Here is a 71,934-nt window from a genome sequence, read left to right on the forward strand (position 1 = left end):
CCTAGAACTAGTACTTTATGAAATCCGATTTTAATATAAAGCATGAATGTTATGTGGTTCCAGGTTCCAATAAAAAGTACGCTTCATTCGAAAGAAATGAAGTTGCTTGCGTGCGGTCCCATGATTCAGGTAAGACGTTTTTGGGGGTACAACGTTAACGGGTACAAGTTTAGAACTATCACAAAGGAAGATGGGCTAAAAATTCAAAATAGTAGAGTATATCTATCATCTGATACAAGAAGTTATGCAAGCATGCGTGATAATAGAGTGGCTATTGGTAGTGTTCCGTATTACGGAAAAATTTTGGACATAATTGAATTGAATTATAGCTGTAATTTCAGAGTGGTATTGTTCAAATGTGTTTGGGCTGATACCCCTACCAATAGAAGCATCAAACAAGACCATTTGGGACTTACCAGTGTTAATTTCTCTCATCCGATACACACTAGTGATCAAGAAGAAGATGAACCGTACATATTGGCATAAGAAGCTTAGCTTGTATACTATGTGAATGATGAAGTAGCTAAGGAATAGAGTGTTGTGGTTCATGTGAAACCACGAGATTTGTATGACATGGGAGAAGAGAATGAAGAAGTTGAAGTTGTTTTTCTCCACAACCAGGGTTGAACATGTCAGCGGAATATGACATTGGAGATTTACAGTTGACAAGGAAAGATGATATAGAAGACCCCACAAAAAAAGCTTCAGAAAATTTCGATGATGTCGCGTAATTCCTTATATGAAGAAATTTAACGTAATTTAAAAAGGATCTTTGTATCATGAACTAAGTTAAATAAACTCAACGTTGTACGTTGTTTTCCTCGGTTACAAAAAACTTGTGCATTTTTTATTTGCAATTAAGTATTTATTGTATTAAGATTTTTCATGAGTAAAAACAGATTTTCCATTTCTTTCAACGATTTTTTCGTCAAAAGTTAGTTTACGTTAAATCTTTAACATTGTTTCAATTGTTGTTTTTCTTAATGTTGCAGTTTTGATAATCTTGATATCTAATATTCAATATCAATTCTAATAGTGTTACGTTTTTTAAACATTAGTGAATATAACTTAACAGTGGAACAGGACAAATAAAAACTGAGGACTTTTCATCATCCTTTGCAAGCACAACATTCGCTACAGAGCTTCTGTCTAAGAAATTTACCCAAACTACCAACAAGGGAAATGGTAATTGTAAAAAATTTGTGTTTAGTTTTAAAATTGTCTTAGCATATTGTCGTTCGATTTTTTTTCTAAGTCAGTATATAAGGACATGGGAGTTCTCAGTTTCTTCTAGGTATACTTATTTTGTTGTATGCATGTTGATATTTTCAGTATTACCTGAATATTCTGAAGAAATAGTTCTTAACAGTCTAGATGGGGAAGAATCTGATTCAGAAGACAATTTAGATGATATCTCATTTGTTGGAATTGACAAATCCATGCAGTTTGATCTCAATAAGGTTTCAGAAGAAGATAATGAAACTTTAGAAGACCAACAAAGAGAAGATGATATACATGTTAAGAAAAGGTGCTTTAATCTGAACAAAAAGTCATGGTATGGAGATAAAATATCAGATCCTATAAAACGTGAAGCCCATAGATTCTTGACAGAGCATTTTTTGCCAGGACAATACGATGTTGAAGAGATATTTTGATCTTTTATTATAAGAGTTACGTTGATTCCCTTAATTTAATGATTTGGGTCACAATTTTACATATTTATCTACTTTTAGAGTTTCTTAATTTAGGTTTAGTAAGGCATAACTTCAAAGAGGAGTAACTTTAATTTATGCTTGGTAGAACTTTATTTTAAGTTTATAAATTTAGACTATGACTTTATTTTCTTCTTTTACATTTATGTGTTGAATGCAAATTTAAATGACAATAAAGTAAATGAGGAAATCTTATTGGTAAATTTGTTCACATGAATTAACATATATAGCTTATGTAACTTGTGAACTTTTTTACGTAAAACAAATCTAGAAAAAGTGTTAGGAGTTTAAGTAACAATTATTTAAACATATGTAGTTTAAAATAGTAGTGTTAACTTAACTAGATTATACCCAGATGGTTATTACTAAAGAAAACATTGAAATATGTGATTATACGCATTTTGCGGCGGTTGGAAGAAAATCGTCGCAAAATTTCCGCCGCTATCTGTCGGAATTGTTGTAGTATAAGACTTAAAATTATACAAATATCCTAAATACAATTCAGATACATACTCTGTTTTAAATATATTTATATAAATCGAATAAAATTAAATCGATCTACACTAAATACATGTAAATCGAATAAACTTAATTCAATTTATTATTGGTATAATATATATTATAAATCAAATTAACCTGATTCGATTTATTAAGAAATTAAAAAAGAAATATAAAATGATAAATCGAATGAACCTATTTCGATTTCCTAATCAATTTGGAACTTTAAGTACGATTCTATTCCAAGTCAGCTAGCATCTATTTTTAAACCTGATTCATCCTTGAAATAATAGCTAAAATGACCAAAATGATATTGACCAAGAAGTAGCTATCTATGTTAGTATACCAATATGATAAAAATAGTTTGAAGTCACAGAAAAGATAAAATAAATAAAATAAATTTTTTTATACATAACAAATTTGTATTAAATAAAAAAATTCTAATAATAATTTTAAAACATTTTTTGGTAAGAAAAAAAATTAATTTTTCAACACCAAAAAATTATAAATTATTAAAAAAATCTTTGGCATATAATTATCAAATAAAATAACTAAATTTGCATAAAATGTATGAAATTGGCATAAAAAATTTTAATAGATTTATTTTATTTCCTAACTTTTTTGTGTGCACATTATATTATTGAGCCCACTTATTTAAAAACCAATAAAAAAGAATAAATAACAAAGAATAAATCAGCCTTAATTTATTGATTGTAGGTGCTTATGTGCATAAAAAAAACAATTAACAAACAAATTATAAAGTACAATATATATGATGAATTATATCCAATTCTTTTTAAATTAACATGTAACTTATATTTTATAATGTGTCATCTTTTAATTAAATGATATTTTAATTTAATAATTAACTATAATAGTAATTTAGGTTACTTTAATTTAATTAGAATTAATATTTTAACTATAATAGAATTATTTTGTAATTAAGTTATTATTTAAAATGGATGATTGTATAATTTTAAAAATATTAAAAAAAACTTTTCTTCCTAATCATTCTTCCCCTAACTAAAAAAAAAAGAAAGAAATCTTTTACCAAATCTTGAAGAAGCCCTTGCCAACTCAATTCATTATGTTGGTCGCAGATGGTACTATCGAGAGAAATATGATTACTCGCATTGTGATTCAATAATGCCAGATTGTTCCAGATCAATGTTTAACCCTACAAGTACCAAATGAAGACTTATTTGGGTCTCTTCAACAAAATATCCTTCTTTTCTTCCAAGATCTTGTTATCATACCAGAATAATCAACCTAATTAAAACTACAAGAAAATTGTTGAGTATCGTTAGAAATACCATAAAAAAAGGAGCAAAAGCTTATGGTAATTAAGTAATCTGACAGTAATACCGTTAAATTTCTTGTGTTCGACGATAATTTTCGTCGGATTTAGTGACGAAATATAGATACTATGAGAACAAAATCCATTGAACATCTGGTTTGTGCATTAATCCGAAGGTAATTCCGATAGAAAAGTTTTTAACATTTTATTAAAAATTAAATTGGTTGGCCTGTTACCATCAGAATATTCATACGGTAGTTTCGACAATAGTCTTTTTTATTTTTTTAAACAATCTTTTTCCATTCATCAATAACGTACACCTAATAATTAATAATTCAAATAGTACTTTAAACTTGATGTGAAATATAAAAAACATAAATTAAAAATACAGAATGACTTGGAATTAAAATATCTAAAATAATGCTAATTATATTACATTTTTCGCAAAGTTTCTTAATGAAAAACATATCACAAAACCATGTTTACATTAATTCTATTCAGATTCATCATCTTCTTCCTCTGGTTCACCATCCTCCCCTCTCTAGGTAGTTTTGTAATTATTATCGAACTCGTCTTCCTCTTCTTCGTCTCCATTGACCCCATCTTCTTCTTGAAGATCGTCGTTCTCTTTTGGAAGTGCGTCAGTATTTATACCAAGGCCAATGATGTCATCACCCAAAACAGCAGACCTAAGGGTAATTGGTTCATCGGTATCAACCACCATTTTCGTAGGAGTTGGATCGTCAATCTGGTAAGGTTCCTGACCCTCTATCCTATCATCAAACTCGATGCGGCCTCTTGGCTTAGCCTTAACCATAACCATCCAACTAGACTTGCATGAACCCAGATAAGATAAATAGTATACCTGTTGTGTATTTTGAGGTAGAATAAAAGGATCACAGTGCCTATATTTACTGGTTAAATTAACTTCAGTGATATCGTAGTCCTTGTGCTTTCGTGTTCCTTGTTGCGAACTTTGATCATACCATTCACATTTAAACAGGCACACCTTGTACGTAGTGCGACAAAAATACTCTAATCCAATTACGTTGTGCAACACACCTAACCAATTAGAGTGACCCATATCTGAATCCTACGAACTCAAACTCTGGTGTTATCTGTTTTCTTTACAATTGACCACTGTAAGGTATGGAACCTATATCCATTAACATTGTATATCGAGTATCTAGTGCCGTTATTCATTGAGCCCCAACTAAGTGCAACTAGTTCTGAATCTATTGCGTCAGTTAGCTGCATGCTGACATATTCTCTGAACCAACGTGAAAAAATATTCAATAAAGTATCAGGATTTGCCTCTTGGAATAACCTATATGATTCATCATAGGATAAAAAAGTTTTAATTAGATTAAAAAGTTAGTATCTTACTGATTACAGTATTTATGAAGACTTAAAAAACTCGCATGAAATAAGGTGAAATTCGGTCATAGTTAAGCAGCACATGCAGATGTGCGGTATCGATTTTCTTCTCCTCTAACCAGTAGCCATTGCTCGCACCCATTGTAGCTCCTTCCAGCAAAACGATTGGGTATGTTATTCTGCTTGATGATAATTCTCTCCTCTCATTGTTCCTTGCAACCCTTGTTCTACATGACTCAATATGAGACTGAAAATAGAATGAGCAAAATATGGATGTTTCCTTAGCTAGAAATGCTTCGCAAATGCTACCCTCAATCCAAGCTCTGTTCGTCATGGTGTGCTTGAATGAAACAATCATCCTTTCAAATGGGTACATCCATCGAAATTGAACCGACCCACATAGTATTGCTTCGTATGGTAGGTGGATTGTTAAGTGTTCAGTACCATCAAAAAAGGATGGAGAGAATATCCTCTCTAGTTTACAAAGTATGATGGAAATGTTTTTGTCCATGACTGCGAGATCATGGATGATAAGTTTTGTAGCGCATAGCTCCCTAAAAACTCACTTATTTTTGTGATAGGTTTCCATATGTTGGTCGAAAGTTCTCTGAACGCGATAGGAAGCAAAGACTCCATGAAGACGTGACAATCATGACTCTTTAACCCAGCAAGCTTACTCTGTGATACGTTTGTACACTTGTCCAAGTTAGAGGCGTAACCATCAGGAAACCTTAATCCTCTAATCCATTTATAAACATTTTGTCTCTACTTCTTCGTTAGAGCGAACACCGCCTTTAGTTTAGTCCACCGTTCGTTATCAAGTCTCTTTATGTTCATATTCGACCACCTGCAAATGTCCACTAAGTATAACCTAGCCTTATCATTATTCTTTGTTCGTTCATCATCCATTATTGTGTGCATGATATTATCAAACACATTTTTTTAATGTGTATCACATCAAGACAATGTCAAACCAAGTTATCTTTTCAATAAGCAATTTTCAAAATATACTTTGTTTAGTCCAATATTGCTCCTGACCATATTCTGAAAGTTTTAAACCTGTCTCGTTATCAACGATCATCGGGATTCTATGGACACGTTGCCAAATTTGTCTACTATAACAATCCGAGCTTTTTGAAAATTAAATATTAAATTATTTAGGATTTATTAAATTTGATCATTTTATTTAAAGAAAATTATTTTTTAAAAGTAATTAAATTAGATTTTATGATACTTCGAGTTTAAAATCTATTAGAATTTATAAAATTCATTAAATAATTGAATATTTTCATATTAGAAATTTAAAATTTTAATAATTGAAAATAATAAAAGTTCTATAAAATTTAAGTTGAATAATTAAAAGTTTTGATTAATATTATGAGCCAAAAGAAAAATTTATTTATTTATAATTTTAAATTAGAAATATTTAATTAAAAATAATTTGTATTTAAAAAAATAGTAGTATTCTTAAAATTAATTATATTGATTAAATTTAGTTTTAAATTAATACTCTACTCAAACCCTAAATTCCCAATTTTAAACCCTAATTTCCCTAATCCTAACCCTTTTTACCCAATTCACCCACATGTAACCCCCTTTCCCCCAACACTCGTTCATTCCTCAGTGAGTCACACTCATCCTTTCCTTGCCCCCCCCCCCCCCCACACACACACACTAACTTTTGACTTATTTGGCATTTTGAGTTGATTCCAAAGGGATTTTGAAGATCTGTGAGTCTAATTTAATTGAGTACAAACTTCATATCCATACTATTTTATAGAGTTAGTTATGTCTCTTGGAAGCAGGACTATTTGCAGAAAATTCAGAACCAATTACTAAAAACAGGGCAGCACTTCTAATTGACATTTAATTAACCAAACGAGGTGCTATGAATTTGAAATTTGTTTGTTCTAAAAACCAGGGTGTTACATCTACCACCCAACCTCATAGGTGCCTCTTCTTGTTCAGTTTTATTCTTTTTTAATGAGTCTCTGTTGCACCGAAAAGAATGATCAATGTCGAGAAATCTTCAATGACAATTAAACCATGAATTCTTACTGTCATTTGACAACCAAAATGCCTTCATATTCTCCATACATACGGAACATGCCATTTTTTCCTAAGTAGACCAACCTGACAACATGGCGTATGCAGGAAAGTCATTCATGGTCCACATCAACACATCCTGCAGTTGGAAGTTTGTCTTCGTCGAAATATCATACGTTTCTACACCATCAATCCATAACTCCTTTAACTTATCCACCAAGGGTCGTAAGAAGTGGCCTTTGGATTGCTGGTACCAAGTATGATGCAAGTTAGGAACATGTATGGGTTCTTCATGCATATTTTGGGACTCAGGTTATAAGGTGTCACTACTATAAGCTAACAAGAGTATGCGTTACCATATCAGAGTTCAATGTAAACCCATCAGAGCATAAAGCTAGTCTAACGTTTTTTGCCTCACTCGCAAATGTAGGATGGATCAGATCAAAATGCTTCTAAGCTTCTCCATGTGATGGATGCGTCATGATTCCATAATCTCTCTTGTTGTTATTATTCCAGGTCATGTGAAGGGCCCAATTCATCGATGCATACAATCATTTTAGCCTAGGGATTAAGGAAAAGTAGTGCATCCGTTTTATTGGAATTCTCTTTAACCGGCGTTTAACAATCTATTCTCTCTCGACTTAGAACCTCGGTGATCTACAAAATCTGAATTCAGTTAGGTTTACATCCGTCTTGTAGTACAGCATACAACCATTCAAACAATAATCATTTTTTATCGCATTTAGACTCAATTCGAAACTAACTTCTTTGCTTTGTAATGATTTTGGGGGATGCAGTGGACCCAACAGTTACCGGTTTGTTGCAAAGGGTGACCCACTTATTAAAGGACTTTTGGGTATGATTAGACTCTGAATAAATACTCATCATTCTAACATATGCAAACAACTCTAAATGAACGTGTCCCTCGTATAAAGGTTTTGTAGCAGATTCTAACAAATGATAAAATGTCTTTGTCTCTGGATTAGGCTCTTCTTCAGCCTCTTCGAATTCTGTAACACCTATTGCATCACACACTATCTTATTGTATCTCTCTTGGTTAGCCTCCCAAGTTATTTCATCTATGTTTAGGTCTTTCACCACCCAAACCCTCGTTGGTTGACAACAGGACCTATTCAAATTAGAGGCAGACCAGTTAGTTTCTTGTTCATCCACTTCTCCGTGTTCTACCCAAATTTAATACCCATCTTTGAATCCGTTACGGTAGAGGTGAAGCGTTATGTATGCAGGTCTTAACCACTTAGTCAGCCAACACTTTTGACCCGGACACCTAGATACCCCTTCAGACCCAAATGGTTCCATGCTGAAGACATGCACGACAAATGCGTTAACCCCCTCAAAGAATTCAGGTTTTAAACCCCCAATCACCGTTATCCCTCTAATACATCCATAAACGATGACTTAGAATTGTATTGAAACACACACCCTAGAATTTAACGAACAACACAAATTATTCAATTTTTTAAAAAATTTGGCAAAGTGTACCCTGTAATTAGAACCTTACGCCAAATACAATTATCATTTTCTCACAAACCAAATATGTTTTGAATAATTTAAACGATATTCCGGTGGAACTTCTCCATAATTCAAAGACATCCATCAAATAAATATAACAGTTTTCACAGAGAAAATAGCTACGGGCATAAATTATAATATACAATCATTCAATAAAACATCAAATCCTAGCCATTCTAGTGCGCAACCCTTTATAACTCCATAATTTTCAAACAAATAAGGGTTTCGAGAAGGCGCCACTACGCAACCTTCTACCACTTCCATCCTAAAACTCTATCCTAAGAAAAGTAAGTTCAACATAAAATTTAAATAATTCATTATATTTAGAGATTGAAAACTAACCTGAAATTTTATTACACAGACAACGAAAGAAGGAAACTCCAATTGAGCTCAGAGAAAATAGCATTATCCTAATAAAAAAGATAACTTATTAAATTCACAAGTTGAAACTAGTTTAAAAATCCTTTCTGAAAGAATAGGTACAACTCATTGTTCCAATTAATTAAAACCTAATTCGTTTAATTCAACCAAACTAACAAGAGGCATGACAAAAATGTGCAATATAAATTTAATGCAATTGAATGAATCTCATTCACTAAATACAAATAAAATCTTCTGACAACTCAAGCACTCTTAATCTTACCTTACTTAATCTACCCTAATATTATTTAATTTTTTCTTACATTAAATTCAAGGTTCTGAAAATCAGACCGATTATTAAATTGTTCTAATCACTGGTTCACTGATTTATTAGTTCAACCGGTCTAACCATGGTTCAACTGGAAAATCATTCTATAATAAAATAAAACAATAATAAGAATAAAATAAATAAATAACAATAAGAAACTGTTTAAAATTCTTTCTTTTGAGAAAAAATAAAATAAAATAAAAAACTAATATTCTGAAATTGAAATTCAGACTCTTGTACTTACAGGTTAACAAGATACATTCTAGCTCCTGTCTAACAAGTGCTTCACCAGCAGGTTTTATGCACCATGCACTAAGCCACTTCTCTTTATTTGACATAATTTCAATTAATAAATCAAGAGTTACAATGCAGAAAAATAGTGCTAATGCCAAATATGATGTACATTTAAAAGAATAACTCAATATAGCTCCTCTATCATCTAAAACCAGAGTTAGTTGGTGGTATACAGTTACCAAAGTTCTTAAACACACCAATGCAAGATGTACTTTAAAATTAAGCAATTTCAAGTGGAAACACAATTTTTACGAAGAGATAATTCAAGCTTACATTAATTATTATAGATATCTAACTATGAAGTTTTTTGTCTATCGTTCATTTACAGTTTATATATGAAATAAAAAAGGTGGTCAGCAACCAATTCATTAGCCTAGAAGATGTAAAAACCATATAAATTAATCATCAAAGCTTTTAAAGAATAGCCTAAAAGATGCATGAACTATATAAATTAATTAGTGAATAATATGTATTATGAATCAATTATTTTATTTATTTCAATAAAATAAAATAGAATAACACAAAAGCTCCATTTGTGTTATTTGAATCAATTCATTAACAAAAGTTGGAAGAAGGCCACTTATCCTTGTTTGATGCACAAAAGCTCCATCCGTTTTCCCTGGCAAGGAATATAGTCAATATACACTAACATATCAACACATTTATGTTTAAATTTCATTGCAATTCATACATGATAAAAACACAGATCAAAATCATAGTTGATGATGATATGGAGAATATTGTAATTATATTAAAACAGAATAGAAAACCATTTATGGTTTCTATTGTTTAATGGAAATTTTGCTATTAATCGTTTATGATTTCAACAAAAACACAAAGCAACAGCAGCAGCACAGCAGATCCACAAAACACACAACAGCACACCAGAACCCAGAAGCTACAACAGCAAGCCAAAGCCAGAGCAAAACAATGATTTCAACAAAAACACAAAGCCCTATAATTATTCAATGATTTGTTGATTTCAGAACACAGAGTCAAAGAATAAAACGAAGAACAAGTACACATCAAAGCCACTGACCTTTGAAAGGGCGACGAGACGATGATGACAAGCCAACCATGAGCAGGACGAATCCAATGGAGGATGGGCGCCGAGCGAGGAAGAAGACAACGAACAGGGGGTTTGACTTGGATAACACCAATAGTATGAAGAGAGACTCCTCGGACAGCCATAAATGGCGGTAGTAGAACACTCCGTTCGGCGGCAATGAAGGCTAGCTAGGGTTTTTACTTTTTATTTTCTTTGAGTGAAGGAATGAATGAAAGTAACGAAAGGAACGAAAGAGAAGAGAGAGATCATCAACGCGCTCTTCTTCATTCCCCCTACGAAACGACGTCGCATTAGACAAACCGGCCGGTTCAATGGTTTTCTTCAGTTTTGACATGAGCTATTTTAGTAAGGAACCGAACCGTTTATAGTGTCGGTTCCTAGTCAGACCGGTCCGATCTGGTTTTCAGAACCATGATTAAATTAATACAACTCCTAATAACAAATTTCATTAAACAAATTTAACCATTGCTTTAACAAAAATCCTAACAAAATGTTAAACTCACAATCTGAAAATATATAATAACCATACCAATAAATCAATCTGATGATAGTGGCTACAGTCTCTTTTTAATGTGGTGGTGACAGAGGCAGCGGTGATGGCAACGTGAACACCAATCACAACAGAAGATGCAACGAGGACAGCAGCAGCAGCAGAATCAACAACCACGTGCAACTGCGGTGACAGTGGGTACTCCAGGTGCGATGGCAATGACAACGGCTTATTCAGGTAGTAGCGACGGTGAGAGTTATACGGCGAGGGAGAGAACGAACGAGAGAGAGAGAGAGAGAGAGAGAGAGAGAGAGAGAGAGAGAGAGATACAATAGAGAGAGAAAGACGTCGCACAAGTGAGGAGGAAGGGCTTTGAATTTGAATTTGGCCCCAACTTTACTGTTGGATTAATTCAATGGTAAATCACTAAAATGAGGTATTTCATTAAACCGTGATACCGTCCGAATTTTTCGTCATTAAATCCAACGGTAACATTGGCGCACATGTCTTCCGTTTTCGCGCTAATAATTACCATCAGATTTAGCGACGGAAAATCTATTCGACGATAACGTTATCCTCTTCTAAATCCCATAAAGTTGAGTAATTTTCTGCAGAATTCTGTTTTAAAAGTTAATGAACATATCCTCTTCCAAATCTCATAACTTACTCATTAAAACATTAACAGCCCTGAAATTTAAATCACATATGCTAAACATACTTAAATTTCACCTCCAATTGGTTCCATCTCAATAACTATCCAGAATCCAAAGTTATAAACTCTCAAAGTTACTGATTTAAGAAAACAGAATCTGGCTTTTATTGCATAATGCATCATCTTTCAAAAAGTCATATCTTTAAAACTACAAGTCCAACCGTTCTGAAATTTTACGACATTAAAATAATAGGACTAAAGTTTCATTTAAAATTAGTTCCATTTCAAAATTCAATTTGAAACACACATAGCAGAGCCAACAAGTTACTGCTGTTCTAAAAATTCTGCAGTAAAAATCAGATTCCACAACCATAACTCAAAAATTCATCATAAATCATATACTTAACAAAAAGGTCTTAAATTCCCCAGTCCAGCTCCTTATATTCCCAAGCTTAATCCAGACTTGGTCTCATGCAATTCCGATCATCATAGAATTAGTTATAGCTTTTCAAAGTTACCGATTTCATTTAAAGATAATGCAGGAAATCAGATTTTTTAGTTTAACTTTGAAAATCACAACTAATTCTCCAGCTAATTCAAACTTCTCAAAATTAAATTCCAACAATGAATTTCATCCTAGTTTACTTAGCTTTTACTCTCTTATCATTTTGATTACTGTTGAATATCTGATTTACTTCCAAAGTTTTCATTTAATTTCAAAACTCAGATTCTCAGCAATCAATTCAACATTTCAAGATTCATTCCTCCAAATATTCTCTAAACCCAACTCCAATCAATCACCAACTAAGTCCATTACAATAATCATATAACCAGTTTAATAACAATTAACAAAAATTTCAATTTAATCCATCAAAATACAGAATTCACAACAATCTCTCATCAAACAATTCATAAACCACACATGATCAATTTCACAAAATCAACGAATTCAATCAAAGTTCCAACCAAAATCTCAATCATTCCAATCACAATCTCAGCCACAATTCAACATTCATATAATCAATCAATCACTCACAACTATTATACCTATTTACAGTTATCCAATAAACTTTGTCGGCATTCTTAAATTAAAACTGTTTAAATTAAACCCCCTACCACGATTAGCCAAAATTTGATAATTAAGAGCAGCAAACCCCTCTTTTGTTTTAGTTTGTAGCAGCAACAGACTCGAACCAAACTAGCAGCAGCAGCAACAACTCTAACAGTTCTTTATTATCATCAACACTATCTCCTATGATAGTTCCATCAGCAAACAGAGAAGGCAGAGCAAGAGTGTTAAATAGAGACATGGGTTTTCCTTACCAGAACAGAAAAAGACTAAGGAACAAAATGGAAGTAGCACAAATTCAAGAATGGAAACAACAGAGTTACCGGTAAATTTGTCCTGGTTTCGGCAACGACGACGACAGCAAAAGAACAGCACTCCTCTCCCTTCTCACATTCTGTTCGATCGACGGAGGCAGAAGCGGCAAGAAAGAATAACAATAATCAAAATAGGTCGTGAATGGTACAGAATTCAGAGACAAGGATGAAGGAGGCGGTGGTGACCGAGCAATACCAGGGCAGTAGCTGAAATAGTTCACAGCAGCAACGCTGACGATGCTTCTCTGACGGCAGACTCTCAACAATGGCTCTATCAAAGAAAACAGGGCGCAACAGCAATGGTGTGACCCCAATCGACGGCAGCGGCAGCGGCGGAGCAGGACAGTGCGAGAACAGACCTCGTTCTTCTCCTTCCAGGTTCGTTCTTCTGACAGCAGTGACGGTTAGGATTCGGAGGCAGTGACTCCCTCAATGGCGACGGCGGCGGTCTAGGCGGAATCGGCGGTGATGACGGGAGCAGCCTTCCTCCCCTTCCTTGCTCTCGAGCTCTCCGTCTCCCTCTCTCAATCTCTCTTCTCCTTCCTCACGTCCTACTCTCTCTCAGTCACTCCTCCACCTTCACCTGACGGCGACGGCGACGACGGTCTTTCCGGCGCCTTCCCTTCCATCCCGTCCCTCTCTTCTCCTTCATCTTCTTCCCATTTCCCCCTCTCTGTTTCCCCCTCTCTGTTTTCCCCGTTTCTTTTCTTCCCCTTCTGTGTGTATGTTTTGCTTGTTTTGATTTAGAGATTAATGGAATTAGGGTTTTATTTGGAACTTTAAGGTTAGGATAAAATATGTATTAGTAATATGATAATTTTATAAGGTATTTAAGATAAAACAACAATTCAAAAATTAAATATAATACTATAAAGATTATTTTTAAAATACGTAAGATTTTATTTATCAATATATCAATGAACTCAAATTATCTTTAATTTAAATCATAAAGTAAACATACTAATCATATTTTATAAAATACAGTTTAAACGCGAAAATATTAATTATTCAGATTATATGCCATAATCTTTCATAATCTCTCTATTACCAAGATTTTAATTTCAATTTGTATATAACAACTAATTATAATAAAAATTGTACATACACCTTAGTTAACTTAAACTCAAAGTATTTATAAAAATTAATTTAATCAATCCCAATAAATTAATCTCTAAGAGCTCAATTTAATAAAATTAATCGTAATTTAATCATAATACAAATTTCTTAAGTTAAATTATATAATACTTTTATTGCTGAGTTTTAATTTCAAATAACCAATTACAAAAATTTACACAAGAATATTAATTATCTTAACCCCAAAAATTAATAAAAACTAATTTGATTACTCTTAATAGATTAGTTTACAAAATAAGGAGTTCAAATTAATAATAAGTCATAACTTATTCATAATAGAAATCACTTAAATTAAACTATACAATTTTTACTTATTTTTCAATCACTAAAATTATGCAAAATGTTCCATTACGATAAAATTACTTAAGAATCTTATTTGATTTAAAAATGAAGTTATCTCCGAATTTATTTAATTATTTCTAATAAAATAATTTCTAAAATTATAAAGTTTAAATTTAATAAAATAAAATCACAATCTATTCATATTTAGATTTTCAAAAAATGCAGGATGTTACGATGGGTACTGCCGGCGGAGAGAGAGAGAGAGAGAGAGAGAGAGAGAGAGAGAGAGAGAGAGAGAGAGAGAGTTCAAATGAGAGGAGAGGAGAGCTTTCGACGACAGCAACAACAGGAGGAACGAATCGAATAGGGCTGAACCGCCGAACAAAGCTTCCACGCGCGATGTGGCACCCACGGTCTATCCCTGGAGGAGAAGAGTTCGACGATGACCGAAGAGGGATGGTGGGCTGTTGCGACTGCGTTCAAAGGAGGTTTGGCACTAGGGTTCTCCAATTTGAATTTTTTTAGAGGAAAAGAGAGGGGTGGAGTGCCCTCATACAGGTAATATTATTTGCCTTTTATTTTCTACTACTAATGATACATTTGATTTGGGTTTTTATTTTTTATTTTTATTCTTAGTATTTTTATTTTTTAGATTTTGCGAAGAAAAAAATAAAAATAGCAGGTAAAAATAGAAAATAAAATTTTATTTTTTTTACAAAATTCAAAATACAAAAAATATTAAAAATAAAAACATAAATCAAACAAATCCTAAATTTTTTAGAGATTTAAGACAAATTCAGCAATAATATTGAAAACTAAAAGCTAGTGATAGAATTTTAGTGAAATTTACATTTATATTAATAATGGTATATAATTAAAATATAATTAATTTAAAAAATAGAAAAAACAAAAATTAAATTAAATTAGATATTTTTGTATACTATATAATTAGTATTTATTAAATATAGTAATTAGAAGCAAGTGGTCGAGTGGCAAGTAGTGGTTGGTTTTGCTCCAAGGTTCTTGGTTCGAGACTTGGCGGAGACATTTTAAAAGTTTTTAAACGCAGACCAGTTTGCACCGGTTCTTGCCGGTTTGATCCGATTCTTACCGATTCATACCGGTTTTCTTCCTTAAATGGTCCAAAGAGTAAATCGAACCGAATTAGAGTCCGGTTCACTGATTTTCTAGTCGAACCGGCCGGTCCGGTTCGATTTTTACAACTTGATAGCAAGTGTGGCGGAGATATTTTAAAAGTTTTTTCACGCAGACCGGTTTGCACCGGTTCTTGCCGGTTTGATCCGATTCTTATCGGTTCATACCGGTTTTCTTTCTTAAATGGTACAAAGAGTAAATCGAACCGAATTAGAGTCCAGTTCACCGATTTTCTAGTCGAACCGGCTGGTCCGGTTCGATTTTTACAACTATGATAGCAAGTGTACATTTGTATATGTGTGTTATGATTATAAATTTGAATATATTATTTGTAAAGTTTGATTATATGTGTAAATCAAGTTTGTTAGTATTATTTATTAAATTTAATTATATATATATATATATATATATATTCATATGCATAGCTATCTAAATCTTATTATAGGTACGATTTAAATTTTTGAAATTAAATGCTTTTTTATTTTTTGAGTTACTTTTTTTTCTTTTGTTTTCAAATTTTTATTTTGATTTTTTTTAAAAAGAATTTAAATTTCAAAAAATCTTTTTTGAGGTAGATAAGATTTAAAAAAAATACGAAAATATGTATGTAAATATCAATGATCTTATATTTAAATAATTTGTATTACTTTTTTAATGTTTTTTTCATGAATTTTCCATGGATTTATATAGTGGTTAGTGATTAGTAGCAACATAGGACTAATATTTTTTCTGACAAATTAGTAACGACATGAAATAAGCGAGAAAAGTATATCAGTTGTTAAACGGTCGCTAATTCCTCACTAAATAAGCTTTTGATTAGTGACTCAATTGCGACCAGTTACTTATAAAATTTTCTCGATCAGTTTTGGATTTGTTATAACTCTGCGACGGATTTCCAACGAGATTAGCAAGTAATTTGCTACAAAATAGGTAGGATATAGCTTTTACTTTGCGACAAGATTGCAGTTGCCATGTCGCTCGCTAAATTAAACTTGCGACAACTTAGCGACAAATGTATTTCGCCCGCTAATTAGCGACTTGAAATCAGCGAACGAACTGTGTCGGTTGTTAAACGGTCGCAAATTTCTCACTACTTATGTCCTAGGCGCTCAATATCCGTATTTCCACTTTAACGACTAATTAGCGAGGAACAGTTCCCTAGCTAAATGATTTATCTGTTGCGACGAGTTAGCGACGACTGTTTTCTGTCGCTACTCTTATTTTGAATTTTACAATATTATGCGACAAATTAGCGAGAAACTAGTTGCTCGCTAAAAAATAAAAGCTTTGGTGACAAATTAGCTAAGAAATTATCCATCGCAAAATTCATTTCAATTTTTCGTGACGGATTAGCTAGGAACGTTGTTCCTCACTAATTAGCCATTTCGCACAAAGTTTATTTAGCGACGAACTAGTGTGTGAATTGTTTCTCGCTAATTGTATATCAAACACTTGCGACGGAATAGTGACAATAATATCACTCATTACTTTACTTTTATTCGATTGAACCCCTAAGTGACTGATTTGCTAGAACATTGTCACTCGCTAATTAATTTGTGACAAATTAGCGAGGACATTTTTTCCGCTCTTTTTTTAGCCACAAAAGTCAATCTGCGAGAAACAAACTTACTCGTAAATCTCTTGCTAAGCAGTCGTTTTTCTCAAGTTCGGGTATTTTGTGACCACTCATTAATTTTGTCATTAGTGCGTCACTAATTCCTCGCAAGTTAGTGACGGATTAGTGACAAAACATATTTCTCGCAAAAATTCGTCGCTAATTTGTCAAATTCTTGTAGTGAACCTTTTATAGCGACAAAATTCTTCTCCTTTCCATAAAAAATCTGATGCTAAATTTGTCGGTACAGGTTGATGCTAATTCCGACGGTAAAACTGACGATACTCAGCGTTTTTCTTGTAGTGCAATACTAACACTCTCCAACAAAAACCTTCTTTCACCATTCTCTATAAACCCTTTCTCTACCTTATCATCTTTCGCAGAAGGCAAAGAAGAACAACAACTAAATGATCATTAGAGAGACAGAATCAGAGTCAGTGTACCTAATTTAGGAAAAGAAGTTTTTTCTCTCTATGCTAGGGAAAGAATTATTTGGGAAAAGATTTATTTATTTTTAAATATTTTTAAAAAGTATACAATCACTCGTTTTAAATAACAACTCAATTACAATATGATTAAAATATTAATTTTAATTAAATTAAAGTAACCTAAATTACTATTATAGTTAATAATTAGATTAAGATATTATTCAATTAGAAGATGACATATCATAGAAGGTAAGTTACATGCTAATTTAGAGAAGACTAGGTAGAATTCACACGCACACACGCACACATGTACACATATCAAATATCTTTTCATTTTGTTATGCAATTTAAACTAGTAGTGAATAAACTAAAATTATTAGAATTTTTCATGCCAATTTCATAAAATTCAATTATTTTACTAGATAACTATATGCCAAAAAAATTCTTAATAAAAACTTTTAAATTTTTTTATGTAAAAAAAAATTTATCTTTTTCTAACACAAAAATTTAAAATTATTATTAAGAATTTTTTATTTAACTCAAATTTTTTATGTTTAAAAATTTTTTATTTTATTTTATTATTTTTTCCTAACTAATGTGACTTCAAATTGTTTTCATCTTATTTGTATATTAACATAAATAATTGATTTTTAGTCACTATCCTTTTGATCTTTTTAACCATCATTTCAAAAATGAATCATGTGCTAGCTCACAAAAATTTAAACTTGCAACAGGTTCGTACTTAAAGTTCCACTTTAAACAGTAAATCAAAACATATTTCTTCGATTTACCACTTTGTATCTGTTAGTATATCGAATCATATTATTTCAATTTACATGTATATATTGTACTAATAATAAATTGAATAACATGTATTTAGTATAAATCGACTTAATTTGATTCGACTTATATAGATATGTTCAGCGTATAATTGAATTATTTTTAGGACACCTGTGTAATTTTGAACCTCATTTATTTTATAGAGTAATTTACACTAATAAACTGAATGAGATTTAAAATTACGCAGATGTCCTAAATTAAATTTTGTTACACGACTGTCCTAAAATATCTTTATGTAAATCGAATCAATTGGATTCGATTTAGCTATAATAGTAGCAAATCAAATAAACTAGATTTGATTTACTATATATATGTTGTAGAAGTAGTAAATCGAATTAACTAGATTCGATTTACCTAGTTAATTGATTTACTACTTTTGCAGCATATATATAGTAAATTGAAGAGTTAAGTACGATTTTGGTCCATAAGGTATAGGCTAAATTTGTTTTTGTCCCCAATCCTTTTTGCATACAAAATTGTCCTTAAGGTTTAACTTGGTTTTAAAGTCGTCATTCGAACCAAAATACACTTGTTTGTACCCTCGCTGCCTGTCACTCTCGCTCACTCGCTGCCATGTTGCATCGCGTCTAACCACTCGCCGAGTCGCTCTCTCTCTTTCTCCACACCCCCATCAGTTTGTCAATGTGCCTTCGCATCACCTCGCCTCTCTTTCGTTTGTCTCTCCGTCCATCTCCCCTCTCAGCCTCTGCATTGTCGACGGCCTTCCCATATCTCTGCTCAATAGTGGTAGCAGCGATTTCAGATTCTCCCTCTCTTCTTAGATCTCTTCCCCATATGGTGTGTTGTTGTTTTTGTTGAAGTTGAAAGATTTTTTTTCTTTCTTTATTTCAAAAAAGAAAATATGAATGTTGTGTTGTTGTTGTTATTGAATTTGAAAGATTAGGGGAAGATGTTGTTGTTATTCTTGAATTCGAATGCTGTGTTGTTGTCGGTAATAAATGTAATGGATATTTCTGCAATTTAGATGGCACGACAGAGGTGGTGGCAGAAACGGAGGCAGAGGTGGATCATGGACAGCTTTTTCTTCTTCTTCTTCTTCTTCTTCTTCTTCTTCTTCTTCTTCTTCTTCTTCTTGCCTTCCTTCTTCGCAGGAGCAGAAACACTTTCTTTTTCTTATTTTTTTATTTTATAATTTTTTTGCAGGAGTAATTTGGTCCAAAATTTTAAGATTTAAGTAAAAAGGATGATTTTAAAACCAAGTTAAACCTTAGAGACAATTTTTTATGCACAAAAAGGTTGGGAACGAAAACAATTTTTGGCCTATACTTAAGGGACCAAAATCATATTTAACCCTAAATTGAATCTAGTTTATTCGATTTACTACTATTATAACTAAATTGAATCCAATTGATTCGATTTACATTGATATATTCTAGGACAGGCGTGTAACGAAAATTTATTTAAGACATCTGTGTAATTTTAAACCCCATTCAGTTTATTAGTGTAAATGACCTTATTTTATTCATATAAATTACCCTTCAAAAATATAAAAAATACATATAGGAAGATTTAATTATAAATGTATCTCATCTTTGGGGAAGACAAGATAAGTAAGAAATAACAAAAACATATTTAGTCTACAAATAAGATAAAACACAACGATCATTTTAAATATATCTCATTTATAGTTAGGACGAAATACGTGTATAACTATCTCGTCCACGGTGAAGATGAAATACTTGTTTAAAAGAAATATTATATCTGCAATCATGATACCCATACACGAGATAAGAATTTTCACCTATATAAGGGGTTCATTCATGTCATTGTAATACCAATTTCATTTCTCCAATTCTCTTTACATATTCTTTGAAAATGTCTCTAGTAGTGAGTTTGTTGTTGTGAGTGTTTATGTAAATGGTTGTCTTAGAGACAACAATGAAGGAATTGTGTTTGATTGTTTAGACCCGGTGTTATTTCAATCTTTCGGCTCGATACTCTGCAAGATTTAAAGAATCTGATACTGATAAAGATGGGGGTTCAAGGTTGGAGCGATGTTACCAAAATTGAGTACAAGTTCCTCACTACTTTGATATACCATGACTTCAAATTCAAGATTTTTCGAGTTGTAGGTGATGAACATATGCGTGTAATGTTTGAGACTCATGGGATGAAGTATCCTCAACTGCAAAAATATGACTGAAGTTTATTTTTGTAACAAAAACATTGACATTAAAAAAAAACAAAACTAACAAAACCAATGAACTAATTAAGTTCTTTTAGAATAAATAAAATAAGTATGAAATTAAATATTATAAAAATATCCAAACTAACGATTTCAATTTCTTTAAAAATATAAAATAAATGTAAAAATATTAAAAAATTCTGACTAACAATTCTGATTTTTTAAAATTAAATAAAATAAATAGAATATTTATTTTCTAACGATATTTTATCATGCCGCAAAAAGTCTAACTAGTTCAAACCAATTACAACAAAATTATTAAGTAAGATATAACTAACTACCTAACAAAAAATCCAAACAAACTACTCCTAACAATTTGTATTTTATAAAATCATTCTTATCTAACATGAACTAACAAAATCAGTCTAATTACAAATGAAAATATCTAACTAAAACTATAATCATTATTATCTAATCAAAACTAAAAAAATTAATTTAATAACAAAAATATTAAAATATTTAATTAATTCGGTTACCAACACGGTCGAACACTCTAACAATGTGAGTAGTCGTATTTAACCGATTGATGTCAACGACACATTCTTGCGTGATTCAAAACCTAGCGAGAAGAGTAGAAGAAAGAGAATTTCTTCAAAAAATTGAAAACAATGAGATTTTTGAAAATATAACAAACGAACACATCGATATATATGTGCTCGTGTTTAAACATATTTCGTCCTCACCATAAACGAGATAGTTATGCATATATCTCGTTCTCACTAGTGATGAGATACGTTTAAAATGACCGAAGTGTCTTACACTACAGGAAAAACATAGATTGGTAAATGTTGGTTAAAGAGAATCTACTTAAATGAATGCACTACTTATCCTTAATCTCTAGGTTGAAACTATTATATGCATCGATGAGTTCAGCCCCTCACATGACCTGACATAGTAGCAACAAAAGAGACTATGGAATCATGATGCATCCATCACACGGAAAAGCTTGGAGCATTTTGACCGGGTCCATCCTACATTTGCGAGCGAGCTCAGAAATATTAGACTAGCTTTGTGCTTTGATAGGTTCGCACCGAATTCTAATTTCGGTAACGCGTACTCTTGTTGGCCCATAGTCATGACACCTTACAACCTGAGTCCCAAAATGTGTATGAAGGACCTATACATGTTCCTAACTTGCATCATACCTGATCCTAGCAATCTAAAGGCCAAAATAGATGTCTTCTTGCAGCCCTTGGTGGATGAGTTATAGGAGTTATAGATACATGGTGTACAAATGTATGATATTTCGACGAAGACAAACTTTTAACTGCAGGATGCATCAATGTAGACCATTAACGACTTTTTTGCATGCGCTATGTTGTCAGGTCAGTACACTCAGGGAAGAATGGCATGTCTTATTCGTATGAAGGATATGAAGGCATTTTGGTTGACAAATAATGGTAAGAATTTGTGGTCTGATTTTCATCGAAGATTCCTTGACATGGATCATCTATTTCGGTGCAATAAGGACTCGTTTAAAAAAAATAAAACTAAACAAGAAGAGGCACCTAGGAAGTTGTATAGTTGTCCAGTTTGGTAGAGTATAAAAAGAATCTCACAGATCGTTGATAACGGGGCAGGTTTGAGACCTCCAGGATATGTCAGGGAGCATAATTGGACTAAAAAGAGCATATTTTGGGAGTTTTCCTATTGGAAAGGCGACTTGGTTCGACATTGTCTTGATGTGATACACATTGAAAAAAATGTGTTTGATAACATCATGCACATAGTAATGGACGATGAGCGAACGAAGGACAACGATAAAGCTAGGTTAGACTTGATAGACATTTGCAGGCGGCTAGATCTGAACTTAAAGAAACTTGATAATGGGCAGTGGACTAAACCAAAGGCGGTGTTCTCTCTAACGAAGGAGCAAAAACAAAATATTTGTAGGTGGATTAGAGGATTAAGATTTTCGGATGGTTACGCTTCTAACTTAGGCAGGTGTGCAAACGTGTCACAAGGTAGGCTTGCTGGGTTGAAGAGTCATGATTGTCATGTATTCATGTTGTTTTTTCTTTTGATTGCATTCAGAGCACTGTCAATCAATATTTGAAAGCCTTTCACAGAAATAAGTGAGTTCTTTAGGGAGTTATGTACTACAAAATTTAGCATTAATAACCTCACAGTCATGGACAATATCATTTCTCATCATACTTTATAAGCTAGAGAGAGGATATTCTCTCCATTCTTTTTTGACATTATGGAAGCTTTAGTAGTCTATCTACTGTATAAAGCAACACTATGTAGGCCAGTCTAATTTTGATGGATGTATCCATTTGAGAGGATGCTTGGTTCATTCAAGCACACCGTAAAGAACAAAGCTCGGATTGAGGACAGCATCTGCGAAGCATTCCTAGCTAAGAAAACTTCCACATTTTGCTCATTCTATTTTCAATCTCATGTTGAGTCACGTAAACAAGGGTTGCAAGGAACGATCAGAGGGGAGAATCCTCATCAAGTGGAATAATACACCCAATCTTTTTTGTCGAAAGGAGCTGTAACGGGTGCGAACAGTGATTACTGGTTAGAGCAGAAGGAGATCGACACCATACATCTGCATGTGTTGCTTAACTATGACCAAAGTTCACCTTAACTTGGTGTGTTTTTTAGGTATTCGTAAATATTGCAATCAGTAATATACTAGCTTCTTAATCTAAAATAAAACTTCATTATCTCATTCTATCATATAGGTTATTCCGAGGGAAAAATCCGGAGACCTCATTGAACAATTTTTCACATTGATTCCGAGAATACATCAGCGTGCAGCTAACTGACACAACAGATTTGGAACTAGTTGCACTTAGTTCAGGCCCAATGAATAAGACACTAGCTACCCGATTCACAATGTTAACGGATATCAGTTCCATACCTTACAATGATCGATAAGTTTGGGTTCGTGGGGATTCAGGTGAGGTCTATTCTGATTGATTTGGTGTGTTGCATAACAAAATTAAATTATCGTATTTTTATCGCACTACATATAAGGTGTGTGTTTAAATGTGAATGGTATGATCCAAGTTCACGACAAGGAACACAAAAGCATAAGTACTACGATATCACTGAAGTTAATGTAACCAAGAAATATAGGCACTACGATCCTTTTATACTATCTCAAAATGCATGACAGGTATACTATTTCCTTATCCGAGTTCATGCAAGCTAGTTGGATAGTTGTGGTTAAGACTAAGCCTAGAGACCGCATCAAGTCTGATGATACGATAGAGGGTCAGGAACCTTATGAGATTGACGACCCAACTTCTTCGAAGACGGTGCTTGATACCGGTGAGCTAGTCTCCCTTAGATCTCCTGTTATGGATGATGACATCATTGACCTTGGATCAGATACCGATGCACTTTCACCAGAGGACGATGATCTTCAAGAAGAAAACGGGGTTGATGGCAACGAAGAAGAGGAAGACGAGTTCGATGATAATAAAAAAACTACATCGGAAGAGGAGGATGGTGAACCAGAGGAAGAAGATGATGAATCTGATTAGGGTTAATGTAAACATAGTTCTGTAATATGTATTTCTTTAAAACCCTAATTGAATTTGTAATATATATTTTAGTGACTGTAAACATAGTTTTGTGAATGTAAAATAGTTAGCATTGTTTCAGATATTTCAGTTACCATTATTCGGTATTTATAATTTATATTTTGGTACTTCACATCAGATTTGAAGCACTATTTCAATTGTTAATTATCAGAGTACACTAGAAATGGACGGAAAAAGATAATTTAAAAAAATGAAAATGCTACCATCAGAATTATCGTCAGAATTTTTCGATGGTAACATTATTTTTAAAAGAAAATAAAAAACATTTCCGTCGGCATGACCATCGGATGAATCCGTTGGTAATAATATAGCAGAAAAAACGAACGATGTGGGGCCAATGTTACCATCGAAAATTTTCGACAATAACGTCCAACACGATTCGTTTTCATACGAATTATATTTCGTTGCAGAATTCGACGGTAATTACCGTTGGATGAAAAAAATCCGATGGTAAACATTTACCGGCGAGATTTATATTATTCGATTATTTTCGACGGTAAATCCAATGGTAATTAACATACCGTCGAATTTTTTCATTTTCTGACGGTAAATCCGACGATACTCAACGTTTTTTTTGTAGTGTTATCTCGTCTAAATGCATTTTTATTTTTCCTTACTTATCTCTTCTCTAAACACAATATACGTTTATAAAAAAATCGTCTTATCGAGGACAAGATAAGTAATAAAGTGTTGTAGAAAGATAAATTTTTATATTTATTTAAAAAAAATTCAATGATACGTGTAATATTTTTCTCATGAAAATAGTAACAAAATATACTTTTATCTTTTTTTGTGTGTTGGGGGGGGGGGGGGGGAGGGTTAAAATCGCGTTACCCTTCAAAATAATATAAAGAAAAAAAAAAGCAAGTGTTTGCTTGAAACGAAATTCAGCAAGCCGGACGTTAGGGTTTGCATCAAGCTAAGAAAGATCATAAAAGAGTAAACAGCAAAGCATGATGAATATTGAGCACTTGGCTTGAAAATTATAAAATAGTGGATTGTGCCTAATATAAATATTTTCCCCCTTTATTTTGTTGATGCAATTAATAGTAAAAGGCCAAAAGCATAGTTGCTTTTCTTAGGAAAAAAAGAAAGAAAAAAGAGAAGAAAAGCCAAAATTAGCGGTGACGAACATGATACTCTTTCCCATTCCCGAAACCAAAATCCATATAAATAATATTGAGTCGCATTAATAAGATAGATCACCTATCCATGTTGCAGCATGTTTTTCTATGTGCGCCATATTAATACATATTTGGTTGTTTTGCAACTATACCACTCATAATTTTTAATTACGAAACATATCATAAGGCCATGAAATAGAAATATAATCTCAGGTTACGTATTCCCTTTGAAAGAAAATTGAATGACACTGGACCATAATATTTTAGGTATTGCGTTGCATGAGATAGTTTGGCTTGTGTCGATTTTCGTGTTTAGATTTGGTTTTTCTTCCCTCATAAAAACAGATGGTTTTCTTCTATTTCTATATATGGATTATCTGCATATGCAATATGCATGTACTCTTTGGCAACTACATGGATCAGTGGCATGAAGAAAAAAAAAAGTTGTATGATCATCAATTAATTAAGTGTTAGTTTGGATTGGATTTTTCTGAGTGATTTTTTTTAATATAAAGTATTTTCATTTATTTTAAAGTTTATTTAGATATATCTTTTGAAAAAAATATTTTTATTAAAAAAATAAATTATTTACTTTTTTTAAAGCTAACAATACATTACTTTTAAAAAAATAAAAACAAAAGACGTTTTTAATAATTATTTTTTTTAAAATCTATCTAAATATAAAATAATTTTTGTCTATTACAAAAATATTTTTTTAAAAAAAATAAATATTTTTTTAAAAATCAATCCAAACTGACCTTAAATATTTATATATACTCTATCATATTATTGAAGAATTTTAATTATATTATTAGAGTTAATATTCAGTTTAATTTTTAAAATTTAAAATTAAACTTAAATTAACCTTTAAAATTTTAATCGATTTAAATTGAATTCTAAAGTTACAATGATAACTCAAATTAGTCTCCAAAGTCCAAACACATTTTTGTTAATGATGTGCTGATGATTTGATATATTAGTTTGTCACGCTGATTAAAATAAATGATGTAATTTTATATTGATATCCAATTTTTAACAAAATAATATCATTTCACACACTTCTCTCTTTTTCACCAGTGATAGTTGTAAAATGAGACGTGATTTAACCCCTTCTGGGAAGCAAGGCACATGATCCATTTGCATTAAGGGAGCCCCAGCATCTTCCATTTATAGTATTTTAATATTATTATTATACTAGTATATTATAAAACACATTGATTATGTCACCTTTCTTCAAATGGCATTCAAGAAATTTAAAACCATTTTTCAATCTTCTTTCCTACTCCTACACGGGTAATGGGGTATATCTCACCCTCAAATTAAAACCACGTGACTGACATATATAACATAACTACTAAAATACAAATCCATATGAACGGTGGATATGCTCTTATGGATGAACATAATTCTTTTTCCCTGTGCACAGATCCCACCCTGACATTAAATTAAACTAAATTTATACCAGCTACCTTCAATTTAGTTTTGTATTTTGCAACCCCTTGTTTTGTTTTGCAGTTTTGCTTCCTTCCACTTGATCACATTAGATGTATTGAATCCAATTGCCAACCCTTCATCCAATGGCATAGCCCCCTTAACTGAAAGCCGCAATTTGGTGCATCCCCACTTGCCCATTAATTTCTCCCACTTTCATATATATATATAGACGCACAGAGAATATATTATTATCCCAAACCACACATTGTTAAACCAGAGGCAGAGGGTTGCATATTCTGCTTGACAAAAATGTCAGAGCTTCCATGTCCAAGCTATGACATGTACCATTCACAACCCTCTGAATATGGCACCTCAGAGAGTGGAAGTGGAACTGACAGCTTTCACAAGTTCTTTGAGGGATGGGTGGTTGAGCAAAACCAACACCTGAAGGAGCTGGTGGCATCTACAACAACAGAGCTCACAGATGAGAAGCTTCAGGCTCTGATTGATGGAGTTGTCAAGCATTATGAGTACTATTACGAGGCCAAGTCAAAGTGCGCAAAGCATGATGTTCTGGCCATGCTATCTCCAACATGGAGAAGCTCCTTGGAAGATGCTTTTCTTTGGATTGGTGGTTGGAGACCAAGCATGGCTTTTCACCTTCTATATTCCAAGGCTGGGTTGCAATTTGAGGCCAAGTTGGATGAACTCCTTCAGGGTCTAAGAACATCTGATTTGGGTGATCTATCAGCAACTCAGCTAGCTCAAATTGATGAGATTCAGAAGAGGACAATCGCAGAGGAGAGGGAAATCACAGATATGATGGCAAGACATCAAGAAACAGTGGCAGATGCATCAATGGTGGAACTTTCTCATGCTGTTTCTGAGATGTTAAGGGCCAATGAAACTGACAAGGGTGGAAAGAAAGAGGTAGAGGAGAGGGTTGATTCAGCTTTGATGCCAAAGGAAGAAGGATTGGAGGAGATTTTGCAAAGAGCTGATGATTTAAGGCTTAGAACACTTCAAGGTATTGTCAATATTCTGAGGCCAAAACAGTGCATTCACTTCTTGATTGCAGCTGCAGAACTGCACCTCAGGCTGCATGAGTGGGGCAAGAAGAGGGATACAAGCAGAAGGCTCAATGAAGGCACTTCTAGTGATAAGGGTACAACCCCTGATTTGTCAACTACTTCAAGATAACATTAACAATTGCAAATTTGCAACTTTGGAACCATCAGAATCAAGGATTCGACCTTGAATTTTTATCTTGTTTTATTTAAGGGACATTTAATTAGGATAGCATGAAAGCAAACTAATTTTTTTCTATTATTGTTGTCTGCAATAAACCCAGCAAAGGGGTCTTATTGATTTATGCATCAATTTGAGTTAGACTTCTGCTTAAATATCAATTGCAATATTTCACATTGGCAAAATGTTAAATGAATTCAGGTTTCTGAAAAACAGACCAAGGCATACTTATGATTGTATTTGCAGACTAATATCTTCTTGTCTTGCAAGAATGCAAAATGAATAGTTACATAGATCTGTATTCGGTAAAAATGAAGACAAATGACATGCTGAAATTCTTGAAATGAAAATGTTTAAACAAATGATATTCAAATATAAAAACCTGCTGACTCCTTTCTACAAATGGATGCAGCAACATCAGCCTAGACCTGCAATCCTTGATTTTGAAGTATCTTTAATGCCATATCGCCAAGTACTAAAAATTATAAAATTAAAACTTCGTGAATCGGCTTTTTGGGGTTGTGGGTTAATTGATTAATGGATTTGGTCATTTGGTAGTAAAATGACACTGTTTGTGTTTTACAAGATACGATTTTTGGTTTTTGGTCGAAGGAAGATATGATAAAGAAAGGAAAAGGGTCTTCCCAAAACAAAAAAGGGGATAATTGGACCCAACATGGAAGGCACAACGAACCAAACAGTTTGACATTTGTTAACAATTTTATTTGTTGATAGTACTAATGTAGAAATTTCAGTCCAAAACAAAAATCTATATAGAGATCCTCCAAAAACAAAATTTCTTAGGAAAAAGAAGTTTCCATTGATAGAAAAAATTTTTATTATCGATAAAAATACTTTTAAATAATTTAAAAATATAAATAAAAATTTAAAAAGAATATTATTTTTTTAAGTGGTAAATAATTTTTATATTTAACAAATTATTTATACAATTGATCCAAAATTTTATAGAAATGTTTAGATATATATTTAAAAAATACATACACAAAATAGGATACAAATTTGATCTCTATATTTTTAGTTTATTTTTTAAAAATATTATTAGTTTTTGGTAAAGAAATCACAAAAAATATATACTTAGTGAAAAATCATCAAATTTTAAAGATAAAAATATCTCTTTTTTTTAATCATGCTTATACAAAATTACATTAAAATTTAATTTCTAAAATATTTTTTGAGAACACATATTTAATATTAGGCATTTTTATCACGTTTTTAAATTATATGAGAGCATTTTTGTTAATAATAAAATTTAAATGTATTTTTATTAGCGACAAAATTATTCGAGTGTATTTCTGATAGTTTATCCGATAAAAAAAAGAATTAATTTGATAAATTTTTTTTTTAAAAAATATTTATAATTTTCAAAATTACAACACCTTACTTTATCTATGGTAAATTAAAAAGATTATACACTTGTTATGCTAGTTTTGATAAATTTAAGAATTTTTAGAAAGTATTTAAAAATTTTATTAATATAATTTTATATATTAATAAATATCTATTTTATATATATATATATATATATATATATATATATATATATATATATATATATAAAATAGTCATTTATACTAAAATTTAAAAATAATTTTAGTACATTAAAATTTACCATTTTTAATAATGAATTTAATTTTAAAATATCGACCATATATCATTCAATTATATATGATTTTTTAGATAATTATTTATGAATTAATATAAAAATAATTATTTTAGCTGTAAATTATATAATTAAAATTTAATTTTGATGAATTAGTGTAAATAATTATTTAAAAAATAAAAATTATATGTCTTTAAAACTCATATTAAGATTATAAAATAAAATTTTTTTTATTAGTGATAAGTTTAAGGACACATGTTATCCTATAGATGAACCCTGTGTCTCTGTTATAGTGTTACTTATCTCTCTTAGTTCTTACCCTCAAAATTGAATTCTGTGCCTTTACATTATCAGTGCGTATGTGGGGTGCACACCTTAGCGTCGGCATCATTTCCGGAAACTATCTTCATTGTGGGAATCAAATCTTTGTCTCCGTTTATTCCTCAATAATGAATGTTGCAACACCTCTTTTTATTTTTTTCAAAAGAGGAAAATAAATTTCCCAAAGCAAGGCTTGACTGTTCGTGAAAATAGTAATTAATATAAAGTCTGTATATTATCATTCAATTTGATTATAGGTAGAGTCAAATTTTTTATCTAAAAATGGTTAAAAATTAAAAGCTTATTGAAACTTATAAATTGAATTGAATTGATTGCCAGTGCGAGTGCAAATAAATCAGGAGTAATTGGAATAGTGAAACGTGTGATTTGAAGGGTATGGGTTTTTAATAGGGTGTTTATTATTCTGATTTTAGAAGATGGAAGGAGTAAGTAAAAGGTGAAATGTAATAAAAAGGAAGAAAGAGAGTGGATCGGATGCGACTGTGAAAGTGAGAAGACAATAGAAGAGTAGAGTAAAGTGTGGGAGAGTTTGGTGGGTAATAATAATTAACCTTCCACACAGGGTCCTCTGAGTCTGAGTGTGAGTGAGTATGAATATGAAGCCAAAGAAAACGTGTTAAGCACAAAAAGCCAATTCCTACAAACAAATTCCAAATCTCAATTCTCCTCTGCTCAACAGTCGCGGTATCACCAAGTAAAGTAATCACCTCATTCCCTTTTTTTTCCAATTCGCTGCCTGATTTTCATCCTGATCAAATTTTGGGGATTTAATTTACTTTTTATCTTCTGAGATGATAAAGAAAAAAGAAGCTGTTTTTGATTTGCTCATATTCCATTGACGTGCATTTATAATATTGTGCTTCAGGTTATTCACATAGATATAGATAATATTTTATACGTTGCAGCTTCCACTTGCTCCTCTGCATCTGTTCGAATGGTGGTGTTTGGTTTCTTCTTGAGGTAATTCTTGGTGCAGGAGATAGTGTTTTGAGGTAAATTAAGTGAATTTTGTTCGATTAGAATGGGGAAATAAGCTGATAGTTCAAATTCTGTGCTTGAATCTGAATACACCGCCGACATTTCATCAATGGGCAAAGAAAATGGGTCAGCAACGCCGAAGGAAGAAGGCAGTGATGACGGTTACTCAAGTCTTGAGACTGTTGAATTAGAATCTCAGTCACGACCTAGCTTAGAGAAGGACACAGGTTTGCCAAGTTGTCGCGTGTGCCAATGTGCCGAATCTGATAAAAGGGGAGATGCTGCCCTAGAATTTTTGGGCATCACTCCGGTGATCAAAGCTTGTAAATGGAATGGGGAAGATGGGGAGGTAAGGTCAGAAGGCCAGGGAATTCAGAAAAATATGTCTTTTAACAAAAATGTTGGAAACAAATCTGGGATGGTGGAATTTGTAGGCCCTAATGGGGAGGTTTTCATGTGTAGAAGTGATGTGGAGATTGGTTTGTCTCACCAAGATGCATTGATTGAACTTGGTTGCTGTTGTAAGAATGACCTTGCTTTAGTACACTATGCTTGTGCACTCAAGTGGTTTATTAATCATGGATCAACAATTTGTGAAATATGTGGACACATAGCCAATAATATCAGAATCTCTGACTTCAACAAGGTTGTTGGTTCTCTGAAGGAATATGAAGCCTTGAGGGAGAGAACTGTCAGTGGGGATCCTGGTCCTCATGTTCATGCGAATAATAATACTGGCGTTGATCCTGACGCTGTGGCTGCTATCCGGAGGCAGCGGCTAAGTGAGATTGCATTATGGTTTTGTCCTCATAATACCAGTAGTATAAACAACAATAGCAATGCCGACACAGTTTCACAGGTGGCTTCTGAGCAGCCTTCAAATTTTGTTACTGAAGATGCTGGCCCTGCACAGAGTCCTGCAACCAAGTGGGCCGTGGAAGGCACAGGGATCCTGCTTGCTACTGGCCTGCTTACAATCACCCTTGCGTGGCTGATAGCTCCCCGAGTTGGAAAGGTACGTAAGATTTAAAGCCAATCACAATAAGTGGTGAAACATACCAAATTCTTTATATGGTAATTTCTTGCCTAGATGTCTTTTGCCTGAATGTGTCTGCATATTTTGGAACTGCCCTAAGTATGGGGCCTCAAAACCTATGCATTTACATTAATTATTATAGGGTTGAATTTCAGAATGTTAATGATGCATGCATTGGGGTCATGCAAGCATGGTATTTCACTAAAACATGGAGCAAAGATACTAGTTTGTCATTGCTTCCATATAATTTGTAGAGCTTGCCTTTATTTCTCATGTCTCTCTATCTGCTAGATTAATACGAAATTGGAAACTTTAGCTAGCAATTTTATTCAAGGAATTTGTTATCATTTTTATAAAGGACATGAGATTAATAATGGACTCACGTTGATGTTATGGACTGGTATTCTCATACTGATCACTTATAAGGTCTTCTTCCCTTTGGCCATACGCATATTTAGGGCTTGTTTGGGTATGCGTCTAACTAGAAAGCCTCACAGAATTAAACTAACAAACAATTAACAATCAAATGGATCTAATTACTCATAGTGTAATAAATCATCGTTCGTTTATAGCTCAAGATTAAGTCTAGCTTAGAGTTTAGATAACTTACTCAGCTCTAATGTTTAGAGCCACATCATTTGATCAATCAATATGAATTATGTGGACTTTTGCTTATATTCATCTGTAGGCTTCATTTTTTGGTGTCTTTCTTTTGATGTGTGTGCTCTGTGAACATCTATCTTAAGAAGAATAATGTCACTAGCGTTTGTGTTGTAAGGTGGTCACTTTTCTCGGAAAAGTCATTTTTTAACTCTCTGGAGCACTGGCTGCACCACTTTACCCTAGAACAAGTTTTGCTGGCTAACTATGAAATGGCTCTAATGAAAAAAATTGAGGCTTAACTCTTATAGCAGGTTGTATTTTATGCTATCATTCTGTGCTTCTGGCCCCAAACCTGACTAATTGCTCCATTCATGGCAACTTCGAGAGTTACTGATTTGGATGCGCAAAGGAAGGGACTGGACAGCCTTAATCACATCATAGCTTTCTTAGTCTTAGTTGAATATAGTTTTTTCCATGTTCGGGTTCATTCCAAAATACAGTGGTGTTGGTTGTGTTTGGAAGCTGATTATACAACTTGTTTGCTTCTTCCATATTGATTTTGGTTAGAAGCCTGCATAATTCAACCTAACCTATAGTTGATCGTATTGTTGTACAGAAAACAGCCAAAAGTGGTCTTCACATCCTACTTGGAGGTGTTTGTGCTTTAACAGTGGTTGTTTTTTTCCGCTTTGTAAGTACTTCACGCACCTTTCTATTGTATTTTGTTTGAGAAATTTGATCGAGTTTTGATTCTTGGATCCTGATAGTTTTGTATACTTGAGTTATTGCAGTTTGTGCTTACCAGAATCAAGTACGGACCTGCACGTTATTGGGCAATCTTGTTCGTTTTCTGGTTTCTTGTGTTTGCAATATGGGCTTCACGGACACATGGTGCCCATACAACGTGATTCCTTAGTACTTAGTAGTTAGTACAGCGCTATAGAGTCTTGTTTTGTTTTTCATTTCTCTTGAGCCTTTCATTTGAAATTCATTTATGACCGGGTCTATTTCATAGTAGATTATTATTATTATCATTATCATTATTACTATTAAATGTAAAATAGCTATAACGTTGTTTGTAAAGCTACATTTCTTTCTATGAGATCGTGTTTAGTTATTTTGAAGAACTAATAAAAATAAATTTGAAGAAAAATAAATTTTCGTTGTCTTGTAATTAACTTATTATAGCTTTACTTACTTTGATTGATTGATTGAAATAACAAGCCATGGAAATTTAATGGAATCAGTTGAGAGAGCATAAAAGGGAGGATTCGAGATCCAAATCAAAGGGTGGCCTGCCGTACCTATATTTGGCGCATAGCATTGGGCCGGATACTCTGTTTTCGGCTGTAATTGTAATACATCATCATTAGTCATTATGATGATGGATTATAGAGAATTAAATATCTCCCCAACCGAAACACTCTTAGCATTTATGGTAATGGAGCGAATAATCATATCGGACAAAGTTTGACATAGACATATAGTGGAGTTATCAATTATCATAGTTAAGGAATGAGCATTGTTGGTTTCCACAATAGATCCTTTGAATCTTGTTTGGTAGTGTGATTCATTACTTAATTGTGGTGTGTGAAGTGAAGGAGAACCAAACCAAAATGAAATATCACTTTCCATTTCGTCTTATTTTGAGTGATTGGGTTGTTGTGGTTTGTGAGTGTATGAGGGGTCCCTCTTCATCTTCCTCATAACCACATAATCAATACTGAACCAAACAGTAACGAGGTAAATTACACGTGCATGATCCACATAAAAACAATTTTCATATTTGAACTGTTCGGAGATACCTCACATAAGAGTTTCCATTTATTTTGGCTCTGTGCTTCTGTTGTTGTTCTACACTGCCGTTGCCTTGTCATCACGATTTCTCTAACGTTATCTTTCTGTTTTTAATGGCTCAGAACTCACTCCACTTGTACATTTTTATGTAACTCTTTCTCCTTCTCCCTCTCCTTCTACCATGAAAAGCCTCTTCCTTGTATCGTTCCTTGCACCAAGGTACACCCTTTTCTTTCTTTCTTTATTTATGACCTTATTTACTTCGCAAGTTCAAACCTGTTCTTGTAACAAAGATATGTTGCTGAAAGTTCCTCGTGTTGGGTTAGCAGTGCCCCAGTTGGAAGCAGACCCTTCTCTCAACATTTAACCACCAAGTGCTTTGGCAAGCAACTTCACTTCCACTCTCGATGTGTTCTTTTCTCTTCATACACGTAAACACCTCTCTCTCTCTCTCTCTCTAGTCATATTCTCATGCTGCTTTGGTTTGTATTGCTCAACTCTGACGTGTCTTTCTTGCATGGATTATGTGGTTTGTGTTGTGAAGATGTTCTGCAACGCTATCTGTTGTGCCGGAACTACAAGAAAAGGAAACATTTGATGGAGAGAAGGCTTCTTTGCTTCTCAAAGATCTCAGAAAGACCTTTAATTCAGGGAAGACAAAGAGCTATGAGTGGCGAATTTCACAGTTGGAAGGCATAGCCAAGATGCTAGAAGAGAAGGAGAAGGAAATTCTTGATGCTCTTAATAAAGACCTTTCTAAACCAGGATTGGAAGGATATATATCTGAGGTCTACAATTTCCTACTTTCATTTTCTGCTTCATGATTTTCTCTTTTTAACCAGTGCTTTGAAGAAAAATATCTCCATACAACTGTATTGTTTTTCCTCTGCTTCCTTTTGTCATGATGGCATTGAGTTTTTCCATTTGTCTGAAGATTCACCTCAGGCTCAGATTATATCGTGGTGCTTATTTATGCAGGTTTCCCAGGCAAAATCATCATGTAGTGAAGCACTTCAAGAACTGAAACACTGGATGAAGCCGGAAAAGGTAATAATTACTTGCTTAACAGAAGAGGATTGTGCCACATTATATACATTGACATTAATAGCACAATCTGTTTTCCCATTCAGGTCAAAACTTCATTCACCACATTACCATCATCAGCAGAGATTGTGTCAGAACCATTGGGAGCTGTGTTGGTCATCTCCACATGGAACTTCCCTTTCTGTATGTAAAGTTGTCTTCCTTTTCAGATATTTGCCATATCTAAACAGCATTTGTTTCTATCAAATACAACTTTTCCGTACTTGTGTTGTTATCAATGTTGTTGAAGGTTTGCACATATAGAGAAGTCTATCATACATTTGCATATTTATCATGTTTAAAGTTTTATTATCTAATGAGTTCTCAATTTTCTCATAAATTTCTTGGAATCCTTACACTATCTAGTGCAGTGACTTTGCAACTTGTACTTATCGTTCCCTTCACAATGATGAGTTCTTAATTACCTCCTGTGTTCAGTGTTATCAATGGATCCTGTCATTGGAGCCATATCAGCGGGTAACACAGTGGTCTTGAAACCATCAGAAATTGCTCCGGCAACTTCATCAGTACTTGCAAATTTGATTGAAGGTTATCTAGATAACTCTGCAATAAGAGTAGTTGAAGGGGCTATTCCTGAAACAACTGCACTCTTGGAACAGAAGTGGGATAAGATACTTTACACAGGTAGTGCTAGGGTCGGTCGCATTGTCATGGCTGCTGCTGCAAAGCACCTTACACCTGTGATTCTGGAACTCGGTGGAAAGTGTCCAGCTGTTGTTGATTCAGATGTCAATCTACAAGTTAAGGACATCTCCATCCTAAGCTCATTATTTACACATCCAAGTAACTTTTTTTTTTTTTGATGTAATAATCATTGAATTAAAATCTCAGGTTACTGCTAGGAGGATAATAGGTGGAAAGTGGGCATGCAATAGTGGACAAGCATGCATTTCTGTTGATTATATCATCACAAGAAAAGAATTTGCTCCAAAACTGGTTAGATTTTAAGAACTTATGTGAGCAGTTAAATCATATATATTTACATTATTCTTGATAAGTTTGTGCACACAACAGATAAATGCTTTGAAAGAAGAGTTGAAGCAATTCTTTGGCGAAGATCTGATGGAATCAAAAGACATGTCTCGTATTGTGTCCCCGACCCAGTTTTCCCGGCTGGTGAAGCTCTTGGATGAAGATAAAGTATCTGACAAAATTGTTTTTGGAGGTCAGAGGGATGAGATGAAACTGTGAGTGGAATTCTCATATTCTTTATTATTAAGATTCACATATATAGTATGATATTGTATCTTATTATTAATTCTCCCTCTTTGACTCTTGGATACAGAAAGATTGCACCAACTATCTTATTGGATGTTCCAGATGATGCAATGGTGATGCAAGAGGAGATATTTGGGCCAATAATGCCAATCATCACTGTGAGTACTTGTTGGCAAGGATAATATATAAGGCCATATTACCATATTATATATATTCCTTGACAATTGCTTCAACTTTAGGCCATATTCCATTTGTGCAGGTAGAAAACATAGTAGATAGCTTTGGCATAATCAAATCTAAGCCAAAACCTCTTGCTGCTTATCTCTTTACAAACAATGAGCAGTTAAAGAAGGCATATGTAGAAAATATATCTTCTGGAGGGATGCTCATCAATGACACTGTCATACATGTAGTGATTCTCTGATATCCCTTAATTATTTTACACATGAAAACTATAATCATATCACAACTACTTGACGTTTATGTGTGCATCGCCGATGCAGGTTGCGACTCGTGGTTTGCCTTTTGGAGGAGTTGAAGAAAGTGGAATGGGATGTTACCACGGGAAGTTCTCTTTTGATAGTTTCAGCCATAAGAAGTCTGTCCTCTATAGAAGTTTTGATGCAGATTCATCCTTAAGGTTCCCTCCATATACACCCGAGAAGGAAAAATTGTTGAAGGCCATTTTCAGTGGCAACATTATTCGCATAATTCTTACTTTGCTTGGATGGTCTTGAATTAGAATAACGCATATACAAGGGACATCCAAAGAATCTGTTTTTAATGACTCTAATTTTTAAGATGTCGAGCGAAGAATTGGATAAATTGTAAATGCGAAAATAATGGTCTAGGCTAGTGATTACCACGGCTTCCACTATTGTCAAGATGAAAATGACATAAAATGATGCTAAATCATGCAAGTGTGGTAACTCTATTTTGGCATGTTTAAATATATTTGACTATTAAGATTCTAGAGAGAGAAGTTGGGGCTTTAGAAATTAGAATCAAATACAAATTATTAACAAAAATAAGAGAGAAAAAAATAAAAAGCCAATGGCAAATAATAATGCCACATGTCACTCTTTGTGTTGTTCTTGGTATAAGTATTTTGAACCATTCACCATTTTTTTGGGAGGCAAATTGAAATAAACACATACACACTTATTATCCAATGAAAAATAAGGGATGCAAAAATAAATCATATATAAAGGGAAACAAGTGATGCTGTGTAATTGTGTATGATAGTATCTGTCTTTTTCCTTTACTGGTCAAATTCTTTCAATCCTTTGCCTTTTAATTTTGAAGTTTGAAAGAAAGAAGACAAATAAAATAAGATTGGTAGGAGCATGGCAGAAGTTTCGACGAAGCTGGGGAACAAGAAGAGTTAAGACAAATTAGTTATTTGATTTGATTGTAGCAAGAAAAGAAAAGAATAAGAACCATCTCATTCCCTCCTTAAACCCAAAACCCCTCCAAAAGGGAACTGAACTCTATTCTATTCCTTTCAACTAACTCCAAGTAAAGAACCAATTCATTCATGCACGTATCAGAGTCCTTCAAGAATCAAGTCAAGTCAACCCCCACCACTCTTGTGAATTCTCTCGTCATAGCTTTCTCCAGAGAACATTGAAAGAAAGAAGGATATGAAGATGAAGCTGGGATGGTTGGTTGTGACAGTTATGGTTTTGAACCTGTCAAGTCCTTGCTCAGCATGGTTTGGTTTTGGCAACAAACAAAAGACTTCAAAGAACTCTATTCTGCCAGCTCAGCCCTCCATCATCAACCGTGCTGCCCATGGTTCCTCCATTATCATCCCACTTTACGGCAATGTTTATCCTGTTGGGTACGTACCTACATAGAATCTTCTTTCTTAAACACACAAAAAGGGAATACCTTTTATGAATCTTGAAAGTATGCAATTTTGTATGGAAATGTATATGTAAAAAGAAAAAAAAAAGATTTGCATATCAAGATTCGCAATAGGAATATTTCATTTATTTAGTGATTGGGCCCTCTCTCTCTGCCTTTTGAAATTTATTTATTTGATTACCATTTGAAGAACAAAAAGAAAGGTGCACCGACACTAACAAGATTGGTTGCTGTTTATCCTTTAAAAGATGAAATTATTGTGTCTCATCCTTCCTTGAAACAATTATTGCAGGTTCTATAATGTTACTCTCAGCATTGGGCAGCCACCAAGGTCCTATTTTCTGGATGTTGACACCGGTAGTGACCTCACATGGCTTCAATGTGATGCCCCTTGTTCCCATTGCTCTGAGGTATTACATGGAAACTGATTTCTTCTACACAAAGAATGTGAACAAATGCTAACAAAATCTTATCCTTGAATACTTGTTTTGTTTGTCAGACTCCCCATCCACTGTACAAGCCCAGCAATGATTTTGTGCCGTGTAAAGATCCCCTATGCGCGTCGTTGCAGCCGAGTGATGACTACGAATGTGAAAGCCCTGATCAGTGTGACTATCAGATTGATTATGCGGATCAGTACTCAACACTTGGTGCACTTGTCAATGATGTCTATCTTCTCAACTTCACCAATGATGTCCAACTTAAAGTTCGGATGGCACTTGGGTTAGTCTTACTCACTCTTTGATTTGCTACCACCCCCTCCATGCATGTTCATGCTCTGATTCCTTTGTGCAGATGTGGATATGATCAGACTTTTTCGCCTTCTTACCACCCGTTAGACGGAATACTTGGGATTGGCAGGGGAAAAACCAGCTTGGTGTCACAGCTGAATGGTCAGGGCTTGGTGCAAAATGTTGTTGGACACTGCTTAAGTTCCCAAGGAGGAGGATATGTTTTCTTCGGAAATGTCTATGGTTCTTTTCGAGTGAGCTGGACTCCAATGTCATCCACAGATTCGTAAGCAGACCATTATCAGATCTCAGATGATTCATATAATTGATTGTATCATGTTCTGATTTGAATCCTGTGTCTCAGAAAACATTACTCAGCAGGGCCAGCTGAACTTGCTTTTGGAGGAAAGAAGAGTCGTTCTGGAAGCTTAACTGTGCTTTTCGACACTGGCAGTTCTTACACTTACTTCAACTCCAAGGCTTACAAAGCTCTCATTTCTTGGGTAATTTCTAAAGCATTCATCACTAGTATCATACCAATTTGGAAATGTTAGTTAAGAAGGGTCATTTTGTTCAACTTGGAAATGCAGTTGAAGAAGGAATTGCACAAAGTACCCATAAGTGTAGCAGCTGATGATCAAACCTTACCAATATGCTGGCGTGGTAAAAAACCTTTCCAGAGCATACGTGAAGTGAAGAGATACTTTAAGCCGCTGGCGCTTACTTTTAGCAATGCTGGAAAAGTTAAAACTCTATTTGAGATCCCTCTTGAAGGTTATCTGATACTATCAGTGAGTTCTAACCTGTAACCTTAAGCAACCTAGATGAATATATCATAGTAAAGGCAATGGACTAACGAATTGTTATGGTGGTGCAGAACATGGGAAATGTTTGCCTGGGAATTCTGAATGGCTATGAAGTAGGGTTGGGAGATCTCAACATAATTGGAGGTAGGAAATAATTAATTTCGTGTTAACGTTTTTGGGATTTGATGTTATATCATTAATTATAAAGATGTTGTTTGTTTATATATGCAGACATATCCATGCAAGACAAAGTGATGGTATTCGACAATGAGAAGCACTTAATTGGTTGGGCACCTGCAGATTGTACTCGTCTTCCAAGATCAAGAGCTTTCGGTATTTCATCATACTGAAAAAAGAAAAGAAAAATTCCTAGGTGGAGGTTGTTGTGCCATATATGGAGCAGGTTAATTCATGCTATCTTCATAATGTGTAGTGTTTGTGAATATAGTCATTGATCATCATCATGTATTAGTATATTACATTCTGATCGAGTAATGAATGTAATCGATGGAAATATGTGAATATTTCGCATCGCATTTATTTTTAGAGCTATGTTACACATAAAAGTCTTTTTGGCTTACAGTTTTACAAGTTGGACCAAGTCTAACAAAAATTACATTCATCCACTGGAGCATGATAACATGCGCGTCACTCAACCATTTCCAAAGCGCACTCTCATTCACCATTATGGAAGACGCTTCTTCTTCTTCTTCGCGTTCCTCATTCTCCTCCTCTTCTTCCTTCTTCTTCTCCTTCTTCTTTGCGTTTTTACTCCTTTTTCTTCGCGTGTTTTATTTTCACCGTTGTTTTTCTATTACTGTTGTTGTTGCTGCATTTTTTTCCTCCTCCTCTTTCTATTCATTTTGCAACATTGTGTGTTTTTTTGTTCTCCTTTGTTTGATTTTTTTTCCCAAAAAGAATTATAAGGAAATGAAATAAGATGAGGAAGAAGAAGCAAGTAGAAGATGAGGAGGGGGAAGAGGAAGAGTTTTTAATTATGCGAATAAAAATACACCCAAAACTTCTTAAAATACATTCAAATATTTTCGTGTTACACTCAAATATCTTTGTATTACACCCAAATTTGCTGCAAATACAGAAAAATGTTTTCTCTAATGCTGCATTTTTTTCTTCTTTTTTTTCTTATTTCTTTCTTTCTTTTAGTTAAATGAATGTAAGTTCATCCTCTTCCAAGTAATTTTGCAGCATTATGTATTTTTTCTTTTTTTGTTTTTATTCTTGTTAAGAGATTAGAGAAAAGGACAAATAGGTTCTTAACATTTTGCCCTGCGGACATTTTGTCTCTAACCATTTGAAAATACTTTTAAATCCCTGACCTTCACAAAACTTGGATGAATGAGTCCCTCCGTCTAAATGCTTCCGTCAGACCCAACGAAAAAGTCTGACGTGGCTCTCGTTCTGATGACCTGGCGTCACAGGTTGACACATGAACTGATGAGTGGAAAGATACTTTCGAAAATTGGACAAAGTCCCTCAACCTAAAAACTACAGTCGTTTCGCGTGTGTGCAAATCAAGAAAACAACACTCGCATAACAAATCAAAATATATATTATTTGCGTCTTCTTTTAAATATATGTGCATATATATATATAAAGAAAAATGATATCTTTGTCTAGGAAAATGATCATTTAATAACAAATCGCCATTTGAACTCCGATCTCATACTCAATGGAGCTCGTTCTACTTGTGGAAAGTCTAAAATGATCATTCAGAGCCCGATAATTATCACCAAGATTCTCGCTAGTTGCTCCGGTTAGACGAGTCTAACAATAGTTTTCATCTTATAGAATCAGAACGAAATTCCCTTGCTTAGAGGGATTTGCCACAACCAAATTATCTTCTCCAATGTGTTCTATAATGGATTATTTTTCTTTGGCCCCAGCAGTAAATGGTTTAATGCGACAATACATTCTGATGTTTCCTGCATCCAAAAGGAAAGAAATTATGTGAATTCCCTATTCACCTACATTGGATGATCCCGAATAAAAGTAGCAAAGATAATGGCACCTTTTAATTTTTGGATTTCATTGAACAATTTTCGATTTTCAGCCACAACAACCTGATAGTTCTCGGCTGCATGCGCCAGTGATTTAAGATTTACACCTAAACTGTTTAAAATAAAATGATTAACAGCTTGTTGTTAACCAAAGTGTAAAATAAAATAGGAAGAGTGAGCACTAACATGGCATGGGAACAATAGAACATACCTAATTGATTACACTCCTCTGCATAAACCTTTTGCTCTTGCATAACATCTTGCTTAATGGACTCCCAAGATAATTTCATTTTCTGCAAGATTTCAAAAAATTTGCACACAAGATTATAATGCTTAGCATTGTGAATATCATATTTGACATCAACACATTTGTAAGCGTACCTCTAGGTTACTAGATTGAAAATTTACAACATTTAGCATCTACTCGTTATTTTTTGAAACATAACAAGACTCTAATTGCGCCATTCTTCTAATTGCTGCTCATATGCTTTAGCTTTCTTTTCTATTTCTGCTTTAGCTTCCATAGCCTCTACTTCTAATCGTGAGCATTTTAATTTAAGTGCTTTTTTGCCTCAAGTGCTCTAATCCTGGATTGATACTTTTTTTCACGAACCTTGAAAAGATTGCTTTGCTGATGGCACAGGACAGGGAAAGAAAGTGATATGATGAAATCAATGCAGAAAGAAAAATAAGTCAAAGTAGTAATAAGTGTATTTGGCATACAGTTCTTGAATGTTCTGCTTGAGCTGACATGCGGCGCTCAAGCTCCTGGGAAACTTTTCTCAACAAGCAGGCGACGCACTGAATAACAAACATTAATATTAATGAATGAACGAAACGAGCCATGTGAAACACAAACCAAAAATGTTAAGGCCATACATACATAAGGCATTTCACCATTTCGCTTTTCAACAGTTTCTTCAAGAATACCATTCACAATAGAAAATTGGGATTAGAGTGGAATGCCAAAAGTAATTGTACAGAGCATGAACTATTACAAGGCTTGCATCACCTTAAAATCTAGAAAAACTAAAACTAGTGGACTTTAAGAAATTGACATTAAAGGCACGTGAATTTCCTTCAAAGATTCCCCAGATAAATATAATGATGTAGTATGATCCTGATGAACTTAACTTTAGCTACAGTTTCTTGAACAGTCTAGGAGAACTTACCAACCTCTGTATTCTCAAAGTAACCTCACAAGGGATGTTCAGTGAAGACTCTCTTAGCCTTGCGGCTAGAAGCCTCCCTAATAATGAAGTGTTTCATTTGTATATACTATCTAAAACCATTTCAGAACAAAATCCCTCAAATTTTTTATCTTACCTTACAGAATGGGCAACCCAAGAAGATTCTGTTCGGGTTGCTAACCGTCCTCGACATATACATTATTGCATAAACTCCACAGAAGCACCTCGGGGCGACATCGTCCTTTGGGTCTCCGGCGTGCACAACACAAGGAACTGAGCTTGAAGCTGAATTTTCTTGTCTTACTCTGCTGAAGCTTCTTCTTGACGTTGATGATGCTCCATTAGCAGGTAGAGCTCCTCACCACCAGCATACACAAAGAAACGTAATCAATTTAAGGATTAGGGCCAAATGCAAAACGGCGTAGCTTTTAGGTTGAGGGACTTATTTGTCCAATTTTCGAAAGTAGCCTTCCATTCATCAGTCCATGTGTCAACCCGTGACGCCAGGTCATCAGAATGGGAGTCATGTCAGACTTTTCCGTTGAGTCTGATGGAGGCATTTGGACGGAGGGACTCATCCGTCCAAATTTTGTGAAGGTCAATAGTCAGGGACGAAAATGTCCGCAGGACAAAAGGTCAGGGACCTATTTGTCCTTTTCTCAAGAGATTAAAACAAGAAGAAACTTGAGAAGGTAAAATAAAAAGAAAAAGATGAATAAAAAAAGAAGAAGAAGATGGTGATGATGATGAAAAAAAAAAGAAGAAGCAGTAGAAGATGAGGAGGAGGAAGAGGAAGAGTTTTGAATTATATAGAACTTATCATGATAAAAATACACCAAAAAATTCTTAAAATACACCCAAATATATTCGTGTTACACCTTAATATCTTCGTGCTACACCCAAATTTACTGCAACTATAGAAAAATATTTTCTCTAATGCTATATTTTTTCTTCTGAATTGAACCACACCTCAACCACTTGATTGGATTCAAAACAATAATAAATTTCGTTCTAGTTCAATTGATAATTTAAACCTGAATTATTTATTATTTTCAATAATGAGATAACTGATGGTAGAGAAAAAAGAGAAAAAGAAAATAAATTCCAATGAAAAAGAAGGAGAAAGAGGAGGAGGAGGAAGAGGTGGTGTTGATGACAACGATAACGAGAGAAAAAAATTACGAAGAGACACAGAGAAAAACGTAAAAGTGTGTGAATATAAATAACTTGTATAACTTATATAGTAAAAACGCTTGTATGTAGAAAATAATTCATATTTTTATTTAATATATGGATAGCTTATCTACTATTATCAGTACAACAACTTTGTCTAGATTTGACAAAAGGTGGTTTGATAAATCTGTGTGTGAAAAATATCCAGACTTAACATTTTTATTAGGGATTAAAGGAAAAGCTATCAAAATAGCCAAATAGATATCCATGGAGGGATTTTTTTCTGAAATAAAAAAATATTATTCTCAAAAATAACTTCATAATATTAATAGAGTTCGCCTCACTCCGGCGATTATGAAGTTAACTGCATTTTCGGCGGACTTCACTTCGAATTCTCATAAATAATTGGCTGACTCAAATTCTTAAACTTCATTATGGTAATGGCAATCATTATTATTGTTTACAGAGTAAATAAAAATACACGAGTACACAGGAATGAGTCGTATTTTTCTAGGAAAATAATGATTTTTTAATTTATAATAGAAAAAAAATCCTTGTCAAATATGGCGTATTCCTGTGTGTATCTATGTATTTCTGAAAACGATGATAATAGTTGTCATTGCCGCCAGCAATGTTGAAAAAATCATACTAGTTATCTATGTATTTTTTGTGTACATGTACTTTTAGAGACAATGATAATAGTTTAAAAATTTGAGTTTCATTCTCAATTAGGTTTTAGGGAGAATTTGGATTATAAAATTATAGAAATTCGTCAGGGTACAGTTAGGGGTAGCAATATGTATCCTATCCGCGAGTACCCAATTTGACCCCATCCAGTCGGGTAGGGTTGCCAACCCGATCCGCAGTGGATAGGGTAGGGTGCGGATTGAGCTTCAACCCTACCCAACCAACCCACACTCTATATATGTATATGTCATATACTTATATAAAAATACGTTTTAAGTGGATGTTGAATTAAAGACCTCTCACTAAATGCAAAAGATCATTGGTCACTAAAAGAAAATCCTTAATTGATCATTTAGTATTTTTTTTACATAAAAATCAGTTCTATTTTAAATTATCATCAAGTTACATAATAATATTGTATCTTTTTTGTAACTCGCGAATAGGATCGGATACCCGCGGGTTAAGAGTGGATAGGGTTAGGATTGGAATATTCTCAATCCGCAAATAGGGTAGGGTTGAATTTATATAAAATTCTCAACCCACATGTAGGGTTAGGGTCGAATCCAAACCCTACCCATTATCACCCCTAGGTTCGGCGAACTCATTTAAAAAAAAATACACTCCAAAAATTAAAATTAAAATAATTTATTTTTAAAAATAATATTTTTTAATTTATTTTTAAAAAAAATCTATTAGTAGAGATTATCCAAAAGAGAAACAAAGACTGCCAAATACTCACATTTAAATGGCATGGAAGTGAGAAAAGAGGTTCTCATTTCCCAAAGAGTCCCAAACTTCTTGATTTTATTAATACAAACACCTAAATTTTGAAATAGTTTAGTCTTAAAATGAGATAGATGTATTTTTATATTATTTTTAATTTCGTATTATGTTTTTTATAAATAAATTATAAATTTTTATTTTTTAAATTTATAAATACTAAGGGATTAATTTTTGAGTAAATATCTGTTTCAGTCTCTAATCATTTGGATGAGGGATTAAACGCTTTTCAACAATTGAAAATTATTCAAGCGGTCCACCTCCAACGACTACCTCCGCCTCTGGGAGATTTGCAAATCCTCCATCAAAGTCCTCACCCTCTTCAACAACAATAAAACCAGCAAAAATGTACAATTAAGACGTTTGTAAAAATGTCTCAACTATATTTAGTGGTTCACACGCCATTCATGCTGAAGAAACACAAACCAAAAAAATTGTCATACATTAAATAGAGAAATCGGTGATAACTCTTTCAATTCCTCTAGCACCTTCTGGGGTGACTCCGATTGGGAGATGCACGTGAGCAGGTTGGTGCGTCGTGTCTTCTTTTTTGGTCTCGTCGTCCTTGTCACCGGTGACGCGGTATTCGTTAAAACGCACGTTTATACACGTCGTCGATTCGTGAACCTTCTAGAAGCATGCAAGACAGTGAACAACCCGTTGTCGTTTGGGCCTCGTCGATTTTTGTGTACGGGATCAACTCCAAGGTCCTTTTCTTCGAGAAGGACCATACGGACCAGCCCACGAGCCTTTGCTCGGCAAGACAAGCGAGTTCTACGCCCCTCTCATCGCCTTCAATTGGAACGACATCGATCCTATACACATTGGAACTTCAAGTATCGACACCACTTGCAATCTGAGGCACCGAAAAAGGATAAGGAGCACTCCATGATCATCTACGAGAGCCCCCGGCCCGATATGCCATTGGTGCATTTGGTGTCGAACAAGCAGGATTTGCAGTACATGGCTAGGATCTGTGTATTTTCCTGGGACTTTGGGTTCTCTGTAGGATTCGATTTGTCCTAATTTTAGAGGAACAAAATTCTTCCACTGACACGTCAACACTCCACCATTTTTCAACCGATTACAAGAGGTGCAAAGACCATTTTCTTAGGTGGATGATGACTACTTGAGACCGGAATGAAAATTTATTCTTAATTTTTTTATTTTTGTCTTATATTTAAATTAACATTAGTCAGTACTCTATATCTTTTCACTAAAAGTGTCTTGTGGGTTGAATTATATTATATGGTTAAGTACGATTTTGGTCTTTAGGGTTTAGGCCGAAAATTTTATTCGTTTTCAACCCTTTTTTGTATTCGAATTCGACCCTAAAGTTCAACTTGGTTTTAAAATCATCTTTCAGACCAAAATACCCTTCTCTAACAACCCTTCTCCAACAATCCTCACTAAAACACCCAGTTTCTCTTTTTTTTATCATCCAAAATTTATGCTTTTGCTTTTATAGACACTAAAATAAATTTAAATAAAATTTTCATTAAGAAAATAAAGCATCATCAGCACCAGCGGTTTTCATAGCATCAGCAACAACAATGAAAGTTTTAAAATAAAAGTAAGGAATAAACAAGAAACACCAACTACAGCAGCAACAAGACATAACAAGAAAAAAATGTAATAAACAAGAAACAGAAATAGAAACCAGTACCAAGATGAGAGACTAACGATAGAAACAATTCTGCATTTCAAATATAAAAAAAATCAACAAAATAAAAAAATAGAATTGCAACCCTGTTTCGAGGGTTACCTGAAACTAGAGGTCGATCTCGGATGAGATCTTCCGTACTGGTCATAGCTGCTGTGTCTGGCAGGTGGATGACAGTCGGAGCTGGTACGTCCGACTTGTTGGACTGATGGTGCTGCTGATCCTTTGTCACCGAAGGCTAGGGGGTACCTGCAAGGGACTCCGATGCTTAAGTTAGCAAGGGTATTAAGCAGGTTTTATGTAGAATCAGAGTATGAGTTATACCTGGGTACTCCAGCGTATTTATAATGATGAGATGTGACCTTTTGGATAAGATAAGTTAGTTATCTTATCTTATCTTTATCTTTGAGTTGAGGTCAGCGTATCTTCAATGGAACCGCCTTTATCTCTATAGGCTTGGGTTGCCCTAGGATTTGGGTCGTGTTCCTCTGTTTGGGCCCTTTACTGGGCTCTCTTGTCGATTTGGCCGAGCTCTTTGAGAAGAGGTCGGCTAGTCGGACCTAAGGAGGTCGGTCGCTTTTATCGCCAATCATCCCGGGTCGGGTAACTCGACCCAGGGTATGAACAGTTCCCCTGCTTGAGCTCGGTCTTTTTGTCGAGGTCGAGTTTTTTGGACTTCGGTCCTTCTATGATGAAGCCGAACTCAAGCATTTCATCGATTTCTTTCTTATGTAGAATCTTTTGAATGTAGAACGTTTTCCTTTAAAAGCGCGCGCTTTTATATCAGCGCTTTTTTGGGAACGCGAGAAGGTTTTAATATCTGCATTTAATTGCCCCATTTTCTCTTGGTTTTTTATTTTGAATTTCTCAATCAAAAAACGGTTTCTCTTCTTCACTTCTTCTTCGTAACTTCTCTCTTTACTCTTTCATTTTCTATTTCTTTCGTAGCTTCTTCCGTCTGTTCTGTCGCTACTTTCTGTGGAAGAGGGGTGATTCCCAGGTTTTTTCCTCCGCAGTTTTCCGCTTTCAAGGGGTGGCTTTATGGCTTCTGTTCTTTTTGGCTTTCGAGGTTTTCTTCTACTTTTTTCCAGGTTTGTTTTTTCTTTCTTCTGTTTCCTTATATGTGGAAAGTTTGCATTTTGTTTAGAGGAAGTTTGGGTCTTTCTGCTTTTATCATGTCTGATTGTTGCATGCTCTGGAATTTCTTCGTTTTTGGTGCGAATCTTTTTCTTGTTGCTTGAATCTTTTTCTTTATGTTGTCACCGTTTCTGCTTGTGCCTTCGCTGATGATTTTTTGCTTGATTCCGAAAAAGTTTACGTCTTTGCTGTTTTTCTGCTTGGCATTTTTTGGTGTTTTTGACAATGCTTTTGCTGATAAACTGTAGAAGGGTGGCGACTTTGTGTTTTTACTTCCTTTGTATCCTTTGAGACTTTATTTTCTTTTTGATGGGTGTCAGGAACGTGAGCTGTAGAGATTTCTTAAAGAACCTTGCTTTGTTACTGCCTCTAAGGGATGCCCCAGAACTTTTGGCTTGAGTCTTGGGGTTTTCCTTTTCTGTTTGTCCGTCCGTCGAGTTGTTTTGCCCCTCATCCGAGATGTTTTTTAAGTAATCCGCTCTTCTTTTCTTTTTGTAGGATTTAGTTGGCCTCATGTCTTCCCGAAATAACGTTGTAGAGATGCCTTCCCAGGTCCCTGAGGGCATGGCCGATTGGGTGGACTCGATGGTTCTTATGTGTGTCTCTCTGGTTGATTCTGAGTTTTGCGCGCAGCTTAGGCAGTTTCATAGTGTCTGTAGTAATCCTGGTGATGAGAAGAACTATGAACTTGTCCCTCCCTCTTCTGACAAGAGAGTCTGCTTCTCTACTCGGGTTGTTGATGATCGCCCTTTCTTTTATGTTTATGACTTTTTCTTTGGTCAGCTGGGTATCACCCTTCCTTTTACTAAATTTGAAGCCGACCTGTTATGGTCCTGTAATGTCGCCCCCTCTCAACTTCACCTTATTTCCTGGGGTTTCATAAAGATTTTTCAATTGTTGTGCAATGGTTTTGGTATCCCTGCTTCCCAATCTTTCTTTTTCTATCTGTTTGTCTTGACTAAGCCCGGAGGGTAAAAAAGAAGGCAGCTTGGATCTCCTTTCGCTCTACCCCAGGAAAAAAGGTCTTTTCCATGTTTGACGAGTCATTCCGCGATTTTAAAAACTACTTTTTCAAGGTCCGAGCTGTTGAAGGAGCTCGACCCTTCTTTCTGGATGAAAATAACGAGCCTGCTTTTCCCTTGGAATGGCAAAAAGATGTGAGGGTGTCCCGATATACGTGGAAAATGTTGGATGAGGCTGAGCGAGCCTTTGTGACTGTCTTGGAAGAACACTGGGGTCAACCTCCCCATCTCGACACAAAGGAATTTCTAACCAATCCCTCTCTTCTTCAAACTGAGCTGGGTATTTTGTGTTTCCTTTTTTATCTGTTTATATTGCTTGCGATTGTTGGTGCACGAAATTGTAATAACACTTTTGCACTCCCGCACAACTAACCAGCAAGTGCACTGGGTCGTCCAAGTAATACCTTGCGTGAGCAAGGGTCGATCCCACGGAGATTGTTGGCTTGAAGCAAGCTATGGTTACCTTGTAAGTCTTAGTCAGGATATCAGAAATTATTAGGATTGATTGTAAAAAGCAAAAGAACATGAAAAAGGTACTTGTTTTGCAGTAATGGAGAATAGGCTGGGGCTTTGGAGATGCTCCATCTTCCGAATCTCTGCTTTCCTACTGTCATCTTCATCAAACACGCAAGGCTCCTTTCATGGCAAGCTGTATGTAGGGTTTCACCGTTGTCAATGGCTACCTCCCATCCTCTCAGTGAAAATACGTCCCTGATGCTCTGTCACAGCATAGGCTAATCATCTGTCGGTTCTCAATCAGGCGGAATAGAATCCAGTGATTCTTTGCGTCTCACTAACGCCCCCCGCCTTCAGGAGTTTGAAGCACGTCACAGTCATTCAATCATTGAGTCCTACTCAGAATACCACAGACAAGGTTTAGACCTTCCGGACTCTCTTGAATGCCGCCATCAGTTCTAGCTTATACCACGAAGATTCCGATTAAAGAATCCAAGAGATATCTACTTAATCTAAGGTAAACAGAGGTGGTTGTCAGGCACATGTTCATAGTTGAGAATGATGATGAGTGTCACAGATCATCACATTCATCCGGGTTAGGAGCAAGTGATATCTTAGAATGGAAGCAAGCATGATTGAATAAGAAACAGTATAATTGCATTAACCATCAAAACACAGTAGAGCTCCTCACCCCCAACCATGGGGTTTAGAGACTCATGCCGTGGAAGGTACACAAGAACGTGTAAAAAATGTCATGAGGTCATAAGGTACGGATACAATGTCAAAATCCTATAAATAGTAAACTAGTATCCTAAGTTTACAGAAATGAGTAAATGACAGAAAAATCCACTTCCGGGCCCCTTGGTGTGTGCTTGGGCTGAGAAATGAAGTAATTTCGTGTAGAGACCTTTTCTGGAGTTAAACGCCAGCTTTCATGCCAGTTTGGGCGTTTAACTCCAAGTTTTATGCCAGTTCCGGCGTTTAACGCTGGAATTTCTGATGCTGATTTGCTACGCCGGTTTGGGCATCAATCTTGGGCAAAGTATGGACTATCATATTGCTGGAAAGCCCAGGATGTCTACTTTCCAATGCCGTTGAGAGCGCGCCAATTGGGCTTCTGTCCAGAAAATCCACTTCGAGTGCAGGGAGGTCAGAATCCAACAGCATCTGCAGTCCTTTTCAGTCTCTGGATCAGATTTTGCTCAGAACCTTCAATTTCAGCCAGAAATACCTGAAATCACAGAAAACACACAAACTCATAGTAAAGTCCAGAAAGTGAATTTTAACTAAAAACTAATAAATATACTAAAAACTAACTAAAAGATACTAAAAACATACTAAAAACAATGCCAAAAAGCGTATAAATTATCCGCTCATCACAACCCAACTTAAATTGTTGCTTGTCCCCAAGCAACTGAAAATCAAATAGGATAAAAAGAAGAGAATATACTATAGACTCCAAAATATCAAGGAAACATAGCTCCAATTAGATGAGCGGGACTAGTAGCTTTTTGCCTCCGAACAGTTTTGGTATCTCACTCTATCCTTTGAAGTTCAGAATGATTGGCATCTATGAGAACTCAGAACTCAGATAGTGTTGATTCTCCTAGTTAAGTAAACGATTCTGAACATAGCTGTATGAGTCTTGGCTGTGGCCCAAAGCACTCTGTCTTCCAGTATTACCACCGGATACATACATGCCACAGACACATAATTGGGTGAACCTTTTTAGATTGTGACTCAGCTTTGCTAAAGTCTCCAATTAGAGGTGTCCAAGGTTCTTAAGCACACTCTTTTTGCCTTGGTTCACAACTTTATTTCTCTCCCCCTTTTTTTTTTCTTTCTCTTTTTTTTTCGAAATTTTTTTTTCACTGCTTTTTCTTGCTTCAAGAATCAATTTTGATGATTTTTCAGATCCTCAACAACAGTTCTCTTTCTCCTCATTCTTTCAAGAGCCAACAAATTTAACATTCTCAAAACATCAAATTCAAAAGACATATGCACTGTTCAAGCATTCATTCAGAAAACAAAAAGTATTGTCACCACATCAAACTAATTCAACTAGTTTCAAGGATAAATTTCGAAATCCTGTACTTCTTGTTCTTTTGTGATTAAAGCATTTTTCTTTTAAGAGAGGTGATGGATTCATAAGACATTCATAGCTTTAAGGCATAAACTTTAATTTTATTAATTATGAATTAAAAACAAGACTCAGAAAATAAATATAAGATGAAACAAAATAAAATAAAAAAACGAAAACAATAGGCTCCTAATGATAGAAGTTTTCACAGAGTTTAGGACTCAACAACCTTGATTTTGAGAAGTGGATGCTCCCTCAGCTTGGGAGGAGAGCTTTTGGCGTTTCATCTCTTGAATTTCACGCCCCTGCTTCTCTTGTTCCTTCAGCAATTTGTAGAGCATGCAGTTTTGATTCTGCTGTTCTTCCTTCAGTTGCTCCATAGTTTCTTGCAACTTGGTAGATGCTTCTAGGCTGGTCCAGTAGTCAATTCTTGGGAATCAGGGATTCTGCGCCCTCCTTTGATAGAGTTGTCTTGCACTTGTCCCTCTATTGACTTCTTGGTGATTGGATGTTCAATGGGTATGAACTCATCTACTCCCATCTTCACCCCAGCCTCTTTACAGAGCAAGGAGATCAAGCTTGGGTAAGCCAATTTGACTTCAGTGGAATTCTTATTTGCAATTGTGTAGATCTCACAAGCAATCACATGATGCACCTCCACTTCTCTTCCAAGCATAATGCAATGAATCATCACTGCTCTCTTGATGGTGACCTCAGAACGGTTGCTAGTGGGCAATATGGAACGCCCAATAAAGTCTAGCTAACCTCTTGCAATTGGTTTGAGGTCTCCCCTCTTGAGTTGGTTTGGGACACCCTTTGAATTGGTTATCTACTTAGTTCCAGGGAGGCATATGTCCTCTAGAACTTGATCCAACCCTTTATCTACTCTCACCATCCTCCTATTAAAGGAGTCAGGATCATCTTGCAGTTGAGGCAATTTGAAGATTTCTCTTATTTTGTCCAGATGGAAGTACATAACTTTCCCTCTGACCATGGTTCTATAAGTATGGTAAGCGGTTCCAGTCATTCTCTGCTTATCTGTCAGCCACAGATTTGAGTAGAATTCCTGAACCATGTTCCTTCCAACCTTTGTCTCAGGATTGGTTAGAACTTCCCATCCTCTGTTTCGAATTTGCTCTTGGATCCCCGGATATTCATCTTCTTTCAGATCAAATTTTACTTCCGGGATCACTGACCTCAGACCCATTATTTTGTGATAATGGTCTTCATGTTCTTTGGTTAAGAACTTCTCTTGATTCCAAAGATTCTTTGGACTATTCTCTTTCTTGCCTCTTAAATTGGTTTGTTTTCCCTTAGGAGCCATGATATTGATAAATCTTGGCTTAGTGATCACGGAAAAGCACACCAAACTTAGAGGTTTGCTTGTCCTCAAGCAAAAGAAAAGAAAGAAGAGAGAGAGAGAGGAAGAGGAAATTCGAATGGTGTGGGCAAAGGGGGTTCCAAACGTGAATTTATAAGGGTGGGGAGAAGAGATTTCGAAAAAAATAAAAATTAGAAAGGAGTTTTGAGAAGATATGGAAAGAAATTGAGAAAAGGGTGAGTTTTTGAAGAAGATTTGGGATTAATTTGAAATAGATTTGAAGAATGATTTTGATTTGTGAAGATTTGAAAGTGAATGATGAAGGTTGAAGTGCATTTATGTAGAAGAGTATGGTTAAAAAGAGGAAAGTTTGAAAAAATTTGAGTTGAAAACAAAATGTGGTCCCCCACCTTTCTGGCGTTAAACGCCCAGAATGGCACCCATTCTGGCGTTTAACGCCCATTTGCTACCCCTTTTGGGCGTTTAACGCCCAGCCAGGTGCCCTGGCTGGCGTTAAACGCCAGAAATCCTTTGTCACTGGGCGTTTTTCAGAACGCCCAGGATGCTGCACACCTGGCGTTAAACGCCCAGAATGGTGCCCATTCTGGCGTTTAACGCCCAAAATGGCACCATTCCTGGCGTTAAACGCCCAGAATGGTACCCATTCTGGCGTTTAACGCCCAAAATGCCCCTTACTGGTATTTTTTCGCCAGTAAGCTCAATTTCTCTGCTTTTTGAGCTGAATCCTTCTGTAACTCTGTGAATTCCTTCATTTTTGATACTTGCCTCTGTAAGAACTAATCATATACCCTTCTAATGACTGGGTTGCCTCCCAGCAAGCGCTTCTTTACTGTCTTTAGCTGGACTTCTGCTAAGAATCACTTAAGTCTCAGTTTTGAGCATTCCTGCTCAAAATTTCCTTCAAGATAGTGCTTGATTCTCTGTCCATTAACAATGAACTTCTTGTCAGAATCAATATCCTGAAGCTCAACATATCCATATGGTGACACTCCTGTAATCACATACGGACCCCTCCACCGGGATTTGAGTTTTCCTGGAAACAATTTGAGCCTGGAGTTGAAGAGCAGAACTTTTTGTCCTGGCTCAAAGACTCTGGTTGACAATCTCTTGTCATGCCACTTCTTTGCCTTTTCCTTATAAATTTTTGCATTTTCAAAGGCATTGAGTCTGAACTCCTCTAGCTCATTTAGTTGGAGCAGTCTTTTCTCACCAGCTAACTGAGCATCCATGTTTAGGAATCTGGTTGCCCAATAGGCTTTATGCTCCAGTTCCACAGGCAAATGACAGGCCTTCCCATACACCAGTTGGTATGGAGAGGTTCCTATAGGAGTCTTGAATGCTGTTCTGTATGCCCACAGAGCATCATCCAAGCTCTTTGCCCAATCCTTTCTTCGGGCCATCACAGTCCGTTCTAGGATTCTTTTTAGTTCTCTGTTAGAGACTTCTGCTTGCCCATTTGTCTGTGGATGATACGGAGTTGCCACTTTATGGCTAATTCCATGTCTAACCATAGCAGAGTGTAGCAGTCTATTGCAGAAATGAGTGCCCCCATCACTGATTAGTACTCTGGGAACACCAAACCTGCTGAAGATGTGTTTCTGGAGGAATTTCAGCACGGTCTTGGTATCATTAGTGGGTGTAGCAATTGCTTCTACCCACTTAGATACATAGTCCACTGCCACCAGAATGTAAGTGTTTGAGTATGATGGTGGGAATGGCCCCATGAAGTCAATTCCCCATACATCAAACAATTCTATCTCTAATATCCCTTGTTGAGGCATGGCATATCCGTGAGGCAGGTTACCAGCTCTTTGGCAACTGTCACAGTTACGCACAAACTCTCGGGAATCTTTATAGAGAGTAGGCCAGTAGAAGCCACACTGGAGGACTTTAGTGGCTGTTCGCTCACTTCCAAAATGTCCTCCATAATGTGATCCATGGCAATGCCATAAGATCTTTTGTGCTTCTTCTCTGGGTACACATCTGCGGATCACTCCGTCAGCACATCTCTTAAAGAGATATGGTTCATCCCAGAGGTAGTACTTTGCATCTGAAATTAATTTCTTTCTTTGCACATTGCTGTACTCCTTGGGTATGAACCTCACAGCTTTATAATTTGCAATATCTGCAAACCATGGAGCTTCCTGAATGGCAAAGAGTTGCTCATCTGGGAAAGTCTCAGAGATCTCAGTAGAAGGGAGGGACCCCAGCTACTGGTTCTATTCGGGACAGATGATCAGCCACTTGGTTTTCTGTCCCTTTTCTGTCTCTTATTTCTATATCAAACTCTTGCAGAAGCAACACCCATCTGATAAGCCTGGGTTTTGAATCCTGCTTTGTGAGTAAGTATTTAAGAGCAGCATGGTCAGTGTACACAATCACCTTTGATCCCACTAGGTAGGATCTAAATTTGTCAATGGCATAAACCACTGCAAGTAACTCTTTCTCTGTGGTTGTGTAGTTCTTTTGTGCGTCATTTAGAACACGGCTGGCATAATAAATGACGTGCAAAAGCTTGTTATGCCTCTGTCCCAACACTGCACCAATGGCATGATCACTGGCATCACACATTAATTCAAATGGCAATGTCCAATCTGGTGCAGAGATAACTGGTGCTGTGACCAGCTTAGCTTTCAGGGTCTCAAATGCCTGCAGGCACTCATTATCAAAGATAAATGGAGTGTCAGCAGCTAGCAGATTACTTAGAGGTTTGGCAATTTTTGAAAAATCCTTTATAAACCTTCTGTAGAATCCTGCATGCCCAAGAAAGCTTCTGATTGCCTTAACGTTGGCAGGTGGTGGTAATTTTCAATTACCTCTACCTTTGCCTTATCCACCTCTATTCCTCTGCTTGAAATTTTGTGCCCAAGGACAATTCCTTCAGTCACCATAAAGTGACATTTCTCCCAGTTTAAAACCAGGTTAGTCTCTTGGCATCTTTTCAGGACAAGTGATAGGTGGTTAAGACAGGAGCTGAATGAGTCTCCATATACTGAAAAGTCATCCATGAAGACTTCCAGAAATTTCTCTACCATGTCTGAGAAGATAGAGAGCATGCACCTCTGAAAGGTTGCAGGTGCATTGCACAGACCAAAAGGCATTCTCCTATAGGCAAACACGCCAGAAGGGCAGGTAAATGCTGTTTCTCTTGGTCCTGGGGATCTACTGCAATTTGGTTGTAGCCTGAATAGCCATCCAAAAAGCAGTAATAGTCATGACCAGCTAGTCTTTCTAGCATTTGGTCTATGAATGGTAAAGGAAAATGATCCTTTCTGGTGGCTGTATTGAGCCTTCTGTAGTCAATACACATACGCCACCCTGTGACTGTCCTTGTAGGAACCAGTTCATTTTTTTCATTATGAACCACTGTCATGCCTCCCTTTTTGGGAACAACTTGGACAGGGCTCCCAGGGGCTATCAGAAATAGGATAAATAATCCCAGCCTCTAGTAATTTAGTGACCTCTTTCTGCACCACCTCCTTCATGGCTGGATTTAGCCGCCTCTGTGGTTGGACCACTGGTTTGGCATTATCCTCCAATAGGATCTTGTGCATGCATCTAGCTGGGCTAATGCCCTTAAGATCACTTATGGACCACCCAAGAGCTGTCTTGTGCGTCCTTAGCACTTGAATCAGTGCTTCCTCTTCCTGTGGATCTAAAGCAGAGCTTATAATCACTGGAAAAGTGTCACCCTCTCCTAGAAATGCATATTTCAGAGATGGTGGTAGAGGTTTGAGTTCAGATTTGGGAGGTTTATCCTCCTCCTGAGGAATTTTCGAAAATTCCTTTACTTCCTCTAGTTCTTCTTGATCAGGTTGAGCATCTTTGAAGATGTCCTCAAGCTCTGATTCTAGGCTTTCAGTCATATTGATCTCTTCTACCAGAGAGTCAATAATGTCAGCGCCCATGCAATCATCTGGTGTGTCTGGATGCTGCATTGCTTTCACAGCATTCAACTTGAACTCATCCTCATTGACTCTCAGGGTTACTTCCCCTTTTTGTACATCAATGAGAGTTCGTCCAGTTGCTAGGAATGGTTTTCCTAGAATGAGAGTTGCACTTTTGTGCTCCTCCATTTCCAGCACCACAAAGTCAGTGGAAAAGGCAAATGGCCCAACCTTGACAATCATGTCCTCTATTATGCCTGATGGGTGTTTAATGGAGCCATCAGCAAGTTGGAGGCATATCCTGGTTGGTTTGACTTCTCCAGCCAACCCAAGCTTTCTGATAGTGGATGCAGGTATTAGATTGATGCTTGCTCCAAGATCACATAGGGCTGTCTTGGTGCAAGCGCCTTCTAATGTGCATGGTATTATAAAGCTTCCAGGATCTTGAAGCTTTTCTGGTAAGCTTTTTAGTATGACTGCACTGCATTATTCAGTGAGAAACACTTTTTCAGTTTCTCTCCAATCCTTCTTATGACTTAAGATCTCTCTCATGAACTTAGCATAAGAAGGTATTTGCTCAAGTGCCTCTGCAAACGGAATCTTTATTTCAAGAGTCCTTAGATAGTCTGCAAAGCGGGCAAATTGCTTATCCTGTTCCGCTTTGCGGAGTTTCTGAGGATAAGGCATCTTGGCTTGATATTCCTCAACCTTAGATGCTGCAGGTTTATTCCTTACAGAAGTGGTTGAAGAAGCCTTGTTAGAGGGATAATTATCAGCACTCTCAGGTGCCTGATCCTCCTTGGGCGTTTGAACGCCAGGAATGGGTGAAGATTGGGCGTTAAACGCCAACTTCTCCCCCTTTTCTGGCGTTTGAACGCCAGAACTGGGCAAGGAATGGGCGTTTAACGCCAACTTTCCTTCCCTTTCTGGCGTTTGAACGCCAATAATATTCCTCTCTGGGCTCTTATTGTCCTCAGAGGGATTTTGAACAGTGGTTTGGTTATCCTCTGTCAATTATTCTTTGTTTGGCTTCTTGCTCCTTTGAGCAGTGGTGTTCAGTGTTTTCCCACTCCTTAGTTGAACTGCTGGACATCCTTCTGTTATCTGTTTAGATATTTGCTGTTTTGCTTGATTCAACTGCAGTTCTATGTTCTTGTTAGCAACTTTAGTATCATGGAGCATTTCTTTAAATTCTGCTTTCTGGTAACTGTTCTGTCATCAGGAGCAATTGTTGATTAAGCTCATTCATCTGTTCTTGAGGATTAGGATCAGTGACTAATGCCATGACCTCCTCTTTTGGAACGAACTCATTGCTAGAATATAAGTATTGGTTTCTAGCAACAGTGTCTATAAGCTCTTGAGCTTCTTCAATTGTCTTCCTCATGTGTATAGATCCACCAGCTGAGTGGTCTAAAGACATCTGAGCTTTTTCTGTGAGCCCATAGTAGAAGATGTCTAACTGTACCCACTCTGAAAACATTTCAGAGGGGCATTTTCTAAGCATACCTCTATACCTCTCCCAGGCATTATAAAGGGATTCATTATCCTCTTGTTTAAAGCCTTGGATGTCCAGCCTTAGCTGTGTCATCCTCTTTGGAGGGTAGAAATGATTCAAGAATTTGTCTGATAACTGTTTCCATGTCTTTATGCTTGCTGTAGGTTGGTTATTCAACCACCTTTTAGCTTGATCTTTTACAGCAAATGGAAACAGTAATAGTCTGTAGACATCCTGATCTACCTCTTTATCATGTACTGTGTCAGCAATTTGTAAGAACTGTGCCAGAAACTCAGTAGGTTCTTCCTGTGGAAGACCGGAATACTGGCAATTTTGCTGCACTATGATAATGAGTTGAGGGTTTAGCTCAAAGCTGCTTGCTTTGATGGGAGGTATACAGATGCTACTCCCATATGCAGCTGTAATGGGGTTAGCATATGACCCCAGAGTCCTCTTGGACTGATTAATTCCACTTGAGTCCATAATGGACAAAAGGGAAATGATAATGATTGCAAAGAGATAAATTTTGTTTTTTTTTTAAATAACCGAAAAAATAAAAATAAAATAAAACAAAAGGAAAATAAAACAAAAAAATTCGAAAATCAAAAAGAAAAAATAAGATCAAGGCAAATTGAGAACTGAATCAATTAGTTAATTAAAAAGATTTTGAAAGCAGCAATTAAAAAGATATGATTGAAAAGTTTTTATGGAAAAGATTTGATTTTTAAAAAGAGGAAAGAGAAAAACAACAAAAAGACACCAAACTTAAAATTTTTAGAAAATCAAACACTAATTTTCGAAAATTTTAAAGGAAAAACACAAAGAGGACACCAAACTTAGAATTTTTATGAATCAAAAAGGGACTAAGAACATGCAATTTCGAAAAACTAGAAGAAAAAAAACAAAAGCATGCAATGGACACCAAACTTAAAATATGAAACTAGACTTCAACTAAAAGACTCTAAACCAACAAAAATAAAACAGTCCTAATCTAAGCAACAAGATAAGCCGTCAGTTGTCCAAACTCGAACAATCCCCGGCAACGGCGCCAAAAACTTGGTGCACGAAATTGCAATAACACTTTTGCACTCCTGCACAACTAACCAGCAAGTGCACTGGGTCGTCCAAGTAATACCTTGCGTGAGCAAGGGTCGATCCCACGGAGATTGTTGGCTTGAAGCAAGCTATGGTTACCTTGTAAGTCTTAGTCAGGATATCAGAAATTATCAGGATTGATTGTAAAAAGCAAAAGAACATGAAAAAGGTACTTGTTTTGCAGTAATGGAGAATAGGCTGGGGCTTTGGAGATGCTCCATCTTCCGAATCTCTGCTTTCCTACTGTCATCTTCATCAAACACGCAAGGCTCCTTCCATGGCAAGCTGTATGTAGGGTTTCACCGTTGTCAATGGCTACCTCCCATCCTCTCAGTGAAAATACGTCCCTGATGCTCTGTCACAGCATAGGCTAATCATCTGTCGGTTCTCAATCAGGCCGGAATAGAATCCAGTGATTCTTTTGCGTCTGTCACTAACGCCCCGCCTTCAGGAGTTTGAAGCACGTCACAGTCATTCAATCATTGAGTCCTACTCAGAATACCACAGACAAGGTTTAGACCTTCCGGACTCTCTTGAATGCCGCCATCAGTTCTAGCTTATACCACGAAGATTCCGATTAAAGAATCCAAGAGATATCTACTTAATCTAAGGTAAAACAGAGGTGGTTGTCAGGCACATGTTCATAGTTGAGAATGATGATGAGTGTCACAGATCATCACATTCATCCGGGTTAGGAGCAAGTGATATCTTAGAATGGAAGCAAGCATGATTGAATAAGAAACAGTAGTAATTGCATTAATCCATCAAAACACAGTAGAGCTCCTCACCCCCAACCATGGGGTTTAGAGACTCATGCCGTGGAAGGTACACAAGAAACGTGTAAAAAATGTCATGAGGTCATAAGGTACGGATACAATGTCAAAAGATCCTATAAATAGTAAACTAGTATCCTAAGGTTTACAGAAATGAGTAAATGACAGAAAAATCCACTTCCGGGCCCACTTGGTGTGTGCTTGGGCTGAGCAATGAAGTAATTTCGTGTAGAGACCTTTTCTGGAGTTAAACGCCAGCTTTCATGCCAGTTTGGGCGTTTAACTCCAAGTTTTATGCCAGTTCCGGCGTTTAACGCTGGAATTTCTGATGCTGATTTGCTACGCCGGTTTGGGCCATCAAATCTTGGGCAAAGTATGGACTATCATATATTGCTGGAAAGCCCAGGATGTCTACTTTCCAATGCCGTTGAGAGCGCGCCAATTGGGCTTCTGTAGCTCCAGAAAATGCACTTCGAGTGCAGGGAGGTCAGAATCCAACAGCATCTGCAGTCCTTTTCAGTCTCTGGATCAGATTTTTGCTCAGAACCTTCAATTTCAGCCAGAAAATACCTGAAATCACAGAAAAACACACAAACTCATAGTAAAGTCCAGAAAAGTGAATTTTAACTAAAAACTAATAAAAATATACTAAAAACTAACTAAAAGATACTAAAAACATACTAAAAACAATGCCAAAAAGCGTATAAATTATCCGCTCATCAATTGTCTTTTCCGACTTGTAGCTTAATTTCTATTTTATTTGCAGAGGCAATGAAGAATAATGAATCCATGAAAGCTTTTAAAAGAGCGCAGAGGGCGACTGCTGCTAGAAACATCTCGGCCAAGGCGGCTGGGGAAGGATCCTCCCAAGTGCGCGTGAAGCCGTCTGTGCCGAGTTCCCCTGGGGTGAAGAAGGTGATCCCTACTCCCCGAGTTCGTCTGGTGGATCCTCAACCTACTTCTGCTGCTCTTTCTGTTGCTCCTCCCAATAAAAAACAAAAAACAGCTGAGCCTTTCGACCTCAATGCTCCCGATTTTAATGCCATTGAATTTGTGGATCAGCAAATCGGTCCCTATGGTACCCTCTCTATGGACGATGTGTCCATCCTCCATCATTTGGAATTTATGGCCCGAAATAACGTAAAGATGGCGTATATGGCGGCTGCTATATACCGGACTGCTCAGAATCTTCCTCTCCACGCCACCAAAGCATTTATGGATGAGGCAAAGTAGGAGTTTGACCGGATGAGGGAGCTGAAGGAGGAACTTGAAGTAAAGGTGACCAAGTTGGAGAAGGATCTAGAGAACGAGAAGGCGAGTTCCCTTTCACTGGCAGCTTCTTTGAGGTTGGCCGAGGACACAGCCATGATGCATAAGGAAAGTTACGTTACGTCTTATCGGGAGGTAATGCGCTTGAGGGGGGAGTTGGACAATGCCCGGGAAGATTATTCTGAGCTCCAAGGTCATCTCGTTGGCAGCGTGACTGCTGCTTACGAGAACTTGAAGGAGCAAGTTCGGGTCATTGCTCCCGAGGCCGATCTCACCCCTTTCAGCCTGGACAACGTTGTCAGGGATGGCAAGATTGTCCCTAATGACGAGGGTGATGATGATGCTGATCCTCCCCCTGTGTCCTCTGCCAAAGTGTCGACCTCTTCTACTCCTCTGGTTGCACCTGATTCGGATTGCCAGGTTCTGAACCGGGAGGATGGAACTATAGACGCTGTGCCTATTCAGACTCGTCCTCCTTCTCCTTGTCCTGATGCTGCCAAGAAGGCTCCTGATGCTTGCTGATCTCTTTCTGGATATTTATGTAGTTGGCCCGGCTTGTGGGCTCTTAAAACTTTTTGTTTATTTGCTGACGTTTTCTAGTTGCTTGTTTTAGCAACTTTTATTTTGAAAAACAAAGAGTAGCTCGCTATCCTTTTAAGGTAGGTTTTGATGGCCTCCGAGGCTTTATAACTTTGTAGATTATATCAAGGTTTTTGACTTGTTATCTCTTCTGTTTTCTGAGAATGTTGGAACCTTGCAGCTCGACCTCTTTGGATTGCTTTGTATGTATTGTTTATAGCTTGGATCCTTTGAGGTTGTGTCTGTGTGGGTCCAACTTGTTTCTCAGTTTTCTCGCTTTTGTACGTATTTTTGGCGCTCCGTAACCGATTCCTTTGTGTTGGTCCCCTTCTAAGTTATTTCTGTAATCCCCTTTCTTGGACCTTTATCAGGTTTCTTTCGGGGATTACTTTTATAACTTGTTTTGTAGGAGATCGACTTCGTTAGGTCGATCTCTTTCTAAGTTATGTTTGTAATCCTCTTTCTTGGACCTTTGTCAGGTCTCTTTCGTGGATTACTTTTATAACTTTGTTTTGTAGGAAACCAACTTCGTTAGGTCGATCTCTTTCTTAGTTATTTTTTAAATCCTCTTTCTTGGACCTTTGTCAGGTCTCTTTCAGGGATTACTTTTATAACTTTGTTTTGTAGGAAACCGACTTCGTTAGGTCGATCTCTTTCTAAGTTATTTTTGTAATCCTCTTTCTTGGACCTTTGTCAGGTCTCTTTCAGAGATTACTTTTATAACTTTGTTTTGTAGGAAACTGACTTTGTTAGGTCGATCTCTTTCTAAGTTAAAGTAATCCTCTTTAATAGGGTTGGCCAGACCTCTTTCCAGGGTTTACTTATAACTTGGTTTGACTTGGTTCGACTTCTGAACGTCGGCCAGTCTTTAAGTTATTATTTTAGCTATCCGTAAGACCTCGTCAGGTTCTTTTTTGGATTGCTTTCGATAACTTCATACATTATTCTGTGTTCATCTTTGTCGATTTGTAGAAAGTGGTTGGCATCTTTAGATCGTCTTTTGGGTGAATCGCGTTTTCACCTTTATTGGACGGTTATCTTTGTCGTGATCGTGCAATGAAATTGTTTTTCACTTTCTCCGATCTGTTGCTTTATAATCGGACGATGAATACTTCAGATTAATGCGTCTTGAAATCTTGTGGAATATCTAAATAAATTTTATTCAAAGAAAAGTGCGAATATATACATGTGGGATTTTTTTCATCCTTTTAAGTCGGATAGTGTCTAGGTCTCAACCTGGTGCCTCATTAAAAAACTTTTTCAGGAAAAAGAGTGCATCCAATAATGAGATCCTTTACCTTTTCTAACTGTAGTACCTTCTTAGGTTGCAGGCGTGCCATGATCTGGGAAGCTCTCGTCCATCGAGTTCGGACAGTTTGTAGTAGCCCTTCCCAAGTACTTCTATAACTCGGTAGGGTCCTTTCCAGTTTACTGCCAGCTTTCCTTCTCCTGGTCGAGTTGTTCTAATATCATTTCGGATTAGGATAAGATCATTCTCTGCAAAACTTCTCGGTACTACCCTTTGATTATATCTGGAAGCCATTCGGCGCTTTAGAGCTTCCTCGCTGATCCGAGCTCTTTCTTGGATTTCAGGTAGTAGGTTGAGCTCTTCCCTCTGAAGTTGGGAGTTTGCTCCCTCATTGTAATGAACTACTCTAGGCGATCTTTCCTCAATCTCTACTGGAATCATTGCCTCTATTCCGTATGCTAACCGGAAGGGGGATTCCTTTGTGGTGGAATGTGGCGTCGTTCAATATGCCCATAGGACCTGTGGAAGCTCTTCTGCCCAGGCTCCCTTTGCATCTTGTAATCTCCGTTTTAACCCTGCCAATATGACTTTGTTGGTGGCTTCGGCCTGTCCATTGGCCTGTGGATGTTCGACGGAGGTGTACTGGCGCTTTATATTCAAGTCGGCTACTAGTTTTCTAAAGCCTGCATCTGTGAATTGAGTGCCATTGTCTGTGGTTATTGAATATGGAACTCCGAACCTTGTGACAATGTTTCTATATAGGAATTTCTGGCTTCTTTAGGTGGTGGCGTTGGCTAGGGGTTCTGCCTCGATCCACTTTGTAAAGTAATCTACCCCTACTATGAGAAATTTAACTTGTCCTGATCCCTGGGGAAAGGGGCCGAGAAGATCGAGTCCCCATTTTGCAAACGGCCAAGGCGAAGTCACGCTGATGAGCTCTTCTGGCGGGGCGATGTGAAAGTTGGCATGTTTCTGACATGGTGGACATGTCTTTACAAATTCTGTGGCTTTTTTTTGTAATGTTGGTCAATAGAACCCTGCCCGGAGTACTTTTTTGGCGAGGACCCGTGCTTCGAGATGATTGCCACAAATGCCGCCGTGTACTTCTTCTAACACTTCCTTTGTGTGGGAGGTCAGCACGCATTTTAATAATGATACTGAGATCCCTCTTTTGTACAGGGTGTTGTTTATGATGGTGTAGTACTGTGCCTCCCTTTTTAGCCTCTTTGCCTCCTTTTCTTCTGTGGGGAGTGTTCCTGTTTTGAGGTAGTTGATTATGGGGGTCATCCATCCTTGGTCCTGGTTTACTATGGCTAGGACTTTTTTCTCTTCCGAGATTGACGGATTCTGTAACATTTCCTGGATGAGGCTTCTATTGTTGCCCCCTGGTTTGGTGCTGGCTAGTTTCGAGAGTGCGTCAGCTCGGGCATTTTGTTCGCGGGGTATGTGGCAGATCTTATATTCCCTGATTTGTCCGAGCTGTGCCTTGGTCTTATCCAAATACTTTTTCATGGTGGGATCTTTGGCTTGGTAGCTCCCTGTTATTTGTGATGTGACCACTTGTGAATCGCTGTAAATGTTGAGTTTTTGAGCTCCCACCTCTTCAGCCAGCTTCAAACCAGCTAACAATGCTTCATATTCCGCCTGGTTATTTGAGGCCGGGAACCCGAACTTGAGGGAAAGCTCAACTTGGGTTCCTTGGTTGCTTTCTATTATTACGCCTGCGCCGCTTCCAGTTTTATTTGAAGAACCGTCCACATAGAGATTCCATTCTGTGAGGGTTTCCAGGGCATCTGTGAATTCTACGATAAAGTCGGCCAGATACTGTGATTTGATGGCCGTCCGAGCTTCATATTGGAGGTCGAACTCTAACAGCTCGACTGCCGATTGTAGAATTCTGCCTGCTAAATTTGTTTTCTGCAATATTCCTTTCAAGGGCTGGTTAGTTCGAACCTTAATGGTGTAAGCCTGGAAGTAAGAGCGGAGTCGTCGGGATGTTAAAATGAGAGTATAGGTGAATTTTTCTATTTTCTGGTAGTTCAGCTCGGATCCCTGTAGTGCTTTGCTAATGAAGTAGACGGGTTGTCCATTCTCGTCTTCTCTGACTAGTGCTAAGGCTATTGCCCGTCTTCCTACTGCGAGATATAATATGAGTGGTTCTCCTTCTCGTGGTCGAGATAGGATAGGTGGCCATCCTAAGAACTTCTTAAAGTCTTGGAAGGCTTGCTCACATTCTGTTGTTCATTCGAACTATTTTCCCTTTCTTAAAGTAGCATAGAAGGGGAGAGATCTTATTGCAGCTCCTGCTAAGAATCGGGATAGGGCGGCCAATCTCCCGTTGAGTTGCTGTACTTCTTTGACACAGGTTGGGCTCTTCATGTTGAGTATGGCCTGACATTTGTCTGGATTTGATTCAATTCCTCTTTGTGTGAGCATGAAACCTAAGAATTTGCCCGCTTCTGCTGCAAATGTGCATTTCGCGAGATTGAGTCGCATGTCATGCTTTCTTATGGTGTCGAACACTTGGGCCAGGTCGGACAATAATGTCTCTTCGCTTTGTGTTTTTATTAGCATGTCATCCATGTAGACTTCCATGACCTTTCCGATGTGATCCAAGAAGACTTTATTCATTAGCCTTTGATAAGTAGCTCCTGCGTTCTTGAGACCGAAAGGCATCACAATGTAGCAGCAGTATGCTTTCGATGTTAAGAACGAGGTCTTTTCTTGATCTGGTGGATACATGGGGATTTGGTTGTACCCCGAGTATGCGTCCATAAACGAGAGATATCTATATCCGGAGGAAGCATCTACTAGAGCGTCAATACGTGGGAGTGGGTATGGATCTTTTGGACAAGCTTTGTTGAGATCGGTGTAATCGGTGCACATTCGCCACTTCCCATTTGATTTTTTCACCAAGACGACGTTGGCTAGCCATAGTGGGTATTTGACTTCTCTTATGAATCCTGCTTCCAGTAGTGCTTGTACTTGTTCTTTCACAGTCTGGATCGCTCTGGCCCAAGTTTTCTTCGTCTCTGCTGTACCGGCCGAGATCCTGGGTAGACCGCCAACTTATGACTCATTAGCTTAGGGTCTATTCCTGGCATGTCTGCGGCTTTCCACGCGAAGAGATCAACATTATCTCGTAAGAATTGTATTAGTAATTCTTTTGAATCTTCTCTTAGGATTGTGCCGATATTAGTTGTTTTTTCCAAAGTATCCCGGATCTGAATCTTCTCTATCTCACCTTCTGGCTGTGGACGAAGCTCTTCTCGTCGTTGGACTCCGCCCAGCTCGATTGTGTGGAACTCTTCTCCTCCGCCTCTGAGGTTTAGGCTTTCGTTATAACAGCGACGTGCCATCTTTTGATCTGCTTTTATCGTGGCTATTCCTTTCGTAGTGGGGAATTTCATACATAGATGTGGGGTCGAGACTATTGCGCCAAGTTGGTTGATTGTTGTCCGACCTATGAGAGCATTGTAAGCCGAACTTACATCGACCACGATGTAGTCTATTTTGAGGGTCCTGGATTGGTTCCCTTTTCCGAAGGTTGTATGTAGTGGTATGTATCCCAGTGGTTGAACCGGGATATCTCATAGTCCGAACAGACTGTTTGGATATGCTTTAAGTTCTTTTTCTTCTAAGCCGAGTTTATCAAAGGCTGTTTTGAATAAGATGTCGGCGGAACTCCCTTGGTCTATTAAGGTGCGGTGTAGATTGGCGTTTGCCAATATGATGGTGATGACCATGGGATCGTCGTGTTCTGAGATGATGCCAGAGGCGTCCTCTTTAGTGAATGTTATTGCCGGGATGTTGAGTGCTTCCTCCTTTCCTTTGACATGATATACTTCTTTGAGATATCTTTTGCAAGATGATTTGGAGATCCCACCTCCTGCGAATCCGCCATGTATCATGTGGCATGTCTCTCTGGTGTCCGAGGTGATCGTTCGGTTCGTTCGGTATCTTCATCCCTTCGTCTCTTTCTTTGATCATCATCTCGGGTGGCCAAAAATCGATCTAATTTTCCTTCTCTCACCAATTTTTCTATGATATTTTTTAAGTCGAAGCATTCGTTTGTGGAGTGTCCTCGGACTCGATGGTATTCACAATATTCCTTCCGGTTTTCCCCTCACCTTTTGCCTTTGAGTGGCCGTGCTGGGGGGATTTTTTCTGTATAGCAGACTTCTTTGTATATCTCGACCAGGGATACCCTGAGAGGAGTGTAATTATGGTATTTTTTTATTTTCTCCCCTTGTCGATCTTCTTTTCTCTTGGATTCCTTGTCTTTGTCTTGGTAGGAGGCCCCCGATTTTGAGGTCTCTCCTAACCGAGCATTTTCTTCCATGTTGATATATTTTTCTGCTCGTTCCTGTACTTCGTCTAAGGAGGTCGGGTACTTTTTTGATATAGACTGGCTAAAAGGTCCCTCTCGTAGGCCGTTGATGAGTCCCATGATGGAGGCCTTTGTTGATAAACTTTGTATGTCCATGCACGTTTTGTTGAATCTCTCCATGTAGTTGCGGAGGCTCTCTCGGTCTCCTTGTTTGATCCCTAGTAAGTTGGGGGCGTGCTTGGCTTTATCTTTCTGAATGGAGAATCTGGCTAGAAATTTTTTAGCTAGGTCATCAAAACTTGAGATGGACTTTGGGGGTAGGTTGTTGAACCATCGGATTGCTGTCTTTGTGAGAGTTGTTGGAAAGGCTTTACAGCGAACAGCATCTGGGGCGTCGGTAAGGTACATTCTGCTTCTGAAGTTGCTGAGGTGGTGGTTGGGGTCCGTGGTGCTATCATACAGGGTCATATCCGGGAGTTTGAAGTCTTTTAGAATTTTGGTTTTCATGATTTCCCTGGTGAACGGGTCTTGCTCTTTGCGTGAATTTTCTTCGAGATTGGCCCGAGGGGCTTTTAATTTAAGATCGGCTTCCAATTGCTGTAGTTTTTCTTCCAATTCTCGACGTCGCCGCACCTCTCTTTGTAGATCTTTTCCGATTTCTTGTTGTTGTTAGGTTTCTTTTTCAAGTTGTTTTAGGCGATCTAAGAGCGCTTCTATTGCCCCCGAATTTGGCGAGTCTTTGTCCTTGTTAGTTTCCGGGGTATCTTGCAGCGTGACATCCGCGTTCTTGTGTGGTGTTCTATCTTCCAGACCTGAATCGTGGTCGTTGTCATGGTCATCCGCCATGGTGATGGGGTGACTTCCAGGTCCCCGCCAATGGCGCCAATGTTCCGAGGGTTACCTGAAACTGAAGGTCGATCTCGGACGAGATCTTCCGTACTGGTCGTAGCTGGTGTGTCCGGCAGGTGGATGACAGCCGGAGCTGGTACGTCCGACTTGTTGGACTGATGGTGCTGCTGATCCTCTGTTACCGAAGGGTGGGAGGTACCTGTAAGGGACTCCGATGCTTAAGTTAGCAAGGGTATTAAGCAGATTTTTTGTAGAATCAGAGTATGAGTTATACCTGGGTGCTCCAGCATATTTATAATGATGAGATGTGACCTTTTGGATAAGATAAGTTAGTTATCTTATCTTATCTTTATCTTTGAGTTGAGGTCAGCGTATCTTCAATGGAACCGCCTTATCTCTATAGGCTTGGGTTGCCCTAGGATTTGGGTCGTGTTCCTCTGTTTGGGCCCTTTACTAGGCTCTCTTGTCGATTTGGCCGAGCTCTTTGAGAAGAGGTCAGCTAGTCGGACCTAAGGAGGTCGGTCGCTTTTATCGCCAATCATCCCGGGTCGGGTAACTCGACCCAGGGTATGAACAAACCCTAATTTAGAAGTGAAATTAAGTAGAAGTGAAACGAGCAGAAGCACAAGCAGAAGGAAAAAACCGTAAAATGACAAAGATGTGAGCGACAAGTGGCGAGTGGTGAGGAGCAGAGGCGGGTAGCATGAAACAATGGCGGGCACGTGAGTTGTAGTGGTGAGCGGCAAGGAGCAATGGTGAGTGAGTGAGGAGTAGCGAGGCAAAGCTCGCTACAAACAGCAAGCTAGATAAGTCGCCTACATGACTCTGACTCTACCGTCCGATCTGTTTGCGTTGATGCCGTCTCCACCATGCCCGCTCGTAGATGTCCTAGCACAGGAGCAAAAAGGGCGATGGTGGTGCGCGACATCTCCCTCTTCCCCCCTCTCTCTCTCTCTGTAACACCCTAATTACCCTAAGCCTTATCTCGCGTCGTAACGCAAAGCTTAATCAAAGGTTACGACAATCCTAAGCTCATACATATAATATATGGAAAGATTTGATATAATCTAGAAGCCCGATAAAGGATATAGCTCAAAATAGGATTTGAAAAGCGCAGAGCGTACTCACGAAGCTACAAGCTTAATGTACAAGATATAGGTATATTTGATGAAGAGAAATTATTGTTGCGTCGGTGTAGAATTTCACAAATGGATTCTCGTTGATAGTATAGTTCTAAACCAACAAATAACAATCCTCAATCAAAATTTGATTGTCACAAGTACAAACCCCAAATGAAAATTAACCAAAGTATTTAAATCTTGGGTCGTCTCACAAGGAATTGCAATAAAGTGGTCAATTATTGGCTATAAAGGAACGAGGGGTTTGATTTTATAATTGGCAAGAAAATTAAGTGACAAGAAAAGTAAATCAAGTAACTAGATAAAGCAAGTGATAAGAGAGACAATCATGGCAAGAATTGAGAATATAGGCTTTCCATCCAAGTCATTCAATTATAACAATGATTAACAAAAATTTATTTTATTACGTCATCCCCGACGATGGAAGAAGGTATAATATTATCTTCACACTCGAATAAAGTCTAATAAGACTAGCTAATCTCAATCCAAAAGTCCTAATCAACTTACTAATTGAATTAGCAAAAGATTAGCGTCAATGGAAACAATATTAGCTAACAACTCTAGATCACCAACATAAGTTGAGTATTGATGACTCAAGATTACCTAATTACTCTTTCCAAGCCAAGAATGCTCAAAGATCTACTCTAAAACCCAACCAAATATTTTGTCAAACACTTGGAAGGCATAAAAGGGACACATAATAAATTGCAAGGAAAGATAAATTCTACAACTACCAATTGTAAGAGAATAACAATAACAACTCAAATCATCAATAAAAGAGGCATAAAACATAAAATTGTATTAAGGGAAATCCAAACCCAACATGAGTTCATCCATAAAAGAGACATAAAGGAGAAATTAACACTACAAATTATGAGAATGAAAGTGTAGAAGCAAGAAATTGTAAAGGGAACAAGATGAAACAATAGATTGAGACCTAGATCTAAGAGAATTTAACCTAATCCTAACCTAATTTTAGAGAGAAGAGGGAGCTTCTCTCTCTAGAAAACTAACTAAAAGCTCATCATAACTACACTAAGTTCTCCCCCTTGTCCAATCTTCAATTCTGCATGAAATAGCCTCTGGAATCAATTGGATTTGGGCCTGAGAAGCTCAGAAATTGCCCCCAGCGTTTTCACTTTAATGAGGTTATGTGTGAGCATCGACGCGTACGCATGGGTCACGCGTATGCGTCGCTTGGTATTTTGCTATCCACGTGTACGCGTAGTGCACGCGTGCGCGTCGATTGGTGCACTCCAAATCCTTTATTTTCCATGAGTTCTCCACTTTGCATGCTTTTCCCTTCACTCCTTTGATCCATTCCTAGCTTTTTCAACCTGAATTCACTAACAAACACATCAAGGCATCTAGTGGAATCAAAGGTGAATTAAAATTACCAATTTAAGGGCCTAAAAAGTATGCTTTTACACTTAATCACAAATCAAGGGAGAATTACAAAACCATGCTATTTTATTGATTAAATGTGGGAAAAGGTGATAAAATCCCCCAAAATAAGCATAAGATGAACCACAAAATTGGGGTTTATCAATA

The 71,934-nt window shown here is 36.5% G+C and overlaps 4 protein-coding genes across 10 annotated transcripts; all 4 read left to right on the plus strand.

The window, feature by feature from the left end:
* Positions 1-26,898: 26,898 nt before the first annotated feature.
* Positions 26,899-28,307, plus strand: LOC130969938 (protein DOG1-like 4). Its single transcript, XM_057895859.1, has one exon. The coding sequence runs from the start codon at positions 27,127-27,129 to the stop codon at positions 28,015-28,017; it is 891 nt and encodes a 296-aa protein (XP_057751842.1). The 5' UTR covers positions 26,899-27,126; the 3' UTR covers positions 28,018-28,307.
* Positions 28,308-30,493: 2,186 nt separating this feature from the next.
* On the plus strand, positions 30,494-34,062 carry LOC130967615 (uncharacterized). Of its 5 annotated transcripts, none has more exons than XM_057892555.1 (4): positions 30,494-30,727; positions 30,894-32,021; positions 33,262-33,336; positions 33,437-34,062. In XM_057892555.1, the coding sequence occupies exons 2-4, from the start codon at positions 31,116-31,118 to the stop codon at positions 33,551-33,553; spliced, it is 1,098 nt and encodes a 365-aa protein (XP_057748538.1). In that variant the 5' UTR covers positions 30,494-30,727; positions 30,894-31,115; the 3' UTR covers positions 33,554-34,062. The 5 variants fall into 5 exon arrangements, with proteins under 5 accessions (XP_057748538.1, XP_057748540.1, XP_057748537.1 ...); XM_057892557.1 differs by having other exon boundaries at positions 30,913-32,021; XM_057892554.1 differs by having other exon boundaries at positions 30,934-32,021.
* Positions 34,063-34,263: 201 nt separating this feature from the next.
* Positions 34,264-37,503, plus strand: LOC130967613 (aldehyde dehydrogenase family 3 member H1-like). Of its 3 annotated transcripts, none has more exons than XM_057892549.1 (12): positions 34,264-34,388; positions 34,565-34,661; positions 34,769-34,873; positions 34,987-35,230; positions 35,421-35,489; positions 35,573-35,669; positions 35,964-36,286; positions 36,378-36,482; positions 36,561-36,733; positions 36,832-36,922; positions 37,024-37,173; positions 37,268-37,503. In XM_057892549.1, exons 2-12 carry the CDS (start codon positions 34,624-34,626, stop codon positions 37,499-37,501), a joined length of 1,629 nt encoding a protein of 542 aa, XP_057748532.1. In that variant the 5' UTR covers positions 34,264-34,388; positions 34,565-34,623; the 3' UTR covers positions 37,502-37,503. The 3 variants fall into 3 exon arrangements, with proteins under 3 accessions (XP_057748532.1, XP_057748534.1, XP_057748533.1); XM_057892551.1 differs by having other exon boundaries at positions 34,772-34,873; XM_057892550.1 differs by lacking the exon at positions 34,264-34,388 and having other exon boundaries at positions 34,418-34,661; positions 34,772-34,873.
* An 872-nt stretch (positions 37,504-38,375) lies between these two features.
* LOC130967614 (aspartic proteinase Asp1-like) lies at positions 38,376-40,786 on the plus strand. The gene is made up of 8 exons (XM_057892553.1): positions 38,376-38,607; positions 38,926-39,043; positions 39,133-39,356; positions 39,429-39,650; positions 39,729-39,867; positions 39,955-40,155; positions 40,242-40,314; positions 40,402-40,786. Exons 1-8 carry the CDS (start codon positions 38,408-38,410, stop codon positions 40,518-40,520), a joined length of 1,296 nt encoding a protein of 431 aa, XP_057748536.1. The 5' UTR covers positions 38,376-38,407; the 3' UTR covers positions 40,521-40,786.
* The last annotated feature ends 31,148 nt before the right edge of the window (positions 40,787-71,934 follow it).

The sequence above is a fragment of the Arachis stenosperma genome, chromosome 3 (assembly GCF_014773155.1).
Source record: "Arachis stenosperma cultivar V10309 chromosome 3, arast.V10309.gnm1.PFL2, whole genome shotgun sequence".
NCBI classification, from domain to species: Eukaryota; Viridiplantae; Streptophyta; class Magnoliopsida; order Fabales; family Fabaceae; genus Arachis; species Arachis stenosperma.

What these genes read in the sequence shown, in the direction of transcription:
- LOC130967614 (XM_057892553.1), top strand. Translation starts at nt 38,408, where the DNA reads ATGAAGATGAAGCTGGGATGGTTGGTTGTGACAGTTATGGTTTTGAAC. An exon ending in AAAGTTCGGATGGCACTTGG is followed by an intron (nt 39,357 to 39,428) that starts GTTAGTCTTACT and finishes TCCTTTGTGCAG; the next exon opens with ATGTGGATATGATCAGACTT. An exon ending in CCAATGTCATCCACAGATTC is followed by an intron (nt 39,651 to 39,728) that starts GTAAGCAGACCA and finishes CCTGTGTCTCAG; the next exon opens with AAAACATTACTCAGCAGGGC.
- LOC130969938 (XM_057895859.1), top strand. Translation starts at nt 27,127, where the DNA reads ATGTCAGAGCTTCCATGTCCAAGCTATGACATGTACCATTCACAACCC.
- LOC130967615 (XM_057892555.1), top strand. Translation starts at nt 31,116, where the DNA reads ATGGGCAAAGAAAATGGGTCAGCAACGCCGAAGGAAGAAGGCAGTGAT. An exon ending in TAGCTCCCCGAGTTGGAAAG is followed by an intron (nt 32,022 to 33,261) that starts GTACGTAAGATT and finishes ATTGTTGTACAG; the next exon opens with AAAACAGCCAAAAGTGGTCT. An exon ending in TGGTTGTTTTTTTCCGCTTT is followed by an intron (nt 33,337 to 33,436) that starts GTAAGTACTTCA and finishes GAGTTATTGCAG; the next exon opens with TTTGTGCTTACCAGAATCAA.
- LOC130967613 (XM_057892549.1), top strand. Translation starts at nt 34,624, where the DNA reads ATGAAAAGCCTCTTCCTTGTATCGTTCCTTGCACCAAG. An exon ending in ACTGGATGAAGCCGGAAAAG is followed by an intron (nt 35,490 to 35,572) that starts GTAATAATTACT and finishes TTTCCCATTCAG; the next exon opens with GTCAAAACTTCATTCACCAC. An exon ending in CAATAATGCCAATCATCACT is followed by an intron (nt 36,923 to 37,023) that starts GTGAGTACTTGT and finishes CCATTTGTGCAG; the next exon opens with GTAGAAAACATAGTAGATAG.